The sequence below is a fragment of the Gymnoscopelus microlampas genome (assembly GCF_963454915.1).
Source record: "Gymnoscopelus microlampas genome assembly, chromosome: 1".
NCBI classification, from domain to species: domain Eukaryota; kingdom Metazoa; phylum Chordata; class Actinopteri; order Myctophiformes; family Myctophidae; genus Gymnoscopelus; species Gymnoscopelus microlampas.
The window spans coordinates 10,892,831-10,964,919 of record NC_139962.1 but is presented as its reverse complement, the minus strand read 5'-3'; the positions used below and the strand labels follow the sequence as shown (position 1 = coordinate 10,964,919).

General features: G+C 41.4%; 5 protein-coding genes across 6 annotated transcripts; 1 reads left to right on the top strand and 4 right to left on the bottom strand.

Annotated features, from left to right (window-relative positions):
- Positions 1-10,099: 10,099 nt before the first annotated feature.
- Positions 10,100-26,246, bottom strand: LOC311052255 (uncharacterized protein). Its single transcript, XM_084067143.1, has 8 exons — positions 26,134-26,246; positions 21,898-21,972; positions 19,475-19,598; positions 17,517-17,577; positions 17,040-17,109; positions 12,910-12,999; positions 12,054-12,128; positions 10,100-11,679 (listed from the first exon to the last, which is right to left on the bottom strand). The coding sequence occupies exons 3-8, from the start codon at positions 19,591-19,593 to the stop codon at positions 11,207-11,209; spliced, it is 888 nt and encodes a 295-aa protein (XP_083923269.1). The 5' UTR covers positions 19,594-19,598; positions 21,898-21,972; positions 26,134-26,246; the 3' UTR covers positions 10,100-11,206.
- LOC311042081 (polyubiquitin-B-like) lies at positions 13,837-14,796 on the bottom strand (the record flags this gene model as incomplete). The annotated part of the gene is made up of 2 exons (XM_084052627.1): positions 13,837-14,217; positions 14,494-14,796. The coding sequence occupies 2 exons, from the start codon at positions 14,794-14,796 to the stop codon at positions 13,837-13,839; spliced, it is 684 nt and encodes a 227-aa protein (XP_083908753.1).
- Positions 26,247-40,684: 14,438 nt separating the features above from the next.
- LOC311042290 (interleukin-17A-like) lies at positions 40,685-45,046 on the bottom strand. 2 transcript variants are annotated; one of them, XM_084052937.1, is made up of 3 exons: positions 44,901-45,046; positions 41,482-41,645; positions 40,685-40,972 (listed from the first exon to the last, which is right to left on the bottom strand). In XM_084052937.1, exons 1-3 carry the CDS (start codon positions 44,934-44,936, stop codon positions 40,750-40,752), a joined length of 423 nt encoding a protein of 140 aa, XP_083909063.1. In that variant the 5' UTR covers positions 44,937-45,046; the 3' UTR covers positions 40,685-40,749. The 2 variants fall into 2 exon arrangements, with proteins under 2 accessions (XP_083909063.1, XP_083909064.1); XM_084052938.1 differs by lacking the exon at positions 44,901-45,046 and adding an exon at positions 41,985-42,020.
- A 12,299-nt stretch (positions 45,047-57,345) lies between these two features.
- Positions 57,346-58,802, top strand: LOC311042737 (interleukin-17F-like; the record flags this gene model as incomplete). Its single annotated transcript, XM_084053699.1, has 2 exons — positions 57,346-57,575; positions 58,556-58,802. 2 exons carry the CDS (start codon positions 57,346-57,348, stop codon positions 58,800-58,802), a joined length of 477 nt encoding a protein of 158 aa, XP_083909825.1.
- A 965-nt stretch (positions 58,803-59,767) lies between these two features.
- LOC311042732 (stathmin-4-like) lies at positions 59,768-70,721 on the bottom strand (the record flags this gene model as incomplete). Its single annotated transcript, XM_084053684.1, has 8 exons — positions 59,768-59,845; positions 61,231-61,248; positions 61,540-61,731; positions 62,991-63,196; positions 63,477-63,572; positions 63,780-63,847; positions 67,422-67,508; positions 70,693-70,721. The coding sequence occupies 8 exons, from the start codon at positions 70,719-70,721 to the stop codon at positions 59,837-59,839; spliced, it is 705 nt and encodes a 234-aa protein (XP_083909810.1). The 3' UTR covers positions 59,768-59,836.
- Between the last annotated feature and the right edge of the window lie 1,368 nt (positions 70,722-72,089).

Below are 72,089 nucleotides of genomic sequence, written 5' to 3'. Positions count from 1 at the left end.
CAGTTTTCATACTGCCTGTGCCTGTCCCCCCAACAATCTCACTCAACACGTTCCTGCAGGTTGTCCCAATGAAATTAAAAACTAATTTGAAAAATAGACTGACAGCTTAACTGAAATAAATACATTTAAATAACATTATCTCCGCAAATAAAATGTGGATGTATTTGTTGTGTCAGAGTCAGAGAAGAAGTTAGTACTGTGAGATCCAGTCAGGCTGCTCTTTCCAGATGAATATCAGACGCGTTTTTGTCAGATGAAAAAGGCCCTTTTGTTTATTCAAAATGATTTGTGTGAGTGCGTGTGAGCAAGTGTTAGAACGCTATGGCCTTGTGATTTCATGGCCTTGTGATTTGTTGTTATTTGATGATTAGATGGTGATACGGTGTATTGAGTCATTGCGGACAGAGTACACAGACAGATTTCCTCATGACAAGAGTTTTGTAATCCCTTAGTAACTTAACTACTGGTGCTATGGTCAGGGTACTGTGTCAATCAGGTCTTGGTGTGGATGTTAACGTGCTCAGTGTCAAGTAGCTAATGCATTTGTCTGTACTTGTCTTTCACTTGTCTGTACTTCTTGTTCGTGTAGATTTCTATATTATATCGCTGAGTACTTTGCTCGTTATATATTGTATAGAACATGTACGCATGTTTATTATCTCACTTATTTAGCTATTTGTGAGTTTATTTTTGTCGGACTGTTTTTTAATGTTATGTATTATATGTCTATATGTTCTTTCTTTTATTTTTCCTTTATTTATTCAGGGAAGCCCATTGAGAGCAAGCTCTCTTTTTCAAGGACGCCCTGATAACACATATAAAATACATACATAATGAGAAACAATAACAAACATTTGAATCACATTACAATGACACAGATGCAAATAAACATAGTGTTACATGAAACAGGTGCAGTCACTATGTAGTGTGTCCTCAAGAAGCACCCTGAATGTCTCTATTGAGACCAATCGCACCAGTTTCAGAGAGTCCTGAAGTTTGTTCCATTTGTGTGGAGCATAATACATGAAAGCAGTTTTTCCTTGTTCACTGCTCTTACGTGGACGGGTATATCTAATGTGTGTTTGTGAACGTGTTGAATGGCCAGTAACCTTTGGTTCCAAAAGCGAGGATAGGTATAAAGGAAGTTTACCACACAAGGTAAATAAACAACAACACAATAAATAAAATACAATGTTGCTCTCTACGAACTGCAAGAGATGGCCAACCCACTTTATCATATAAAATACAGTGATGGGTCAGATAATCATCGCCAGTAATAAAACGCAAAGCACTGTGGTACAGATTACTACAGATTGAACATTACTACAGATTGAACAATAGTCTTTCTGCTGGTAAAAGAAAACCAGGACCTGTTTCTGTAAAGAAAGCCAATTTGTCCTCTTAATTCTTTTGATTAGGTTCTCCACATGAACCTTAAATGAGAGTTTGGCATCTAGCCAAATGCCCAGGTATTTATAAGATGTGACTAGCTCAATTTGTTCACCTTTTAGAGTGTAAATACCAGTAAAGGGATTTATATTTGGAGACCTAGTAAATACCATGCATTTTGTTTTGTTGGAGTTTAAAACAAGCTTAAGGTTAATTAGAGCCCATTGAAACCTATTGCGTTGGGGCAATACTGTATAAAATTGTTTTGTCTGCATAAAAATGGACATCCCAGTGCGGAGAGGGGAGTGCAATATTATTAACATAAAGAGTGAATAAAAGGGGGCCCAAAATTGAACCCTGAGGGACACCTTTACCAATTGACAAAGAAATGGATTTAAAACCATGAGCAACAACAGCTTGAGTTCTACCCGTCAGATAGTTGGAAAACCATCTGACCGAGAGATCATCCAGGCCAATGGAGACTAGCTTCTGTAATAAAATATAATGGTCCACAGTATCAAATGCTTTAGAAAGATCAATGAAAATAGCTGCACAGTGATGGTGATTATCTAGACCAGTTAGTATGTTATTTGTGACAAGCGTTGTAGCTGTCACAGCACTATGTCCTGGTCTGAACCCTGACTGTTGAGGTTGGAGTATGTTGTGTGTGCTCAGGAATGTACGTAACTGTGAACTGACTAGGGATTCAAGGATCTTGGCTAAACAGCACAATTTTGATATTGGCCTATAATTATTTAAATCCGACTGATCACCACCTTTATGAAGTGGAATAACTTGTGCATCTTTCCATACTGCAGGAATTGAGCCTAAGGTAAGTGATGAATTAAAAACATGGACAAGTGGTGCAGCAATTATATATGCACTAAGATGCAGTAGATACGGATTAAGGTCATCTGCACCCTTAGACTTCTTTGTGCATATTTGTGAAAGTGCGGTTAAAACATCTGAGTGTGTTAATGGTCTAAATGAAAAGCATGGAGGGGACAAGTTGAGTGAGTTGTCAGTGACTGAATCCCCATCCTGATCTGATGGCGATAGAATGACAGACTGGCTGTCAAATAGATGGCCAGATAATATAAAATTATGTTAATGTGTGTATTTATGTATGTTTGTATGGGTGTATTATTTTTCCCTGTACAGTTACAGTATATGGCCTCTTATGTGCATTTGGTGATCTGACTTGTTTCTGTTTTCTTTAAAGGGGAATACCACTCATTTTCTTTTTTTTTTCTTTTTTTTTTTTATAATTTTTGTCCCGCGATTTTGTAACCCTTTTTTTTTCACCCGGTGCCAATTTGCTAAGTGATCCTGGGCACTACACTCCCCCCACCAGCCTAGGGAGGCCAGGGCCGAGCTCATGCCTCCTTCAATGCATGAGAGCCAACTGACCTTCTTGTCACCTGACAGGGGGGAGTTTCCCTGGTTGGACGTAGCGCGTGGAAGGAACACGTTATTCCAACCAGTTCCCTTCCCCTCCATCAGGTGCCCCGGCTGACCAGGGGGAGGCAGTATAGTGACCAGGATTACTACATGTTTTTGTGAGGGTATTAACTACCCTAGGAGACACGGGGAGAACATGCAAACTCCACACAGAGTAGGCCCTTTCGCCAACCCCCACCTAGGGTACGGGCGCTGATGACGCGGAGGAGAAGACACGCCCCCAGTGCCCACAGCGTCCCCGGCGGGAATCGAACCCAGGACCTTCTAGCTGTGAGGCGACAGCGCTACCGACTGCGCCACCGTGCCCCCAATACCACTCATTTTCAACATTAAACTATGTCTTTAATACACCTTAGAGCTGTTGTGTGGAAATAAGAAAAAAGTCCCCCCCCCTCTATGTTGCATAGAACTGGAGAATTGATTGAGGTCATGTGATCAGTGACCTACGCAGGGTGTACTTTTGGCTCCGCCCCCTCAGCCAAAAGTACACCCTGCGGTGTACTTTTTTTTGTCACTGGCAACATAGAAGGGGGGGGGGGGACTTTTTTCTTATTTCCACACAATAGTTGTGTGTGTGTGTGTGTGTGTGTGTGTGTGTGTGTGTGTGTGTGTGTGTGTGTGTGTGTGTGTGTGTGTGTGTGTGCGTGCGTGCGTGCGTGCGTGCGTGCGTGCGTGCGTGCGTGCGTGCGTGCGTGCGTGCGTGCGTGCGTGCGTGCGTGCGTGCGTGCGTGCGTGTGTGTGTGTGCGCCAGCCCACCGTCTACCCTGCCAGATCCTGGTCAAAGGTCTGCAGGGGGCCAGAAATAAATCGTTTCAAGGACCACATTAAAACCCTCCTGAAGAAGTGTGACATTAAACCACCAGCACTAGAGTCCCTGGCTGTTGCTCAGTGTGTGTGTGTGTGTGTGTGTGTGTGTGTGTGTGTGTGTGTGTGTGTGTGTGTGTGTGTGTGTGTGTGTGTGTGTGTGTGTGTGTGATGTTGATGTACCCATATTGGTGACAGATGTGTGAATGTATTTGAAATAGTTGCACTTGTGTGATTTGATATTCCTTATTTGATATTTCCACATCTGTTTCAACTCCAGTTGGAGACTTGCATTTTAGCATGCCTGGTTGTGAGTCAGCACTTAGTGAGTCAGGTCCTCTCCACTTTTTTACTACATTTTACAGTATGTGTTACAGGAATATGTGAAATACTGACACACACACGCATGCAGGCACGCTGCACGCACGCAGGCACGCACGCACGCACCCACCCACCCACACACACACACACACACACACACACACACACACACACACACACACACACACACACACACACACACACACACACACACTGTTCACTATCTGTATGGGGTCAACGCTCAAACTTTCCCTTGATGTCATGTTGTTGCCATGTGATAGCAACAACTGTTATGAAGTTTAGAACAAACCCTAATGCAGAACAATGACATGGTATCATGTGAGGTTAGTTTTATTTATAGACGATCAACAGAACAATGAACATTTATTACAATATTTTTCAGTGTACTGGTAATACAATATTATTCTATTTATATTATTATAAATATATATTTTTGTATTTATATAGTGTTCTTCTGTCCAGTACCTCGCATTTTATAATTTGGATGTGCATGTTTTTGTAAACCTTTTGCATTATTTTCAGAGGATGGCTGGGAGTTGAAGAGCTATGAAGAATGGCGTTGGCTTAAATAGAATTCCCTCTGAGGCTATTGTGTTGGGCCAGTTGAAGTATCTTGGAGTTTGTGTCACTAGAGAATTCAAAAACCTATTTATAGCACATTCTTCTAATTTACATGACTATGTTAAGCAAATCTTAGAAAAATGGTCGCCTCTGTCTATAAATTCAGTTAAGATGACGCTTCTCCCCAAATGTCTTTATCCCTTTAAGTTTCAGTGTCTCCCTGTCTTCATCCCAAAAATCTTTTTTTAAGTCCCTATATTCTTTAATTTCAGCTTACAAAGGTTTTTTTATGGTCTATCCACATACCAAACGGGTGTTCTGACCCCTCCAGCCAGTGCCTCGTTCGTCCAAAGCGAGCTTAGCAGCCAGAACCTCCTAGTTTTTGATGTCATAATTTCTTTCAGCTGGCAGATGACGAGAGAAGAATTCACAAGGATTCAGTTTTTAGTCAGGAGAGAACTGCACTGAACCCTGCATCAGAGGTGTCAAACCTACACCACGAACTGGTGAGAAGAGTCTGGCTGGATGAGGATAGGTGCAGATGTAAAACAGATATTTTTTCCCCCTTTTTCTTAAAGACGGGGTGCCGTGATTTTCAGTGACCCCCCCCCCCCCCTAAAACATAATCATCAGGTATTATGGTTATACTAGGAGGAAGAGTTTTTTCAAAAAAGTGTACAGAAAGTGTTAAAATTATGTTTTTATGTCGACACGCCTCCAGTTCATTAAGTATACCTGGTTCTCACCTTAGCACCTCCTCCACCACCTTAGCACCACGCACCTGTCCTAGTCCCTCCTCCTCCTCATGCCCACACCTGTTGTGTCATTAAAGTGCTTTTTTTCTATTGGCACGTTTCACCCTCAAGGTTTCAGCCTCCAGGAAGAAACTCAAAATAGTCAGAGAAGACATAAAACACCATAAAAACACCACCAGGGGGCTTAATGAAGTTCTATCAACCTCATAGACACATGAAAAACAGAAAAAGTGCAAAACCATGGCACCACCTCTTTAAAGAAAATGTAAAGCACATCTTTATCCCAGAGAAAGTGTGAGGGAAGACAGATGAGGTGAGCTGGGTGAGAGGCACAGCAATATATATGGCTGTGGTCCCCCATGGTGTACCAGCGGTAAGAGTTGGCGAAGCCAAGGAAGCACTGGAGCTGTTTAAGGGATGAGAGTTTGAGCCACTCTGCCACTGACTGGGTCTTCTCTGGGTCTGTATTCACCTGTCAACTCTCAATTAAGTAACCCAGACTGACACACACGCACGCACGCAGGCACGCACGCAGGCACGCACGCACGCACGCACGCACGCACGCACGCACGCGCGCGCGCACACACACACACACACACACACACACACACACACACACACACACACACACACACACACACACACACACACACACACACACATTACATGCATTTATATAGCTATTAACTGTTATTTGTAGAATTTTATATGTATTCTGTTGTGTTGTATTGTATTGTAAGTGTTATTATGTATTACTCTCTAGGCCAGGGGTCTTCAACAGGGGGTCCAGGACCCTTAGGGGGTCCTCAGAGTTACTACAAGGGGTCCGCCAAATCTTTGTGTGATATGATTTTTGGGGCGGTGTAGCCGCCCCCTATAAGTGAGTTTTGGACACCGACCAAAACATTTGTGTACCCCCTAACCCATCCATTGTTAATGCAAATCGATACTTTTTTCATATCAGCCAATCACATTACAGCTAGTGTCATCACCACTAACTGTAATGTGATTGGCTGACTTTGCAAATTCAGGACTGTGATTGGCTAGCGAAACACATGACACATGTGCAGCCCTATGAATAGCAGTATGGACTTTAAAAAAAGTCATCTATCCTTTTTTTAAAGTGAGTCATGTGATGACCACACATCGCCCACTTCACACTGGGTGTGATTTTTGGGGCGGTGTAGCCGCCCCCTATAAGTGAGTTTTGGACACCGACCAAAACATTTGTGTACCCCCTAACCCTTCCATTGTTAATGCAAATCGATACTTTTTTCATATCAGCCAATCACATTACAGCTAGTGTCATCACCACTAACTGTAATGTGATTGGCTGACTTTGCAAATTCAGGACTGTGATTGGCTAGCGAAACACATGACACATGTGCAGCCCTATGAATAGCAGTATGGACTTTAAAAAAAGTCTTTTATCCTTTTTTTAAAGTGAGTCATGTTGTGATGACCACACACCGTCCACTTCACACTGGGTGTGATTTTTTTTTTTAGAACCAGGATTTTGGGCCTCGCTGAACCATCGCTACCCCAGGACGAGGCCTCTTCCTGGGGTAGCGATGGGTTCAGCGAGGGCCAAAATCATGGTTCTCCCCAAAAAATCTAAAATGTTTTTAAGTGTCTGCATGGGCTCCAGAGCCCCCCTGGAGGACCCCCGGCCGAAAATCTCAACTTTTTTGAGAACCAGGATTTTGGGCCTCGCTGAACCCATCGCTACCCCAGGAAGAGGCCTCTGTCCTGGGCATAACTATCCGATGGCACAGGTGGGCCTTCCAGGCACCTGTAAGAAAATTCCCGGAGGCAGGAAGGCAGGCGCCCACCTCCTCGAGGGCCTTGGACACTTAGAAAATGTTTTGATTTTTTTTTGAGAACCAGGATTTTGGGCCTTGCTGAACCATCGCTACCACAGGACGAGGCCTCTTCCTGGGGTAGCGATGGGTTCAGCAAGGGCCAAAATCATGGTTCTCCCAAAAAAATCTAAAATGTTTCTAAGTGTCTGCATGGGCTCCAGAGGTCCCCGGTGACCCCCTGGAGGACCCCCGGCCAAAAATCTCAACTTTTTTGAGAACCAGGATTTTGGGCCTCGCTGAACCCATCGCTACCCCAGGAAGAGGCCTCTGTCCTGGGCATAACTATCCAATGGCACAGGTGGGCCTTCCAGGCACCTGTAAGAAAATTCCCAGAGGCAGGAATGCAGGCGCCCACCTCCTCGAGGGCCTTGGACACTTAGAAATATTTTAGATTTTTTTTTGAAAACCAGGATTTTGGGTCTCGCTGAAGCGATGGGTTCAGCGAGGGCCAAAATCATGGTTCTCCAAAAAAAATCTAAAATGTTTCTAAGTGTCTGCATGGGCTCCAGAGGTCCCCGGGGACCCCCTGGAGGACCCCCGGCCGAAAATCTCAACTTTTTTGAGAACCATGATTTTGGGCCTCGCTGAACCCATCGCTACCCCAGGAAGAGGCCTCTGTCCTGGGCATAACTATCCGATGGCACAGGTGGGCCTTCCAGGCACCTGCAAGAAAATTCCCGGAGGCAGGAAGGCAGGCGCCCACCTCCTCGAGGGCCCTGGACACTTAGAAAATGTTTTGATTTTTTTTTGAGAACCAGGATTTTGGGCCTCGCTGAACCATCGCTACCCCAGGTCAGGACGAGGCCTCTTCCTGGGGTAGCGATGGGTTCAGCGAGGGCCAAAATCATGGTTCTCCCAAAAAAATCTAAAATGTTTCTAAGTGTCTGCATGGGCTCCAGAAGTCCCCGGGGACCCCCTGGAGGACCCCCGGCAAAAAATCTCAACTTTTTTGAGAACCAGGATTTTGGGCCTTGCTGAACTCATCGCTACCCCAGGAAGAGGCCTCTGACCTGGGCATAACTATCCGATGGCACAGGTGGGCCTTCCAGGCACCTGCAAGAAAATTCCCGGAGGCAGGAAGGCAGGCGCCCACCTCCTCGAGGGCCCTGGACACTTAGAAAGATTTTTGGGCGGTGTAACCGCCCCCTATATGTGAGGTTGGGACATTGACATTTGCTGCACTGTGATTGGCCACCCATTGTACCCCCCTAACCCTGCACTGTGATTGGCCACCCATTGTATACCCCTAACCCCTACACATTCAATGCAAATCTATATTTTTCTTTAAGTGAGCTTCCATCACTGTGATGACCACTTGCTGCACTGTGATTGGCTTGCGAGACACATGACACATGTGCATAGTCCTATACAAAAGAGTCTGTGATGACCACACCGCCCACTTCACACTGGGTGTGATTTTTTTTTACATGAACCACTTGAACCATAGCATCCCTTTTCTGAGGAGAACTTTAGCCAAAAATACAGTAGCAGATCTACAAGCTCACAATGCCTCGCAGCTATAACTCTTTTTGGCAAAGAGTTATAGGTATAGAGGGAAAAAGGAGCAGAAAAGGTTTATCTGAAACACAATTTATACAATATAGAGTACGGGGTCCCTGCTTCATCTCTCTCTCAGCTAGGGGGTCCTTGGCCTGAAAAGGTTGAAGACCCCTGCTCTAGGCCACCAATTGTAATGACCTGCCCACCCCACCAGGGACTACAGATGAAAAGGGTTACCCGGCCTAACCCTACCCTACTGTAGCTAACTCTGGCACATTTACATTGACGTGGAAACAGAAACGGTTACTCCTGCTGTCGCTCCATATGAACCGCAGGATCAGCACGTGACACAATATGGATAGAACGTGTTTTTCTCTTTCTCTTTTGCATATGGAAGATGATTTAAAATCTGTATGTTTTTTTTTTAAATCTGTCTTGTTATTCTATTAAAACAAACCATCCTCCTGGGAACAGGTGAAATTCGCTATAAATACTTTGTGCACTACATGCTTTGGATAATTGTATGTTGCTCCAATGTGCAGTGAGGTACGTACTGTACGGAGAAAAAAAGAAAATAACAAATGGTGTGACTGCTGCACATGTGGGGTGTGGGCATTTCTTTTTGTATATGAGATTTTTGGAAAGATATTAATTTGGTGGTTTTACAGACTAATTTATAGTAGCAAAAATGTGATTACCAGTAGGACTAGAACAACATCTGCAGGTTTTTATTTATTCCTATACTGTTGAAATGAAATGCATCATAAACATTTTCTTGTGTGGGTTGCCGGTGATATTTGAACAAGAATCATCTGTTTATCTGTGATCAAACCGATAACTAGTAGTAGTAGCCTATTGGTAGATTTACTTACACTGGGCTGATATCGGCCAACTGATATGACTCCATCCGAACTCAAAAGATAGCATCAATATCTCTGTGTTACTGTATGCAGCAGTAATCCTGCTGGGGGGGGGGGGGGGCAGTGATTAGTGATTAGCTACTGTCTGTCTTTGCTTCCTGTCTGCTTACAAATGAGGTGATGCAGTCATCACTACACTGACTGCATACATTAATGTTACTGTGATGAACCTAGTTAATGTGCGTAGCAAGGCATTGCCACACGTTGGCTGGGGTTCTTCCGACACAAGAGTCCAGTTAATTTACACTCAGGCCAGGTATATGACCGTGACTGCTTAAATCAGTGATCATCATCACCCACACACCACAATGTGATAATCTATAATAATAATAATAATAATTATAATTCTGACTGATTCCAGGCCAACAGGGGGGTTGCTTCTGTCCCAAGGTGGCATACCAAGTCAAGATATGAAAAATAAACTTGAAGCTTGCTTGAGATAGATCATTTTAACACAGTCAGTGAACTTCATGGCACCTTTATTATTCATCATTGCGTTTTAATGTATTTTAAAGCTCAGATTGATTTGAAAAGTCTAGCTGAAAATAGCCCCTGGTGAAAAGATCATCCTTGACTTATTAATGACGTTTAGCCAACTTTGACTGAAATAAATTCTGCAGTATTTCAACAGAGAAAATGTTTACTGTGTTAAGACATTCTAAATAAAAAATAAATAAAGCCATTAATGGTAAAATGGTTATGTTTATTTACAATATACGGTATGGCCAAAGCTATGGATAGACAAGTATCACCTATTTGTTGGTGGTCAAGAGTTAAAAATACCTATTTATTTAATGGCTTATAAACTTTACAAACATTTCACAAACATATTCCACCACAAATGCCTTAAAAACGAAATAAACTGGTCAGGCTACTGCTTGGCCTTACATCTACAACTCATTTAAGCCCTGCTTACTTTGCTAGGGTGGGATGGCTCAGGGTAGAGGACAGAGTACAACAACTTGCAATGGGCCTGGTCTACAAGATACACTAAACCACAAAGACACCCTGTTAAACCACTTCAACACCAGAGGAAGGAAGGACGCCTACTACCCCTTCTGGGGCATAGGCCGTCAACAAGCTTTAAACCTGGCATCCCTGTTAAGTATCTCATTATAGGCAAAAGATGTAACATTTAGAGCCAGGCTCACAACGTGTCACATGATCATCATGACGCGTTGTGAGCTCATTGATCTACTATTTTCGCTATGAATACAGGTGTAGCTTGAGATCTTCACTTGCCCATTGGTGTGCCTTGGGGGCACAAGTCTGAAAAACACTGGTGCAGTCATTCAACAAGCCGGATGCATCACAGTGGATTTCAATCCAATCCCTAGGCCTAGACTCTGTGATGGTGGACATTTATTATTCACCAAGGAGTTGAAAGTCACTGTCTCACAACCACTATATAATATATAGCACTGTATGATATAGTATGAAGTACATTGTAGTATACTGAATTTAATTCTAGTCACTGTGCAGCAGGTAGTATGTCCTTCTCCCCTCCTGAAAATACCCAAAATACTGGTGTTGACTGCAGGGTTTTGCATCAGTTTGCCTGTTTAGTTAAATTAACACTCAGGAATTCGCTGTACAGCGTGAGACTCCTTTATCACTCCACTAAACTCTTCTCAGGTAGCGGAGGTGAAACGTCCTCCTCTTCCTCATCTTGTGCTTTCTCCTTGTCCTCCGGGGGAGGGATAGGAGGCGGGGACGGGCATTTGGACTTCTTGCTCACCCGAGCATACATTGGGTCCCATTCCCCGTCACCCGCCTGTGCCTCCTCTACTGGTGACGAGCGAAGTAGCTCATGATTGGCCGTCGAGTCGGGGTCTAGTTCATGGGACGACATTTCCATCTCTGAACGAGGAGTTCCTCCTCCGACACTCTCCTCCTCCCCGATGACGTCATAGATATGCTGTGGATGCACCTCCGGAGAAGCCCAGGGTTCCTGGTTCTGTCCTACCCCAGAGTCGAGGGTCTCCTGGGGACCCTCTGGATCCAGGGTGCTGGTGAAGGCGGTGGTGGATGGTGGAAGGGAGGAAAGAAGGTGAGGCTCAGCCACGTCCACTGGGGTAAAAGGCTCTGGAGGAAGAGAAGGTCGGAGCTCAATGAGAGGGATGTTGTTCATGTTTAATCATTTAAATTTGCTTCAGACAGGGCTACCTGTGAACCAGTCGATGTCTACCCGACATTCTAAATGGAAGAGAGAGACCACCTCCAACCACTACAGATGTGATTATTACAGTATATTGTATTAACATATGCTCCACTATACAGATTGGTCAAAATAATGTTTTATTGAAATAAGTTCCAGATTGCAACTTAAATGGATGGTTGATTGCCTGAAGTGTATTAGGTGTGTGTGTGTGTGTGTGTGTGTGTGTGTGTGTGTGTGTGTGTGTGTGCGTGCGTGCGTGCGTGCGTGCGTGCGTGCGTGTGTGTGTGTGTACACCTACCCATATTGGTGTCAGCTGGAGGTGAGGAGCTCATTTTCACAGCTCCTGGACTCCCATTACGAATCTGCTCCACAACTGTAGTAGCACACGCACGCACGCCCCCCCACACACACACACACACACACACACACACACACACACACACACACACACACACACACACACACACACACACACACTGAAACCCTGTCCTGCTCCCTCCTCAGGGGAGTTCTAATTGTATGACTGATACCCTTCTACTGTAAACCATCTATTCATTCATCCTTCAGGGACAAAGGTCAGTCAGTGATGAAATCGTCCTGCTACACTCAAATACCACGACTGCATTCCAGTCCACTATAAGACATGCCCTCAGCCAGTCACTCTGCCCTCGGAAATACATCACAAGAATAGCTACTTAGGGGAGGAGACGGGTTGTAACGGAACAAACCAAATTTATTTTATTTTCTTTCTTTCTAAAATGGACAAACTTGTTGCTTCAGTGATCAGTGAAGAGGCATCCCACTGGTTTTAAATAGGTTTCTGTGCCATTTTCAAAGTTGTTGTGTGGGAACAAAGCAGAGACGCTAGTGTGAAGCAAATCGTAAGGTATTATGCAATACTATTAGCAAACCCGTTGCTTTGGCCCTGGAGGATGGTTCTTGGAAACTTCACTTGAGCTATTGGCAGAATGATGAGGCTTATAGTACCAAGACAGAATCACATGTTCACATGGAAAAATTGTCAGACAACCAATCAGGCATTCATCCGTCCGTCCGTCCGTCCGTCCGTCCGTCCGTCCGTCCGTCTGTCCATCCAGACAAGACATCCTTTCACCCAGCCTCCATCCATACAGCCACACACTCAGACAAATAACCTGATTTCTCTGGTGACTGCAGGTGGCTCCTCCATGGTTGGTACCAGGTAGAGTTGTCCTCAGGGCCTGACTCCGCAGATGTAGTGCTCTCTGAGAAACAAACACAGTACAGTAAATACTGTCAGTAAATGAAGCTTCATAACTAGGTTCGGGAAAAATGACCACGCCTCAAACACTTGAACACACCTTACCTGTCCCCCAAGCCCCCTTTCCCTTCTCTCTACTTGTCTGAATACAGAAACCACTTGCGCTCAATCGCACAGGGTTTTCTCAAAGTCTAGACTCCTTTGGTTCCTCCAAAGGGTCCGCCTTCCGTTCATCCATGTCCCATCACTCCCCACCCATACCTTCATCCTTTGATACCCTTAACCCTCATCCCTCCCTCCGGACACTTAAGACATCCATTCTACATGATAACATTGTGCAATAACCTTCCCTCAATTCATATCTGTATTGGCGTCTTGGCGTGGTCTTGATGCTTGGTCAATAAACAGAATCTGATTCTTTGTAATTCCAGCCATTTAATTAAGAACCTATTAGCTGATGCAATTATGTCCTTGTTGGAAAACTACAACTTGGTGCTGATCGGTCCGGCCGTTTGCGAGATTAACTCCAGACACACAGAAAGATAGACCTTCACGCCGTGAAAAGGCACATTGAGATGAAATTGTGTTTGTTTTTATATTGTTTTTATATATGAAAAGTATGTATTCTACCTTCTTAGCTAGGCCCACTTGTGGTTGAAAAAAAAATATGAAAAAAGAATAATAAAATAAAATACATACGTTTTGGTTTAAAAAAAAACTACTAACACTATTGAATAATAATCATTTACTGCTGCCCTCCCCTTCCCCTTTTGGATGTTGTGGTCAGAGAGAATGCCTTACTTGGCTTGGACATTCTCATTGGTATCGCTTCAAGGCCTGGTCAGGTGGAATTCCTTCCTTGTCCTGTATTCTGGACAAAGATCTGCATGCCTCCCCTGAGACGCAGCACAAGGTGGAGGGTGGATTCTTTCTGGATGTTGTAGTCAGAGAGGGTGCGGCCATCTTCCAGTTGTTTGCCAGCAAAGATCAGCCTCTGCTGGTCGGGGGGAATGCCTTCCTTGTCCTGGATTTTGGCCTTTACATTGTCAATGGTGTCGCTTGGCTCAACTTCCAGGGTGATGGTCTTGCCGGTAAGGGTCTTGACAAAGATCTGCATTCCTCCCCTCAGACGCAGCACAAGGTGGAGGGTGGATTCTTTCTGGATATTGTAGTCAGAGAGGGTGCGGCCATCTTCCAGTTGCTTGCCAGCGAAGATCAGCCTCTGCTGGTCGGGGGGAATGCCTTCCTTGTCCTGTATTTTGGCCTTGACATTGTCAATGGTGTCGCTTGGCTCAACTTCCAGTGTGATGGTCTTGCCAGTGAGGGTCTTGACAAAGATCTGCATGCCTCCCCTAAGACGTAGCACAAGGTGGAGGGTGGATTCTTTCTGGATATTGTAGTCAGAGAGGGTGCGGCCATCTTCCAGTTGCTTGCCAGCGAAGATCAGCCTCTGCTGGTCGGGGGGAATGCCTTCCTTGTCCTGTATTTTGGCCTTGACATTGTCAATGGTGTCGCTTGGCTCAACTTCCAGGGTGATGGTCTTGCCGGTGAGGGTCTTGACGAAGATCTGCATGCCTCCCCTAAGGCGCAGCACAAGGTGGAGGGTGGATTCTTTCTGGATGTTGTAGTCGGAAAGGGTGCGGCCATCTTCCAGTTGTTTGCCAGCAAAGATCAGCCTCTGCTGGTCGGGGGGAATTCCTTCTTTGTCCTGGATTTTGGCTTTTACATTCTCAATGGTGTCACTCGGCTCAACCTCCAGGGTGATGGTTTTGCCAGTGAGGGTCTTGACGAAGATTTGCATGTTTGCGCAATTTGGGCCACTACTGTAAACAGCTGTAAAATTATCAATCGTCTTCTGCTAAAACAAACCTCTGAATTTTAACTGCTAGACAAAGTATAATTATGGGTCAATACAGCGTGAAAATGCTTAATATAGGCTACCAACTTGATGACGTCAGCCTTACCCAAATATGGAATTGCTAGCTGGGTCAAGTACCTCAATTCTCTGATCATTCTTTTACTAAGATGGTTTGTGTGTATTTCTGTGTGTTAGTGTGTATGTTTTTGTCTGTGGCTAATCTCACAAACTACTAGGCCCCACCCAGTCTGCCCTCAGGTTCCTCCTACAAATCCTGGGATTTCTTGAAAGAGGCCCTTTGAGCCATAGCACCTAGAAATCCAAGATAAATACAATCCAGTAGAGGGACAATGTTACTAGACCAGGAAGGTAAGATGTTGTGTCTTCCGACCGATACGTCTGAGCCATAGTGTCGGGGGCCTTGTCAGAGTACCCGTTGTACCGGTCTGTCAGTGTCCCTTTTGTGCCCATATATGGAGAGCCCTGATATTATCAGTATTGACATTCCCATACATGGGCATATCGGTCGGATTGGCAATTCTGGACAACCGCATATCCGAACGACTCGACCACTGGCACCACACTCCCTTGAGTCCTTGCCGATGCACATGCCGACTTTGAAGTCGGTCCCATTTATGCGCATGACCATATGGACATAGCGGTCGGATCTGTGGCTCTGGACAACCGGATCTCCTTATATGCCTTATGGTTATCAAAGTGACGTGGCCGTGGTCTGCCCGCCCGCCATTAGCCAATTTGAATATACTGTAGGTATTTGTAATAAAAAACAAGATGATTGTGTAAATGATGGCAGAGGACAGAGGACCGGGTGCAGTACGTTACCGAACCAAACCCGCACCCTAACCCTAACCGCACGCGGATGCCACATAGTCGGAGAAAAGGTCTGTCGGATTAACGCATGCCTCCCCAGAGGACCTACAAGGCGTGTTCAGTATAACGATTATGAGTTTCCAACGATCTCTAATCTTGTAACTGTCAGTTGCTGAATGAATCGATGTGAATCTCGGCTTGTTTTGTTGACGGAAGCTGCCTCAACTCAATTGTATGCTGTGACTCAAGAGGTGGCTTATTTCGCCATAACCGCAGACTTGTTATCAAATTGTGTCTGCGTGTGTAAAAACGCAGGCAAATTGGTATACATCATCTCTGTGGTCACGTAATCACGATGTATCTGACAGCTTTTTCAGATTCCCTTCTGATTGCGGGAGGGGCCCGTTTTGCACATAATGCCACAAATCATGAATGCAGCATCTGATTGCCATGAGACTTTGCACGCTAAATGCCAGTAAGTTAAGGAAGAGCCTCCACTGCAACGTTTTCAAATCAGACAGATGGTGGCGCTATAACAACCACTTCACAGCTTGGCTTATAACTCTTGATCCATAGGTCGTACAATCAAAATGTTTTCTTTTCTCCCCTGGATTCCTTGGACATGGCGCAACTCCACATATTGGCCCCGGCCATTAGTGCCAGACTAGATTCTCTGCCATTTCATGTTTTCTTCAAATCACACTTTTTGCTACTACGCCTACAAATTCTGTCCAAACCTCATACAAATTGGTACATATTATCTCTGCAGTCACGTGGATCAAGATGTATCCGTCAGATTTCGCCAGTTCCATTCCAATTGGCTATGATGACCCCCCCCCCCCCAAAAAAAAAACATTTTTGAACTGGGGACCCCCCACCCTGACAAGCACTTGGAATTGTAGGAGTTGAGGCATTACATTTAGTTTGACTCGGTTCCACAGATAAATATTGTGAAAATAGACGATCTGGGAGCATGTAGATCAGCTATTTTCAACATTTTATTTTTTCTTTTAAGATGTATTTTACCTCAACTGCACTGCATCACAATGGACTGGACATAACACTACTACTATACTGTACTATACTATACTATACTATACTATACTATACTATACTATACTATACTATACTATACTATACTATACTATACTATACTATACTATACTATACTATACTACAGTATAACCGTATCATATACTGTACCTTCATTGCATTGAGTTCAGAAATAAATCAACCAATTAAAATACCTTAAATGTGCAAACGTACTTGCTGAGGCAATTGATTCTGATTCCGTATTAACTGACAACTCAATAAAGAAAACCATACAACTCTTGGAACAGGCTGAAAAGACTGACCCATCTCATCGTTTTGCATCTCGTGGATCATGGGGTTCACTCTGGCTGCCATGGCTTCCTCCAGCTTCACCTACAAATAAATATCAGCATCAATCGATCTCTGTTTGTTAGGCACTTAAGCCCTGTTTTGTCATAGGACAAATACTGAAAATAGCATATTGTGTACAAGCTCACTATGTGTCATGTGATTTGAAATTCTTAGAAAATTTGCCCAGATTGGGGAAGTAAGGGTTAATGTGGTTAAGAACATGAATATGGTTCATTGTTGTTGTGTTTTTTGTGTGCTTTGTCATACTATACTATACTTATCCTCATTACTGTACCCTCTTTGTTTCCTTTACCTATTGCCAATGTTCTAAATTTTGAGTTTAAATTAACCCTTTAACTTAGTGAGAGGTTTCCTTTCACAAACTACAGGAAAAAGAAGTTCTTTGCTTGGTTGATTGTTGACATACAGTATGTAGCATTTAGTCTCACCACTCTGACGAGTGTAGAGGGGTGCCTCTCCACGTCAGCATCTCGCAGCTCAAAGGAACGCCTGGTAGAGACATCAGAAAGAAAACTAGACATTTTCAAACAATTACTGATCTATTACATTTAGCCTTACTGATAATAGGCTTAAAAGGCAGTGTTGATTTGATATGGCTCTGTGAGAGAGTTTTTTTATCATGCTGTCAAAAGTGTTGAATCAACTTTGATTTGTGTGGGGCTAAAGTGGATAAACAAGAGAAGTATTTGTGTCAGTATGTCAAGCAGGCCGAGTTACATACTGGCCATACATAGAGTACAGTGCATATTAAGACAACATGAGGTTGTAGTGAAAGTCAATTCTACACATCTCTGTTTGTAAACATCTGCATAAAAAAAGGTAGTTCAGCTACATATAATTGCCCCGTTCAACACTTTCTCCCTCACCAGGGTCAGCCCTATTCCCTCCGTTTAGCATTGGGGTGGGTTACGGTTGGGTAAGGGTTAGGTTTGGGATTAGGGTTTGGGTTAGGCTAATCATTTTGAGTTTTATAGCTTTTATCCACTTGAACCGGACCCCCCCAGAGGTCTATACTTGGTCTTCTCCTTTTTCCCTCTACACCAAATCTACAGCAGATCTAGAACCTTACAACGGAACGCAGCGTGTCATGTTGTAAGCTTGTAGATCTGCTTATGCGCTTCTGATCTTGTAGATTTGCTATTTTCTGCCCAGAATAGGGGCGCTAGCGTTAGGCCTGGTTTTGCACTTTGACTAAACATGTACATTGACCTTGACAAAAGGACCATCTCTAGACTGTGGATGTGTCCTCAACTGATCTCTGTCAGACAGCACCATGTAATGGCCGAACAAACTGATGGTACTGAGGTTCCTCTTCCACTCTTGACCGTCACCGTGTGTCCTTTATTGACCCGTTGTTATCCTTCATTGTCTTTTATGCATTACTAAATACAAATGTATACTATTGTGTATCATTTGTTACCATTGTTACTTGTTAATATAATACAACACCATACTATACACTTTACCAGTAGCCTACAAACAATATCATTACATGGCTGTCCAGTGGAAGGAGATTGCCTTTTTTCTGATCATTCACAAGGTTTCTTCCTTTTCCTTTCATATGAAGATTTATTTTCTTGACAGTTTCCCTATCCTGATTGACGATTGTATTAAGACGGGACATATAAAGCCCTTTGAGACAGAAACGGTGAGGTCAATATAAATGCATTTGACTTGGCTTGACTTAAATATGATATGGCTCTATTAAAGTTATTTTGTTAACAACCCTATCAAAACATGTCATAGCCAGGCGGAACTGAGGTCTTGAGTGATAATGCCATCTTCAGGCGGATACATGTAACTGCATCATGTTTATCATAACAGCTCTCACACACACGCACGCACGCACACACACACGCACGCACGCACGCACGCACGCACGCACACACGCACACGCACACGCACACACACACACACACACACACACACACACACACACACACACACACACACACACACACACACACGTACATGTATTAAAGAGATGATTGTGTGCGATTGCGTGTGCGTCAGTCTGTCTCCCTTCCTGGGTTACTTCATTGAGAGTTGACAGGTGAAGACAGACCCATAACAGTGGCAGAGTGGCTCCATCTCTCATCCCTTAAACAGCCCCAGTGCTTACTTGGCTTCACCAACTTTTACCGCTGGTACACCATGGGGGACTACAGTCATATTGATGCGCCTCTCACCCAGCTCATCTCATCTGTCTTCCCTCACAGTTTCTCAGAGTTAAAGAGGTTTACATCTGTGTCACACGTTGTGTGAATGTGTGTGTGTGTGTGTGTGTGTGTGTGTGTGTGTGTGTGTGTGTGTGTGTGTGTGTGTGTGTGTGTGTGTGTGTGTGTGTGGCTGTGGCTGTGTGCGCGTGCATGCGTGTGTTACTGACCTGCCACAGTCTAAGCAGAGAGTGGAGAGGACTATGGAAAGGATAACTATGATGAGAAGACAGAGGACACCAGCATCTGGGGTTAGAAACCCCATGACCTCACGTCCTACCAACGTCATGACGTCTGAAGAGAGAGAGAGAGAGAGAGAGAGAGAGAGAGAGAGAGAGAGAGAGAGAGAGAGAGAGAGAGAGAGAGAAAATATAGTGAGAGGAAAAGCATCAGCACAGAGAGAAAGTCAATGTAAATATATAGAGAGAAGCATAAAGAGAACAAACGAGCCAAATATTAAAGAACAAAGAAGAAAACACTTCCATGAAAAAAAGAGTTGCATGGAATGCATGGTATGTTTGCATGCATCACCACATAGCACATGAGAAGGAATGCTAAAATGATTAATGATGTTCATTTGCCATTTGCAGATGGCGTGGCTGAGCACTTCATATGAATGACAGACGTTTACAGCCACAGAGTAGTAGTACCTTCACCAACACGTACTGTACATAATGCCTCATATTTCTGTTATCTTGCAGTTTTAACACCAATACTTACTGCATTGTTAGGAATGAGCACCCTTTTTCTGAACTCTGTACGTTTTTCTATTTTATCTTAGTTTCATATGTATCTTTATCTTAGAGTTCAAATTCCATTCGTGGACTGTGGGCGCTGGGGGCGTGTCTTCTCCTCCGCGTCATCAGCGCCCATACCCAGGGTGGGGTTGGCGAAAGGGCCTACTCTGTGCGGAGTTTGCATGTTCTCCCTGTGTCTCCTAGGGTAGTTAATACCCTCACAAAAACATGTAGTAATCCTGGTCGCTATACCGCCTCCCCCATGACAGCCGGGGCGCCTGATGGAGGGGAAGGGAACTGGTTGGAATAACGTGTTCCTTCCACGCGCTACGTCCAACCAATCCATTCGTAGAGCAACATCACAAAAGATTACCACAGGCAATTTCAAATTTTAACAACTCACACCAAAAGAAACAAAAAGATACAAACATGGACATGAGCCACGTGATATATCACCATGGGAATTAAACAAATGGAAGAATAGAATGAATATGTTGCTGCCTTGCAGGTCAGACAGTCAAGTCACTTTTAAGTTTTTAAGTTTACCTTCTTTGCTTAACACCTTTCAGAAATGTAAAGTGTGTTATTAGGGCAGGGATAAAGCTAGAAAAATAATTTGTTATCAGACAAAACAAGGATTTATCAAATTACTGATCAAATACCGATATTGTATATTCTACAATAAATCAAGAATTTCTAAATCATATACATTGTCACAAAGAGAAAGTATAGGCACATTCTTTTGAAGCTAGATTTGACTCTAGAGACTTTTACAAGTGTTGACCTAGTGTGTCGCCACACATTTCGTCTTTACTGGGTGTTGGCTGTTTCTTAAGCACCAGGGCAGGGCTGCACACCCTGCAGAGAGAAGAATTGGTCACTCTTTGGTCTCTAAATAAATAGATAAATAGTATGGGCAGCCTGTGTTTTAAAGTAACTATTATCTCTTACTTTAGTTAGCAGAAAATAGCTAAATATTTCCCTTACAGAACAAATAGAGTCCACAGAGAGCTATTTTTTCTATATTGACAGAAAGAAAATAAGAGTGAGACAGTTTTAGCAGACCATATATAATCTGCTAGGAGACAGTGTAGATTTTTATTTTTTATTTATTGCATTTGTCAATGCGAGAACAATGGCTTCTATTATAGCATGTTACTTTCCAGGAACAGAAAGCCTGCAGTTTCTATTAACTTCGTTTCCCCCAACGATGATGTCACTGGTAGGCAGGTTTCTGAACTGTTCACAGCCTTCGTCTGAGACACAGACAAAGTATACAAAAATGGTAACATTTTATAATGAGCATTAGTGAGGACCATTTAGATGAAGATAGGTTGAATTTGGGTGAAGTGGTCCTTTAACCGTAATTATAAAATATAAAATGTGTAATTATAGAGTATGGCCCTGATCATATTATACTATGTGCTTATGGCTGATGAACATCCTGTATTTGTAAATAATGCAAAGGTAGGTAGAATGCGTGTATAAATGGTAAAATGGTAAATGGTGCATTTATATAGCGCTTCTATCCGAAGCGCTTTACATTGATTGTGCCATTAACCCATTCACACACACATTCATACACCGATGGCGGAGGAAACCATGCAAGGCACCAACCTGCTCATCGGGAGCAATTAGGGGTTCAGCGTCTTGCTCAAGGACACTTCGACACTAACTCTAGGGGAGCGCCCCAGCCCGGGATCGAACTGGGAACCTTGCGGTTTTCCAGCTCACTCTACCCGGCCACTCTACCCCTGAGCCACTGCCGCCCCATATATGAGCCCGTGTATGAGCACAGATTCATTAAAACTACACAAAATATGTAACAAAATAACAAATGAGATTGTATACCTTACCTTGTTGTTATACTTGTGCAATTATAAACCAAGATGCAGATGTCTCAGGCAGCTGTCATCTTCCTAGCGGGACAACTGTAATGCAAAATATTACATGAATGAACACACTCTCTATCCTTTGTTTGACTTGCTCTCTCTTTCTCTCCCTCATTTTATGAAGGAAAAAAACCCCACTACATTTCATTATTTTATTGTGGTATTTCCCCCCCCTAGTTACCTTCAAATAAGAGCAGTGGCCAGCTTTCACTGTTAATATGGCAGGGCCACACAAATAGATACTTACTTACTGTACACATTGACTTTATTTATGAGTTTATTTAATTTAATTTAGGTCACACAATCTTACTGTAACCTATCACTTTTTGAACAAGTGCAACTGTAGAATAGCGTTCAGTTCTTTAATTTCCTAGAAATAAGATGATTTAGGAATAGAACAGAATAGAATAGAATGTTTATTTCCACACAGACAGAAACCACATCACCCAGAAGTTAAATATTTGTTTGTGTGGGTGAATCATGCATGCTAAGGCCATAGACCTTATGTAATGGGTTAAAATCCAGATCAAGGTGTTTTAGCTTATCAACACTCTTATCTCTTTCTCCCTGTCTTCCTATGTAAAATCTATCATTTGTATGTATGTATTTCTGACACCAACGGGACATGTGTGGCTGATTCGTATTAGGCCATAGTACAAAATGTATTATCTTTCTTTATGGTCAAATACAGGGAACACCCATTGTCCATAATCCTGTTAATGCAGCTGCAAACAGTCTTCAGAGTTCTACGTAAAGGACGCTTGAATGAACTAAGATGAAAGTGATCAGGTGTGGTTATTGGTAATAATAGTACAAGACATATGTTCTTTTCAAATCATCCACTATTAAAATACATTAATCCTATGATGGATACAGTATAAGTGTGTGTGTCTTTTGTCTTGTATACTGTACTTGGAAAATATATAGATAACGTGTTTAAAGAATACATTAGAAATAGAGTCCAAAGTAAAGCATGCACACCCCAACTAAAATGTACAGGTGCTGAACAAAAATATGTACACTGGAAAAGGAAGGGAAGTCTACACACTGTTCGTAGCTCCCAGTAGAAAAATATTTAATAATAGAGCATGACAACGTTTCAACCCATGTGGGTCTGCATCAGGTCTGACCTGAGTTATGCAAGGGCATTGGAAAGGAACAGAGAATGTGCCATGGGTCATATATTTGATTTCTTTAAATACATATTGGGGGTCATGGTGTGATATGTTGTCCTGGTACCCAGAATTCCCCACCAAGGGGTAAGGCCTGATACAATGCTCACATGGGGAATGAATCGACCATTCACTGATGTCCCATTTCATGTTGCAAGCTCACCAATAAATCAGGGTGGAGGAAATGTCTAACATTCTTTTCTCCTTTAGCAAATAACGTCAAATGGCTTTTGAGCAAGGCACTAAAACCTCCAGCTGCTCCAGAGATGGCAGATAGTGGACTAAAAATGAAGGAAAAAAAACTATTATTCAGTATATGCTTCAATATAGTATATCAAACTAATGCTACATATTGAATTTGGTAAGCTCTCTTTTAATTAAAACGAGAGATTATAAAAGGGGCCGATCACTGATCAAGTCATTTGGAGTGGCAATCAGCCAATTTATATGGGTGGCCAATGAATCAGAGCACCCCACGTGTGACTGTGTACATTTTAAGCAAGTTGATGCTGATGCTGAACAAGACCATGCATGCTCAGTAAAAACCTGCCAAGGATAAATAAAATATTATAAAATAGCATTTTAATTTCTCATGATTATTCTCTCACTTATTTTGTACATTCACTGAGTACCCAAAGTTTACACTAGTTGAACCTGGCAGAAAATCAAATGCTTGTAAATCACTTCAATACAAGCGGTACTGGGTCAGGCTACGGGAATAGGAGATCATGGTACAAAGGGTCAGTTTGACTTGTCACAGAGCCAAGAGCAGCTAGAGCACTGGAGGTCTCGGAACAGTATGACTGGAATCAAGTTTGACTTGATAAAGTTATGTTTACTTGTTATCCTTCTCTTAAAAACATGCTGAAATATTTTCCTCGTCCACTCTCTCTAAATGTATGTTTCTCCACCCTGCCTTGAAGCAAACTAGCAAACGAGTTATTTATTATAATTGGGAGACAAACAGTAGAGGGGCTGTTCAACATATTTTAAGAGTATGCTGTCAGTTATCTTTTAGGATTCGTCACATTTTCATCAAATAGCTTTACTTTACTTTACTACTTGAAACAATCGTTCAAACTAGAATTTTCTCTGTGTCGCATCTTCCTCTCTGTTTCTCGCTCTACGTGCTTCTCTCTCTTTCTCTCCCCCTCTCTCCTTCTTTCTCTCTCTGTCTCTTCGTCTCTGTCCTTGGCTCCCACTCCCTTACCCCTCTTCCTGGCTCCCATCCGCCCCTCTCTCCATCCATCTCCCCCATCCTCCTCTCCCTCTCCTGTACTTTCACTCCCTGCCTCCCTCCCTCGTTCCATCCCCCTGAGCAATAAGACCAGTTTCTTTTCTTCCGACCACACCTATGAATTCTCCTCCCTGCAGGTAGTTTGAAGTGAGCCGGTTTCACTGGGCTGATGCCTTAGGGCTCCCACTGTAAACACTGTTAGTCCAACTGTCAGTATTCCCCAAGCACATCGTTCTTAAAGGACCAATACCTGAGTCACTATGTGTCATTGTCCATTTAAACTTTAGTTAATTAGTGGTACAAATAGCAAAACACATATCTCATGCATAAACAATCTAGCCAATGTCTCAAAGCCTTTAGTTTAGTATAGGAGATGATTTGCAAATAAACCAATAAAGACAAAATCTCTCATTCGGGATATTTCTCAGTGTGCTATTTATCATTGAGGTATAAGCAGTGTGTATAAATAACGGTGAGACAGAGAGCAGAGTTTCCTGTCTTGTTAGAAGTTTACACGTTGACAGTCCTGAGCACAGTCAGGAATACAGAACAAACAGCACACAGCTCTGCTGTTTGAGCTGTTTAAAGCAACAGCTCTCAATTTAAACCTTAAGAACGTTCATGGAAATGGCTGGACAAGTTAGGCATTTAATGCACTTAAACAACACGGCATAATGCGAACAAATTCAAATATATTCGAATGTTGTGCCTTATAGTTAGCCAATGTTTGTCACCAGCCCTGGCAGTGCTGCTGTCTTCACATGGATCTACAAAACAGAACCGTTAACTTTGGCAGAGTTAAACCCTATACTTAGTTGACCGGAGTCCCCACAATGTGTCACGATGTGAGATGTTGTGAGCTTATAGTTCTGCAATTCTCAGGGCATGTTCACATGTTCTAGAGTATAGATGACAGCGTTACGCTTCTTCTACCAATTAAACCGAATTGAACCTTTAACTCTGATAGTACGGAGGAGTTAAATGGGGTCTAAGGTTGAGCCTGGACTGAAGTTGTTAGATATTAGATGTTATTGTTTAATAAATTATGGGGATCTTCTGGCATGTCATCACATGCTGTCATAGGCCTTATAATTCAAACAGCTCCAGTCTTACTGCTAAATAAAGAATGGTAGACCACACATGCAAACTCATCAGGACTTTTTCTTTTTAACGGCGGTGCATGGGACAAATATCTCTTCACTGAAGAGTGGCCTCAGATAAGTTCGCTGGACGGTAACATGGAACTGCCTGTTTATCAGACAACAACACCCACTACTAACCCTAACTGTCACTTCACCCTTGGCCAGTGGACCACAGCCAACCATGACCCAGCTGAGATCGAGACAGATAAAGTAGATATTAAAGACACTACAGAAGGGCGAGAAGAGAGAAACAGGGAGAGAGGAGAGAATAAAAAGAATTACAGACGGGCAGGGGCAGAGAAAGAAGGAAAGAGATAGAATCTATTTTTAGAGATAGTGTGCAAGCATGCAAGAAAATAAACATATTTCAAATAAATGTCTTTCTTGCATAGCAGTATTCTAGTTCTCTCACAATGCTGCACAGTGGCATAGGATTATCAGAAAGAGAGACAGCAGCCAGAAGCCTACATTGGTACTCAATTAGTTTTGTGTGTAATACACGATACATGGTGGTGTATGATGATATATTATTAATAGACAGACATGTACACATACCGATGCATATACATGGACAAGACAAGACATGTTCATGTCCGCACAAACAACACTAAACACTAAACTACAGTAAACTACATTAGATGATACTCACAGTACTGAGGCCGAGGGGTCAGAGTATCTTCAAGTCTCCATATGGTCCCACTGTCAACACTCAGTGTTCCTTCTCTCGTCTTTTCTTCACTGTTTTCTCCACCTTATTACAGTACCTCTCCTCCCTCCCTCCCTTCTCTCTCGCTTTCTGTTAGCTTTACCTATCTTGCCGCTCTCTGTCACTAGCTGTCAGTTTCTCTCACTCGCTATTGCCCTCTCTGCCTCACACACACCCCCCCCCTCCCCAATCTATTCTCTTTCTATCCCTCCCTCCCGTTTGATTCAAAATTGTGACACATTAAAATAACTTCATGCAATATACCTCTTGACTACAAGTACTTCCTCATTCCTGTGTGTCTCTCGTTCACTTTGTCCCTCGCTGAAGCACACTTGTTGAGGTCTTATCTCGACTTATGTCTCTCTCTTTTTCAAGCAGCAGATAGAGGCAGCTGTTTACATTAGCCTTTCTTTGTTATATTAACTGCAATTGACTTAAGCCTGGATTAATTGTCTTTAACTCTTTTTGGTTTAATTGTTTTGTGTAGCCTATATGTATTTATACATTTTTTCTACAGTACTTCCCTCAGGGTATGGGTGAGGGTGGGTGGGTAGATGTTAGGGTTTGTTTTGTTGTATTGCTGTTGTTGTTGTTGTTTTTGTATGTGTTTGTATGTCTTGTATTTTAAAATGCACCCATGATCCTTGTATTATTTACAGATCCTTAACAGTTGTTCTCTGATAGTTGTTGTTGTTGTTGTTCTAACTTCTTCTCCTTCTCCTTCTTCTTTTTATTATTTATTAGGGGGCCAAGCACGCAGTGGTAAGGCACCCCTTTGTATTTGTTTGTTTTATTCTTCTTCCACCGTTTTTTGTAGTTCTGGCTTAACTGTTTTTACGAAACGTGGCAATATGATAGAGGGCTATGCCAAATGGCCAAAACAGGAAACTCACAACCATTGGCCAAAGGGTGGCGCTATAGCACTCAATAAAAAAAAGAAAACTTTGAACAGGCATAGCTCATGAACCGTTTGACCAACAGCGATGGAACTTCATTACACATATGCATCTCCTCAAAAGGAACAACTTTGACCTTTGACCTCTGACCTTTAGATCTTCCGCCATTTTGAATTGTATGAAAAACTGTTAAATTCTAATTTCTCCTGGGATTTTTTTTTTCAATCTGCACGAAACTGTCCACGGACTATGGACCAATATCTAAAATCCCTCTTGGAGAGAATTTTGTACATGAAGAAATGAAGCCTCCATGAGCCAACGAATATTGGAGTTTTATGAAAATTATTCTTCGGCCCCTAACTACATAAATGATGAGTCACATGAGTCACATTTTTATGAAACTTTGCAGTATTGTAGAGGGTCAAATAGCATTGAAACATACAGTATCGTACTCCAATTGGTCCCATTGGTCCAATTGACTATAGCAATAATATGAAAATTCGAACAGAAAAATTTACTTTATTTAAAAAAAGACAACATGAAAGGGCATTTTGACAGTATTTATTTCCAATTTTGTGATGTATGTCCAAGTGAAACAGGGGCATGGCGCATGACAGCAGCGAAAACATTATGCTTTTCATCAAATTTACCTAAGACTGTTGTAGCTGAATAGGTAGAGCGGACGCCTGGAAACAGAAGGTCACAAGTACGATTCCAGGCCCTGATTACCCCGACTGGCCAGGAATAGTGATGAAAAGCTGCTATTTTAAGCAACATGATAAAGATATGCATTTTAATATACACAATCCCTCACAGCTCTGCTCAGCTGTTTCCATGATCATTTGTTAATTGCATGGTCTGTTTTCTCAAGTTCAGTCTATTATGTTTCTATGGCTTATTGTGCATATTGTGTTTTGCATATTGCATATTGAATTTCTTGGCCCCCATATTGCTGCTAGCAGTTATATTTATTATTGTCTCCGCCAGGAGAGTTTGTTTTCACTTTCCGTCAGCCAAGCAAACATTGGTCGAGCCTCACGTGACACTTGACAATACAGTGAAATAGTGTGATCTGATTGGCTAGTGACATATAACGGGCTATAAATACATGTGCCCTTTGAAAGAGTCTTTGCCTCTTTCAAAGTGAGGTAAGACAGGAATAATCACGAAATGACTGAGAAATGGCAGATACTGTAACAATTGGATAGGACACTTACACAGACAGGACAGATAGGACACTTACACAGACAGGACGGATAGGACACTTACATAGACAGGACGGATAGGACACTTATACAGACAGGACGGATAGGACACTTATACAGACAGGACGGATAGGACACTTATACAAACAGGACGGATAGGACAGTTATACAGACGGATAGGACACTTGTGTCATGTTACTATGACACAGTAATATGTTCTATTTTTTGTAAGTATTAGAACATAAGAATTAGAACATTCCCAACATTATTGTTGTTATTGTCTCCGCCAGGAGACATTGTTTTCACTTTCCGCCAGGAGACATAACATTGGTCAAGCCTCACGTGACACGTGACAATACGGTGAAATAGTGTGATCTGATTGGCTAGTGACGTATAGCAGGCTATAAATACATGTGTTACTTTGAAAGAGTCTTAGCCTCTTTCAAAGAGAGGTAAGACAGGAATAATCACGAAATGGCTGAGAAATGGCGGATACTGTAACAATTGGATAGGACACTTACACAGACAGGACAGATAGGACACTTACACAGACAGGACGGATAGGACACTTACATAGACAGGAGTGATAGGACACTTACACAGACAGGACGGATAGGACACTTACATAGACAGGACGGATAGGACACTTATACAGACAGGACGGATAGGACACTTATACAGACAGGACGGATAGGACACTTATACAGACAGGACGGATAGGACACTTATACAGACAGGACGGATAGGACACTTATACAGACGGATAGGACACTTGTGTCATGTTACTATGACACAGTAACATGTTCTATTTTTTGTAAGAATTAGAACATTCCCAACATTCCCAACACAAGTCTGCTGGCGGAGACTTGTGCTCCGAGGAGCACTTTTTCTAGTTATTATTATTATTACACATTCAGGTACTCTGGTAGGCTAAATAGCTGATCTACAAGCTCACAAGTGACACATTGTGAGCTTGCCATGGTGAGCTTAACCATGCTTGATTAAATGAGGGTAACATAAAATAAAAATGTGCAATAACAAACTCAGCAGGCAATTTCATCCTTGACTACTGTAGTATATTAGAACTAAGCATATAGTCTAATAAACATATAGTTCTAAAAATACCTAAGATGAACACACAAAGAGCAGATCTAGAGACACACATCCCCCGCAGGATGCCATACACTGGATGCTCCTATGGCCAATGACTAACAGTGACCTAGGGCAACACATGGTTTTTGTACTTACATACCTGCATCCATACATAATATCACATATCATTATACACTTATATACCAGTACTTGTATTGTGATGCACTCACATTATGATATAACTATGCATACTACTAAATACTACAAAGGCCTAATAGACATAGTCCATTGATTACTCTGGTCAAACTTAACGCTGACTAGCTGGTTTGGGAGACATTCCTGATTAGTCACAGTAACTTTAAACCCATCCATAAGATAAAGGTCCATTCTTTTAGGAGGTCCAGATGGCCAGTATCTCCTGGGGTCATCTGACCTTAGTGACCACTATATTGTCTTAACCAACTCACACAATAGCCTCACACACACACCCAACTCCTTAATCTAGCACATCCACATTTACACACATAGTCTAACACATACACCTACGTGCACACTGAAGTACATCCATACATGCACACACACACATATAGGATACACACTGTTTAGACATGTGGACCTCAACACACACGCCACATGCACAAGCCTATAGAGAAGAGTGTGCATGTGCATACACACCAACTATAAATATCAATGCTGTGTTTTACTCTGTCTCTTTTCCTGCTGAAAGCTGCCATGTCCTGATCTCTGTAACCATGTAAGTAATCCTCTTCTCTCCTTAATAAAATCAACTGAGGAGAAGGAATGCCTTGACTCCTTAATTCTCCTTAAACAGTGGCAAAATAGCCCCACAGATTAATGCATTTCACTACAAAATGGCGAACCAGTCCTGATTTCATTGATTCATTTTGGGGACAATCTTCAGCACGGTGAGTTCATTTATTTTGACTCAATAGTTGTCCCTAAAATGTTTTCGAAAACAAGAACCTATTTTTTAATTTTTGTAATTGCCATCTGTGGGGCATTATTTTTGCCTTTGTTGAAGGAGTGTTTTGGATTCATGTTAAATTTATTTTTATTGAAATTTTGGTCAAAAGTATATGGCTCACATTGCAGATATGCCTCTGTGTCAGGCGATTACGCATCAGATTAAGTCGTCTCGCTCTGTCTCCTAATAAGTTTGCCTGACTGATCATGAAGCTAAAAAAAAAAAAAAAAAAAAAAAAGTAAACTAATAAGAGGATTGATGAATGGAAGACGTATGATTTTATAGGCCACTCTCTATGTTGCGAGACTAATCTCCGAGGACAATAAGCCGTGGATGGCTCCCATGCATAGGAATTAGCCCAAGACCTTCGTGAGATCTGCAAAATGATTAGTCGTCTTTCCATTCATAGTTCGACTATAAAAAATGTAATATTCAAAAAACCAAATAAAATCTATGACTATTCGATTGGATAGTAGTTATGTGTTACGGCAAGGGATCCTTCTAAAATACCATGATATGCCTGATCAGCTTTGGTTGGGGAGGCCAGCGCTAAAGCGTTTTGGGTTTAGTTTTCGTGGATTGATGATGACAGATGCATGAATTTATAAGCCACACCTAATGTTACGAGGCCAAATTCTCCCACGATTGTAAGCCATGTTCGCCACCATGCGTTAGGACATATTTGGTCCAATGACCATCATAAGGTCTGCGTAAACTGGTCATCTGTTCATTCATAGTCCAATTGTAGCGTATGGCTACCGGATTCTTACTTGATTGGTTAGCGTTTGTAAAAGAATCCGCCGGGTGTTGCGAGGGTACCCTCTGATGCGGCTGGTGTGCCGCTACTGGAACCTGTTGAGTTACAGCCGAGAGCTGTTACTTAAATTCACTGGAAACTGTAGTTTTCCGTGAGACTGGAAAATGTTGAGTTACAGCCGAGAGCTGTTACTTAAATTCACTGGAAACTGTAGTTTTCCGTGAGACTGGACAATGTTGAGTTACGGCCGAAGAGCTGTTACTTAAATTCACTGGAAACTGTGGTTTTCCGTGAGAATGCGATGTTGACGTCTTTTTGGAGGGTTTTTCTTTTATGTTGTGTGTATGGATGCATCTTTTTGTTTTTGTTTCATGCATTTTGCATACATGTAATAGCTACACATGTGTACAAGTGAGGAGATGAGAATGAAAATGTTTTGTTTGTCTGCCTGTCTACTGCAGTGGCCGGTGGATGTGTCTGTGTCTGTCTTTGTCTGTGAGTGGCTGTCCACACTGCGTGTGGAGATGTCTGTGTGTTTATGACTGAAGAATATGATGGTGTTTTGATTAGGTTGACCGTCTAGCGTACAGGCGGGGAGTGGTATAAGCAGTAATAATGATAATACTAATAATAATATTAATGATGATAATGATAATACGTCTTGCTAAGTGGTGTATTCCACAGTTAGACAGTGAAAGTTGTGCTCTCCTATTTCTCCTCTGTTTGGGGGAGACAGGGACGCGTTAGCATGTCTGGTTGCTAACTCATGAGGCTAGCTCATGCGAGTGAAATGAATGTTCATCTATAGGCTTAACTGAGTGGTGTCACGTAATTCCAAAGCAGCGACTATACGTCTTTTGCTCATGACACTTGAACCATGTGCTTGATTAGAGCATTTATAGCCTTTATTGTCACTTTTACACGTTTGAGGAACGAGTTGATTTTTGTTGTCATTCTGTTGCTTCCGCGTTTTTACGTCGCTGCCGTAAACCGTTCTGATGGTTGCTATGGTAACGCTCATGTGACCAATGCATTAGACTCATTTATCTCTATTCTTTTAATTAATTTCTTGAATTATATGTGCTTTGGTTCGCAAACTGAATCACTATTTTTGACTTTAATATACTTATTGTGCTAATGCTAGTCATCCTAAATTTTAAACTTGCTGATGGTGACGTTATCAGCTGCTGTTTTAATTTATTAACGGCCGACTCGACACTGCTAGCCTTTGTGCCAGGTCACGTGGTACGCTGCTACTACGGGTGCGTCACTACGTTTATGGGGGTTCCCTCCCCTTTTCATTGAGGGTGTCACAGAGTTCCTCCTTCACAAGTTGTCTCCCTAGCAATTTAACCAAGCTATTACTCTTTCCATACGTGCAGGATCGTTTCCTTTACTTACAGCTTTGGGTTTTCTATTTCCTTTGCTGTGTTTCTGAGTTTAGTTTGGAATATTCTAAGCTAACTTATTTCTTACAGCTACTGTTATATTGTTGGTTTAATTGTTTTACATTGCTTTCAACCCAACTCTTGTTTTTCTTTATGTCTCATATTGCTTATTACATTTTAGTATATTTTATTTAATTGGTTTATTTCACATTAGCGGTCTTGCATACTCAATAGGTTACATGTTATTTTGATTTTTACAGTTTTCCAATTTTTTTTATTTTTTTATTATTTTAGCAGCGCCTACCTAAGACATTGTCAAGGGGGGTACTACATTTTTATGGCTATATTTTACTGATCGTTTTCCTTGGTTTATTTTAGACAGTCAAGCGGTTTCGGTGGTTCGTGAATTTCAGTAATGTAATTTAGGTTGTTTCAAGTATAATATTGCATCACTTACTTGGAGGGAGCTTGTTAGTTGCTCCTATCTCCTATATTGACGCTTGTGTTTGTTCTTGCTGCAGCCTTTAGTCATCCATAATACAAACCTAACTGCACACGTGCACACAGGCCTGTCATTTTGCCTGGAGAGTGGTACTTGAGTGCTCCGGTCTCTTTTTCCTGCACACTTTCCTCTCTGTTTCTGAAACCTGATTCTCATGTTTCAAGGGGGGAGGTGGAGCAGGAGAGATGCGTTATGAGTATATTTACTTGAGTAACTCAGAAACCAGGATGCTTTGATGTAACCAATCACAGTGTCCCATTCCTCTGAGCAGTGGGAACACAAGGCCGATTAGAGCCCATAGCTGAGAGAGAAAAATGATGTGGCAGCACATTCTCACCACGCATTTTAGTGTACTGTTTGAGTTTTAAAATAAGTAATGCACCGTTTTCCATCTAATGATAAACATTATAATTGTGAGCATGTTTATAAAAGTGTGCAAAACACATATCTTCTATTTCACCACGTTAATAACAATAGTTAATAGTTAGTACAATTAATGAAACATGTAATAATTGTGAATCTCTTTACATTCTTAAAAAAAAAAAAGTAGAGTCTGTTTGAGACATTTAATTCTGGAGACAACAATCAATCACTGTCTGTTGGTTATCTTTTACCCTTTTGTGTGTGAGTGAGTGAGTGCATGTGAGGCTCCCTGTCACTATACCCCCTCAAGCCCCCCACCTTCCAGTGGGCACCCACAGTCCCTTGGCCCCACCAATTTTTACCCTATGCATTTAATGTGATGTAGAGATTATGGTTTGAAGAATTGAAGAATGAACGCTAATGCAATTGTTTATTTTCTTTTGTGTTGAGCTCACATGTGCCATGGGGAGTTCCCAGTGAGGATGCTACTTCCCTGGAAGCCAAATCCCCCTTCTGAGGCCATTCCCCTGATACAAAGATCCAGACGGCCAACCAGACCACACAGAGGCCTTTCATCTGGATGGACACAAGCAGCCCCCTTCTATGACCTGAGGGATGCCGGTCCATTGTATCACACAAGATCAGTTTGGCCTAAACCATTTGAAACTTAATAGCCTAATAGCAGTAGTTTGACATTTATTATTTGAGTGTGTGTTTGTGTGAGGCATGGAATCGACTCATTGAAATAGGTAAAGTGTTCTCTTTTTTTGTTTTAAGTGGTGAACATGGCTAGGTGCATTCTACCAAAAATCATTTGGAGTTTTGAGTGCCTGAAGGAACCATGTTCGCCTGGCCGTCGAAACCTGAAGACATAGGGAGGAGTTAGTGACAGTATAAGATTTGGGGTAGGCAGAAAGCCATGGGGTTCAATGAAGAGGTTACATGCCTGTGTGAATGAAGTTATGTTTGACAGTGTACGATTACATCATGTATGAGTGAGAGAGAAGATTGAATGTGTATGCCTGGTGAGTGAATGTATAATAGAGCTACTGATACAAACCAACTTCTGAAGATTCACTGTAGTACTGAACGAAAACTATTTTTGGGAGATATGTAAAAGTTACAAGGGGGGACAAAAATTAAGAGAAGATGAGTGACAGGTTTAATAAAATAGTGTATTATTACTATGAGTGATTCATAAAAATGTAGAGCCACATATGAGCAACGCGTGATCTTCATAAGGAGACAATAATGCATATTATTGTTTGTGAGGGGTTTGCCCTGCAATAATCTGCATCCACAAATGTTGTGCCAATTGTAGTATTTTCGCACAAGTGTGACAATATAGAGGAAAGGAAGTAGCAAGGTCCATAATTATGTTAGGAGACTGCATACTATAGGAGGACAGTTATCAAATACATAGAGATAAGTGCAGTTGAGTAAGAGGGAAACATATATAAGTTCTTATCTATAGTAATGAAAAATAGTTGAGTTGAACATAGTAATTGTATTCTGAGTCTGATGTCTTAAGTGATCACAAGGAGTAGCTTGTTGGACGGAGGGTATTTTGATGTGGACTGAAACAATCACTGGCTTTTAAGTGTGACTGTGAGTTTAAGTAAGGACGTGGAGGCGACGGCTGACACGCCCTCCCTGAGACTCACAGCGGATCGTGGGGCAGGAGAGGACGCTCTCGTGCCCACATGGTCTGAGCACAGATCTGCTGGTAGCTAATTAATGCTGCGGGGGACTAGTCCAGTCTAAGTTGGCCCCCATCTCCAAGAGGTGGTTGCTTTAGCCGAGGAATCATGAACCAAGGTTGAGCATAGGGTTAAAGCTGACAGAACAATTCTGCCCCACAGCCTAAAATCACACGTCCTACCCTGATTATAAATGAGCTTGTTGTTTTGACATCAGTGAGTCTGTAGTTTTAGTGTCGACTTTTAGAGTAACGTATGATAATTTGTGTTGGAGTAACTTATTACCCCTATATTCCCGTTCTCAACATATGCAGTCTACATAGACTGAACACTATTGCCAAATGAGATGCGTTGTGGACTGACAATTGTTTGTGGTCTGTGTATGAACCTTTAATAGTGACAATATAGTTTATTAATGCTTTTCAACATTGATTCAAAACTATATGAACAAAAAACACTATTATTATTGGGTTTCTGGCCATGCACAGTGCACCTACAAGGGTCTACTACAACTATCAAATATATAGTTCAATATTATTTGAATACTTGATCGATATTAGTGATGGGAGCCAAGCCAACGAGAGCTCCTTCCCCCACAACGACACCTGTGTTGATAGTACAACAGAATAACCCCCTATTCCAAGGGATTTCCACAATTTCCAAACAGTGGAATAAGCGCTGGCCTGGATTAGACAAGCCATGGCAGCAATATGGCTCTTTTGATCCAGAGATTATTAGAATGATGTAAGTTCTTGTAGGCACGTACAAAGCAGGACAGAAAACAGGCAAGAAAGGTGATGTTTTAGACTTGTTTTTTAAGGAGGGTCAGAAGTTGACTAGGTTATTCAAAGAGCGTCAGGATAAAATTATAGCTGCAACATTGCCCACAGCTAAGCTTAGGGAACCGGACTGCAGGAGTGAGGCTGGAACGACAGCCTGACTCTTCTAAGCAAATGCCAGTGACCATTAAGGATCAGCAACTTTATGTCACATCTGGAGACAATGTAACAGAGGAGAGGGGAGGCCACAGCCCTCCCACAGACTGGGGTGTCATTACCCCTTGGACCTGGACAATTACAACTACACTCAAAGCAAGAGGTGCACCATTTGCCCCTCTATGTCCCTCTCCCCTCAGCCCGTGGATATACAGTACATCTCTCCTCTCTTTCTCTCTTTTACAGCTTTACCTTAACTTTACTCTATCTTTTCTTGTGAGACGGGGTTTTCCGTTCATGAAGACAGATGCCCGTCAGAGACCCTGATGAAGACAAAGATCGTTTGCTAGTGCGTTTTAATATAGGCGATTTTTTTGTGTTTTGCCGCGCATAGTAAATGGCGATTTGTATGTCCTTCTGTTTTTATAGATTGTCATTTTAGTTATCTTTTGAGACCTGTGTAGCCTATTTGTGTTACAGTTTTTGTTTGTCAAGGGGGGTCTGGATGATCCTAACACATTTGTTCTTTTTCTACATGAGGAGTAGCAGGTTTTTATTGTTTGTGTTTTGGTACTAATGTCTAGTTAGTTCTTTGATGCCTTTTAATTTGTGTTACTTTTGTGTTACTTTAGGTTCTATGGTTTTCATGTCCCCGCGTTTATGGAGGACCTTTAGGGCCCTCCATAGGGGGGATATGTAGTATATTAGAACTAAGCATATAGTCTAATAAACATATAGTTCTAAAAATACCTAAGATGAACACACAAAGAGCAGATCTAGAGACACACATCCCCCGCAGGATGCCATACACTGGATGCTCCTATGGCCAATGACTAACAGTGACCTAGGGCAACACATGGTTTTTGTACTTACATACCTGCATCCATACATAATATCACATATCATTATACACTTATATACCAGTACTTGTATTGTGATGCACTCACATTATGATATAACTATGCATACTACTAAATACTACAAAGGCCTAATAGACATAGTCCATTGATTACTCTGGTCAAACTTAACGCTGACTAGCTGGTTTGGGAGACATTCCTGATTAGTCACAGTAACTTTAAACCCATCCATAAGATAAAGGTCCATTCTTTTAGGAGGTCCAGATGGCCAGTATCTCCTGGGGTCATCTGACCTTAGTGACCACTATATTGTCTTAACCAACTCACACAATAGCCTCACACACACACCCAACTCCTTAATCTAGCACATCCACATTTACACACATAGTCTAACACATACACCTACGTGCACACTGAAGTACATCCATACATGCACACACACACATATAGGATACACACTGTTTAGACATGTGGACCTCAACACACACGCCACATGCACAAGCCTATAGAGAAGAGTGTGCATGTGCATACACACCAACTATAAATATCAATGCTGTGTTTTACTCTGTCTCTTTTCCTGCTGAAAGCTGCCATGTCCTGATCTCTGTAACCATGTAAGTAATCCTCTTCTCTCCTTAATAAAATCAACTGAGGAGAAGGAATGCCTTGACTCCTTAATTCTCCTTAAACAGTGGCAAAATAGCCCCACAGATTAATGCATTTCACTACACTACTTACTTACTTTTTGGATTAATTGTTTAATCTTTATTATTTTTCTTGGATAAATGTGTTATTTGTTTTTGCCTATTTAACCTGTCTTCCTGCATTCTGTATGATTGTTTTTAATCTGACCTTGTACAGCACTTTGGTTGACCCCTGGTCATTGTAAATGTGCTTTATAAATACAGTTTGAGTTGAGTTGAGTTGACTGAACTCACATGCCGCAGGCAGTGATGCAGTTGAAGCAGATTCCTCTTCCCCAATAGCAGGGTCCCCAGGTTGTGCAATGGTTGGCTGTCCCATATATTCACAATCATTAGTGTGCACCTATAACAACAGATTTATGTAGGTCTCAATCTGCAATGATACTGAGCAGCCTAACTAGTTTATACTAATTGCCTGACAGGCCATTCATGCAAAACATTACATTTTTCAAAATTTCCAAGCGGATACTAGGACTAAACCTTGCCTCGTTTCATATGGTAACTTTTTTTCTTTTTTGTATGAGTGAAAAGACATAACAGCACACAGGTGACATAAATGACCAAAAACTAAATCATAATCCAAAATGTATATAAATGGAATGATACATTCACAACAGAAAAAAAGTGGGAAAAGGCTATTAAAATGAAAGAAAGAAAACAAAACAATACAAAACACAACAAAACAAACACATTCATATTTGTAACTGACTTACTTACTCCTGCACATGGTATTGTTAATATACAATACCATTTGTGATTGACAGATCAGGTGGAACCAAATAACAGAATAACATAACACCAATAACAGGTAATTTGTCTGGTTCTTCTACAACAAGATACAGCAGCTCCCTTACCAGCTCCCATGATATTATGATTCATAGCTAGCTAGTTAGCTTAGCTTCATACCTTTGTTTGAATAAATATCAATACACACACAACATCAATAGATATAGCCTACCTCTGTATTTGCTCTTTCTCCACCTTCTCCTCCTCCTTACACCCCCCGTCCCCCCGTCCCCCTCCCCTTTGTCCTTCTTTTTCTTCCTCCCATGTGCATCAGGTTTTCTTCACTTTTGACAAACATAACATATAGCCTGACTGTGACCTCATGGCTCCTGGCTAATTGCTCAGTCAGTTCAGTACAGCATTGGGTTCTGCTGTGTTGGTACATTTTGTATGTGAGCCACAAGAGGGCAGTATAATAAACTAGGACTATGATGGGCTAAAAGCAAAAGCGGTGTTTGTACATTTATAATCCCATTTGATGCCATATTTGACTGGAGTTCCCCATTTGGGGACGATGCCTTTGAAGTCCCCATATAGAGAGTACCTTTGTTTAAGCTGCTGACAGCTGGATCCAAGGACATCTGAGTGAGGATTCTCAATGTAAAATCACACCCAGTGTGAGGTTTAGTGGTTCCTTTGATTAGTTAATTTTGGTACTACTTTTCTACTTATGCTCCCTACTGCCTCATGCTTCCTTATTAGTGACTCCTTAGTCCATGTACAAAATCCACCCCCCCCCCCTCTCAAATTGAGAGTGGGTTGATTGGAGTTAACAAACTCATCATGTCACTTAGTGGCGGGCGGGGGCGGGCCCAATCTGAGTTTAGTTTGGTTCAGCTGGGGTGGGCCTATATAAACTCAGGTTGAACCAGCAGTCAAACATTTTGTCTGAAGGGTAGAGATTCACTGCAGGAAACCCACAGCTATGTGAGCACTTCCGATGCATTATAAGTAAGTTTGTTTTCTGTTATTAGACTTTATGTTCCTTGGTTTAATTTGCTTGATAGACCCTTATGCCGATCTGTTTATGCTTTCTGTTTGTTTAAGTTACTGATTGTTTCTGTCTTTCACTCCTATTTAGTTAAATCATCATCACCACCATATCATCATTCATCATCATCATCATATGTGTTGTACACAGACTGGCAATAAAACCACTTTCAACTCTCAATCCTGGTCTGGTCCAACTGCTCTTGTCGGCATACTGGTGTCGGGGTGTATAAGTTAGCCATGCAGTGAACTCTCTACCAAAGCTAAAGACATTTTACAGTCCCTATACTGCCTTATGCTTCCTTATTACTGACTGCAACTGCCTTATGCTCCATCATTATACTGACTCCCTACTGCCTAATATGCTCCCTTATTACTGACTCCCTACTGCCTAATATGCTCTGTTGTCTCGTGTAGCCAAACAACTATTCTACCATCTCCGATTGTATGACGGAAGTGTTTGAACATTGTGGGAGGTTTGTCTCACAGTTTGTCTCGCAAGATTATTATTACTGACTCCTCACTGCCTCATGCTCCCTTGCTCTCAGGCATAATATTACCCAGAATCCCCATTCAGTGGTATAATTCTAATGATATTGTTAGTCACAAATAACCAATGATCTATAACATACATGGGCAACTGGCGACCCGGGGGCCACATGTGGCCCCCACCTTCACTTAATGCGGCCCTTAGGTTAATATCGGAATACTGATATATTATTGATTTCAGCTGTTACAATTCCTAACACGTAAACATGACCCGCTTTAATTACTAAAGTCTATATTAGTAGCTTAATGACTAGTATAAAAATAATATTGTCTAATTTATGTCCAATATATTTAAGTTCAAGAAGTTAACTATATATATATGTTACTGTAGGCTATAACTAAATGCATTTGAAATTAAATAAAAATGTAACTTTTCAGGATTCCAATTAAAAAATAGCAAAAATAGCAGATCTACAAGCTCAAAACGAGTCGCGCTACGACGCGTTTTGAGCTTGTAGATTTTTGCTACTTTTGTGTGACAAAGTATGGCGAAGTACGGCATTAATTTACGAAAAATACGTTGAAATACGGAGATAAGAGGTGTCTGCCCGACAGTATATGCAATGTGGCCCTCTGAAGTGAGTGTGGAAATATAGTGGCCCTCTACATGATCAAAGTTGCCCACTCCTGATCTATAATGACAATATTGAGTCATTGAGCCCCAATGAGAATGTGTTAAGACCATGATCAAACTTCAAGAACCAAATAAAGTCAACAAAAACACTTTTAAACTTTTCTTTAATATATTAACAGACATTGCATTGTATTGTGTTGTAATGTTCAGTATGTTCAAGCCTGACATCATGGTGGTCAGTGTGACTGTTAGGTCCCTGAGTGTGAGAAGCCTAGTTTAGGCTGTCTTGGCCCACACACAGGTGCACCCTACTGCCACTGTCTGGTAGGAGGCAGTGTAACACCCCTCCGTTTTGCTGAGAACCAGGACCTGCTGGTAGATGGGTACTGAGTTGATTGTGAAGGCTCCTGGCTGGCTGGGGTTAGGGTTGGTGCAGTAACTGCTGCTGCACTCAGCTTCCCAGATGGTGGAGGGGATACGGTTTTCTACGGTGGAAAATCTGGAAAGACAAAATAATATAATAAAAAAAAACATCAAACCTACAGAAACGTCTGTCGAAGCATGCCATCTAAATAACATTCTTAACATTTATGGACAAGCAAAAACAAATCAACCTAACATTCCCGTGTGTGTGTCTGTGTGGCAAACAGCGTTTTCCTAGGGAGTTGAAGGCGAGGGGGCGGGTGGGGCTGGGATTAATCATTCTAGTGCTGAGATGCTCTCAGCAGGAGGAGCGATGTTCTCACTAAATAAGTGTAGAGGAATATATTGTGGAGTTTCAGCTACTATGCATATCAGAAATAGCTTATAAGAATTTGTAACGTAAGGAATTTGTAATCTGTAAGGAAATGTAAATATGGCAACTCATTTAGATGTATGCCTAGGTAGCTTTACGGTTTCCCAAGGACTAGCCGTTGCACTTATGATACAATTTCTCTTTCATAACAGATACATGTGCCAGATAATCCCCTACAACAAAACAGTGTACAGTGTACAGTATATACTCACTTCCATGTCCAGGGGGAGAGGGATCGGCTGTGGATGTTCGCATTTCCCTCAGAGCTGGACTGGGTCACTGCAGAGATGATCAGTACTGAGTTACATTGCTCTGCCGCCTTGTCTTTACCTTTGGCCACAGCAAGCACCACCAGCACAGACACACAAGCTGCAATCTGAAGACAGGAGAGGAGAGATGACGAGTAGTATATAAGAGGAGATGAGAGACCAAGTAATACAATTAAAAACAACGTTTATTTTTTGTTTTTCATTCAAAGACAATATTTTCTACCATACATATGCATTGACAAAGTAAAGATTGAAGTCACCTAATCATATTGAAATATAATTTCAAATGATCACTTAAGATGAGCAGCTGCTATTTTGTCGGAAACCACATAATGAAATAAAAAGTTCGATTTTGAACTGCATTATGAGTTGCTATCGGGTTTGAACAAGGCTGAGAAGCTCCAACGACTGCGGTACTGCACTTTAATCAATTATGTTCAGCTCACCAGGTATTTGGACGCGCCACTTCGAATCATCATCGTTCTTCTGAGACTCTGTTCTCTATCTTCACTCTAAGTCGAGAGCTATTTATACTGTATGTACTGTATGCCTGCCATGGTCATGTCAGATCACACCATTTTGATCTTACCAACTGATAAGAGGACATGGCACTCATTACTCAATGGGGAGTTTCACTGTGCCTCCTTATCTCTCATGGATATCTACCACACAGCAGAAGCCAGGGATGGAAAGCCTGGTGTTTTAGTTTGATGTTTTTTCTTTGCTTCTCTAAGATGCAACTGATATGATTTTCTCGTGTGATAACATCTCTGTCCACCCTATAGAAGTATAGGTGCAGTGAAACTTCCCTCAGAAAACTGAGTGGCATGTGCTCTCAATTAAAGATAAAATCTTGAAATCGTGTAATTTCAGTTGCTAATGGGTAGTAGATCAGCAATGTAAAGTATGTAGCAAAGAAAAGGAAAGTAAGCACAAACCTACCTCCGCCAGGTCGAAAGGCCAGAAGGCAGAGACTGTGTGTGTGTGTGTGTGTGTGTGTGTGTGTGTGAGTGTCAGCTAATCCCGGACACTATAGTGTTGGACTGATCGGCATGACACTCTCCCTTTATCCCGGTCTCCCTCGCCTCTCTAGTTCCTATACATATTCTTAGTTTAATCCAAGTGTTTCTAACACTCCCTTTGAGTGTTTGACCTTTTTGCCTGTCCTTGGACCTATGATTTTCGTCTGCTCCTTCAAGTTTGGTTACCCTTGAATTTGCCTTGTATCCGCTTGTCATTAGTGTGGTTGCCCTAACAGGGCAACCAGACTATAGTACTCTATACACTTTATTCCACTTCAAGATAAACAATATTTCGAACCACATCTCCTCCCACAGTTTTTATCCCCTAATGTTGTGCCATATATCAAAATGACCATCTAAATCGGGAATCGTGCGCTTGTATTTTGCTAAGAGATTGGTTAAATAGTTTAATTGATATTGATTTATTAGTGCATTAAATTCACCCATCCACTTTAATGGAAAAGTGAAAAAACTCAAATTCAAGTATTTTTTTCTCAGAAACCGTAAGAGCTAGAGTTACCAGATTTGGAGGTAAAATTCATAATATTGTCCGAAATTAATGAAAAAAATATCACACCATTCGGCCTCATGGTGGCGCTATAACAGCCCCCTTTACGTTTTGGCCTGTAACTCTTGAACCGTAGGTCCGAAAATCAAAATTTCTTTTCACCTGGATTCCTTGGGTCACTACGCATCTCCCCATATAGGCCACGCCCATTTGAGTCAGGATAGATTTTTTGATATTGATTTATTTCTGCATTAAATTTCCCCATCCACTTTAATGGGAATTGCAAAAACTCCCATTCAAGTATTTTTTTCTCGGAAACCGTAAGGGCTTCAGTTACAAGATTTGGAGGGGAGGTTAATAGTTTTTTGCGAAATTATTATGAAAATAATCACACCAGTCGGCCACATGGTGGCGCTATAACAGCCCACTTTACCTTTTGGCCTGTAACTCTTGAACCGTAGGTCCGAAAATCAAAATTTCTTTTCACCTGGATTCCTTGGGTCACTACGCATCTCCCCATATAGGCCACGCCCATTTGCGTCAGGATAGATTATCCGCCATTTTGAATTTTCTTCAAAACACACTTTTTGCTCCTTTTCCTTCAATTTTTGTCCAAATCTCACACGAATCGGTACACGTGATCTATGGACCCATGCGATAAAGATATCAAAACGGCATTTTGATAGTCCTTACCGTTCGTCCGTAATTGGCTTCCAAAGTTAGCGGGAGGGGCCCGTTTTACAAAGAATGCCAAAAATCACGAACGAAACGTCCAATCGATCCCAGATTTGAATCACATGTCGAGGTTGGTTTACTCAACAAATCCCCAAAAGCATTTCACTTTGACCAATAGGGGGCGCCACAAATGTGCAAAATGTCACCGTTTGATGCAAAAACATGATTTTCGGGGGGGTCAGTCCCTTCAAAATGAAACGCAAGCGATCTCAGGAGTGACGTGACGATGTAATTGGCGCGGTCTCCGACGGTATTCCTCCCGGAGTATTGCTCGAGTCTCGACCGGCGTCGGCGCAACCACACTTTGCAATTGCAAATTGCGACGCGTCTAGTATTGCATTTGGATCTTACTCTACTGATTCACATATAACATAATACACATCTCTCTTTCCCTCAAGGGTTAATAAATTACAAATTTAAATATCTTGATGACCAACCAAATATCAATAATGTGAAAGGGGAACTTAATCACCGTTTGACCAGCAAAGTGACAGGAATGATGACACGATTTAATTTGTTTGGGATTACTTTGATAATCATTGAAAAGTTATGTAATAATAATGTTTGTACTGTACGCTGAAATCAAAGGCATATGTTTTGTTTGATCAGCCTTCATTGAGTTTGTCAATAATTCACATCAGAGATGTACTTCTCTATTCTGCAGAGTTTTGATGGTGAGTTAATTGTTGTATTCTCCTGATTTCAGTCCCAGGTCTAGATTGAAGGGTGAAAAACACATAAATGTACTAGGGATGCAGCGAAGAGCGAGAATAAGATAAAGAGAATATCTATTTGAATCTTAGCCCAATATACATAACAATGCATGTCACCAGGAATCAGAGCCATGTACAGCAGCGCTCCTATATTGCAGGTTCAGAGGTTAAGTGCCTTGCTCAAACACACTAGAACACACATTAGACAGTTCTTCAGAATAAAAGTGTCTGTAAATGACTTTGAGCTGCTGTCTTTTGTATGAAAATGTATACTGTACATAAAGATTATTATTATTTACTCATAACACAAAAACATTGATGCTACCCCGTACCCTCTCATTCCTCCCCCACGTAAACCAGATCACCAAAACTGCCTTTTTTCACCTTAGGAATATTGCCCGCCTCCGGCCTTCTCAGCATATCACGATGATTACAGCAACAGTATATCCTCAACGGCACCACCGCTCAGTCCTCAATATACTCCAATATGTTCAAAACTCAGCTGCCCGCCTGCTCACCAGTATCCGCTCCAGAGACCATATTACACCCTCCATGATGATGATCTACACTGGCTTCCTGTCAAACTAAGAATCCACGACAAAATCCTGTTTACCACTAATCTTGCTCCCTCCCTACCTCTCTGATCTTCTCCAACATTATGTCTCCCCCCGGTTCTCTCAGCCGGTCCAGTGAAGCCAACCTCCTGGAGGAGGTCCCCAAGACCAAGTACTGCACTTGGGGGTAGGCTGGAGGAACCATAGGCTTTCCAAGGCATATAGGGGCGGATCCAAACCCAGCGCTGGGAGCCAACGCCGCTCCCTATTGCTTCACCGATCTAAGGAGGGGGCTTTCTCTGTTACTATACATGTGAGCACAGTTTCAACCATAATTTGAGTCCTCTTTTAAACACATTACCATCCGTCTCTAGTTTTAGAACCGTAGCCAAAGAGTTCCAAAGGTTTGCCCCCTTTATCAAGAAAGCAGACTGTCTGAATATGTTCTTGCTCATGGGAACAATATAGTCATCATTTGTTGATTCTTGTGTTGATGCTCTACCAGAGTTCTAACGCCTACCAACCAGTCCAGAAAACAGAGGTGAAACATGATTATGTAATCATTTAAAAATCACACCCTGTGTGAAGGAAGCGGTGCCTTTGGGGCGGGCCTTAACTCATTTCAGTTCGTCCCTATTGGTGGTCTGAGTCCACTTACCAAATTTGTACTTGGTAGCATGCTGCAAACTGGAATGATGGCTGTTTAAAGCCCAGCCAATGGGCAGACAGAGGGGGCGGGGCTTAAGTAATTACAGTTCGTCCCTATTGCTGGCTTTAGTCCATGTACACAATTTGTACTCCATAGCATGCTGCGAACTTGAGTTATGGCTGTTTGAAGGCCAGCCAATGGGAAGACAGAGGGGGCGGGGCTTCAGCAATTCATGCTGGTCCCTATTGGTGGTCTAAGTCCACATACCAAATGTGGACTTGGTGGCATGCTGCAAACTGGAGTTATAGCTGTTTAAAATCCCGTGCTCATCCTGTGCTCATACGGGCTCTGGGGGTCCCTGGACCCCTCTTTGATAACTTCATCAATTCATGCTCGTGCCTATTGGTGGTCTAAGTTCACATACCAAATGTGGACTTGGTGGCATGCTGCAAACTGGAGTTATAGCTGTTTAAAATCCCGTGCTCATCCCGTGCTCATACGGGCGCTGGGGGTCCCTGGACCCCTCTTTGATAACGTCATCAATTCATGCTCGTCCCTATTGGTGGTCTAAGTCCACATACCAAATTTGGACTTGGTGGCATGCTGCAAACTGAAGTTATAGCTGTTTGCTTCTTTGCCATGCTCATCCCGTGCTCAGACAAACGGACATCCCGTGCTCAGACAAACGGACACGCAGACAGAGTCAAACGTAGAGCGGTTGGCACCGCTAAAAAACTATTTGATAGTACAAAAAAACACAACATTTTCACTAAAAAAGTTGTGTTTTATTAAAATACCTCAATGGTGCCATCTCATCGGTTTCTGATCCATGATTTGTATAGCCTGTTTGTAAATTGATGTAATTGATTTTAAGACAGTTTGAGAGGATTGTGATGACCATGAAGTATGACAAGTGTGAAAACATCATAGCATGCATGTACAGCTGTGCAGTTTTACATGATAATTCCCTTCTAATATGACTAAAACAGTTTGGTTTAACCTTCTTCATATATGCTTTACCTGTCCAAAATGTCCAATTACATTTTTATTTTTTTTGGGGGACATTTGGAAATACTTCAACGACAGTAGGACTCTGTGGTTGTGTCAAAGGTTAGACCCTTGAACTTGTCAAATAAATAGCAATTAGCCGTCTCTGTGGCATATTTAGGTCTAAATCCAAACTGCTGTGGATGCAGCAATTGGTTAGACTCTAAATATTCTGTTAGTAGCGAAGCAACAATCTTCTCCAAACTTTTGAGACAACAGGAAGGATAGCAATAGGCCTATAGTTACTTGCCACGTCCTTGTCTCCTTACTTATAAATCGGGGCAATTATTGACGTTTTCCAGCTCTCTGGAAACATAATTCGTTTTTATTGATAAATTAACTAAATATGTTATAGGCTCCAGCAGACAGTTCAGATTCTTCTTAATTAGTTCAGCATATAGACTATGGATATCCTTTGACATTGAGTTACTCATATTCGCGATGCATGTTTTTACTGTATCACTAGATACCTCTTTGATTTGGAAATTTGGAGTGGACATTGTCAGGCTCCTCAGAAGATAGCTCACTAAATTTAAACTCGCTAGACAATTCCTGTACAGACTCAATAAAGTAACTGTTGAAAACATTTGTCATAGACTCATTATTATCAATGAGTTTATTGTCTACTTTTAGACTTTTGAGTTTAGGCTGCTTGTGCCTACTTGAGTCTGTTAATCTGTTGCTATGCTGCCATAGTTTAGAACTGCTGCCATTGGCCTGCTTCAATAAGGTTGAGGAAGTAGTTACTCCTAGCCTTCCTTAGCTCAGACACCACTTTATTCCTCAAACCAGTGAAGAGGAAGTGGTCAGTGTTGTTTTTGTTAATAAAGACCTTAAGGGCAAAATATTGCTTTTTAGTGAGCTGGACAATATCATGATTAAACCATGGGAGAGAGTATTTCTTTGATCTGCTTTTCCAAGTTCTTGTGTATTTACTTATCAAATTGCCCATGCATGATTAAGGTGAAATTATTATTATTAAAATCTGACTCTCCAGTTACTTTTTCCCAGCTGGCTTCCATTAAATCATGTTCAAAGTTAGCTATGTTTGTCCTTGGAATTCCTGTCGTTTTGTTATAGTGAACCAGACGAACGTAGTGTGGGTGGGGCTCAGCGAAGGGTCCATTGTTTTACAATTAGTATCATATTATGATCTGAAAGTCCAGTAATAAGATTATATGTTTTTATTGCTCTCTCTGGCCTATTTGTGACAATCAGATCGATGAGAGTTTCACTCTTTGTAGCAATGCGGGTAGGTTTATCTATCAGCTGTTTCTATTTAACTTTCTCCATGACAGATTTCAATTTTGATTTACCCCTTTTATCCATCCAGTTCACATTATAGCCGCCAAAAAAATACATTTATCACAAGCAGAAAGAAGACTCTTGAGTTCATTATACAAATCAACATCATGAGATGGAGGGTTATAAAGCACAACTATATTATAATTCAAAATGTATATTTAAACAACCTCCCAATAATCCTTTAGGTTTTGAGTGTGGATTCCAAATGACTTGTGCAGGATTTACAGTTTGAAGGAACTTGACAAACTTGACACCATTTCAAAATAAAATCATGCGGTAGCTTCCCACTGAGCATTTTTTGGTCTATTAGACGTCTAAAATACGTCTAAGGGGTAGGCTAAAACAGGGTTATAAATGGTCTACTGGTGAAAGTTTTTTAGCGGTCTAGGCTTAGCCTAGACGTTGATTAGCTGTTTTTTAAACGTTTATTTATAGACCGTCTATATTATAGACGTTGAAATGACGTCTATAATATAGACGGTCTATAAATAAACGTTTAAAAAACAGCTAATCAACGTCTAGGCTAAGCCTAGACCGCTAAAAAACTTTCACCAGTAGACCAATTATAACCCTGTTTTAGACGGAGGTCTAATAGACGACTATGGCTCAGTGGGTTACTTAAAAGCCCCAAAAATATAGCAAAAATTTGCCAGATGAGATTAGAGATTAAGGCAGAATTGTTAAAAAAAAAAGTTTGCAGAGGAGTGGAGCCTACCAAACCACTCACTCATGTCGATCGTGTTCCGGCTTGGAACATATTATATTTTATTAGATATGTGATGTTGTTACCGGACAATTAGTTGACTTTTGGTGAAAAAGCCTGCATATATTGGTATCGGTTGGTATCGGAATCAGAAATTAAGAGTTGGACAATATCGGAATATCGGCAAAAAAGTAAATATCGAACATCCCTAGTAGAAAGGACGCCTGGGAAACAGAAGGTCACAGGTTCAAATCCAGGCCACGGCTAAACCGACTGGCAAGGAATTGTGATGAAAAACTATAGCCTGATTAGAATACTAGGATCTGTCCATGTTATGAAGATGAAGTAAAACATTTGGCAGACCTTTGTATTGATGACAGATTTTTTAACAAGAGTTTGAAATCTGCTATTATAAGCAACATAATAAAGACATGCATTTTAATATCTACAATCCCTCAGAACTCTGCTCAGCTGTTTCCAAGGCTCATTTGTTAATTGCATGGTCTTTCCCTCAAGTTAAGCCTATTATGTTTCTATAAGGCTTATTGCACATATTGCATATTCTTTTTATTGTTTCGTTTTTTTCTTAATACAGTTGGTTCCTTCCTTTTCTTTTATGTAAAGCGACTTTGGATAGTTAGATCTAAGCACTTTATGTGTCTGAGCTATTATTTACACCTGTGTTACTCAACGAGCAGAAATTGGGTCATATGATCCTTTAACAGGATCGTGGAACGACTGTCGAGTCATTCCTTTAAGCGCCTGTGAGCTTGCACTCGGTTGTAGCTATCTCTATCTCTATCTCCATCTCAATCAAGCATTTTGAAAGATGTTTGAACTTGACAACTCCCACGTATAGTCGCAACAGTCAGTATCGGTGGCCTGGCATCCGGGTGTGACTCTCTCTGTCCTACTTCATGAAAGGCTGCAGAAGCTGCCCACTCGCCGCATGCTCAACATGTTCATGTAAAATGCAGTAGTGGAAAAAGTACTCAAATTCTTTACTTAAGTAAAAGTACTAATACTGCAATATAGAAATACTCTCTGTTACAAGTAAAAGTCCAGAATTAAAAATGTATTTGAGTAAAAGTACAAAAGTATTGGCATCAACATGTACTTAAAGTACCAAAAGTAAAAGTACTAAAATGTTTGAAAATAGCCGATCTACAAGCTCACAACGCGTCGCATGACTCGCCGGCGCGTTGTGAGCTTGTAGATTGGCTATTTTCAAATAGCCTATGTATAAAATAGGGCTAAAGTGGTTAATGCATGTTTCATAACATCATAATCTATACCTGCAAAGTAACTAGTAACTAAAGTTTTCAACAGTGCACATGCAGCAGGTGAAGTGCAGGGTGCATACTTGAAGCTCAGAATCAGTCATCCATTGTATCTCTCTCCTGGTGAGAGAGGTAAATTTAATATACTGTATATCGACCGATCGACTTCAAACTTGGCGTGTATCACCGAGGACCATGGGGAGTGCAGTGTCGAGTGGGAAGTTGGTTGGATCATCAGTCGTCCATCTATAAATCCACAACTCTCTGTATCTGTCTGCCTGCGTGTATCTGTCTGTGTCCCTTTTAAGCTTATATGGAGATCCCTGATGTCATCAATATAACGTCAGACGTCAGACTGGCCCCCAAGGATTTTTATGATAATTGCTACTGCACTAAGTACTCTGACAACGGGTAGGCCTACAACAGGTCTTGCATAACCGGAGGGGTATGCGTTCCCAAAAGGCATCGCCCTGGCCTAGTTCATTCACTGCCAGACTTATTTCTGGCTTGTGGTCCCTCTGCCAGGATATTGCGATTCTCTACCTTTTCAAGTAGTCAACAGAATATTTATCTCCAGTATGATTGATCCCCTGATGGTTGCTAATCACTGAGGGTTTTCAGGTGTGGTTTCATAAATGTCAACGAGGTCATCGCAACCTCGTTGACATTTGTTGTTTGATGTTTGAAAATAGCATCTTTCACTCAAAAATACTTAGTAAAACACAGGAAAACAGGATTTTTTTCCTACGTTATTATTTTAACAGGGAAGTGAATGGAGGAGCACATTTTTGGATAGCGTTCCTTTGTGATTAAAAAAAAAAAAGATATGTCAAAAGACGTCATTGGCGGCACCAGTGTGGGCTTACTGAAAACAGTCGTCAAAAGACTTCATTGGCAGGGAATGAGTTGTTAAAAGAAGTCCTGGATTGTAGCTTTAACATGCAAGACTCTGCCTGCACCACTTCCACCATTACCATGTATGGTGCTTATAGTGCAGACAGATGTCACATAGATAACGTCAGTGTTGTGGTGTCATTATGACTGATGTAGTCCACCTTGGAGTTTCACTATACAGGCGACACTCAGATATTTTCTGATCATGATGCAAGGGCCCTTCACAGATGGGAAGAGCACTCAGCACTTCTTCTGACCCCATTTTGTGGACGGAGGAGGAAGAATGTCGCACAAAGGCAGTCTTGTCAAAAGATAACCTTATGCTTGTAATGTTTTTATGACATCAAGGCAGTCATCGTTTGGGATACAGGATGTCACATGATGAGACCAGCTAGCTAGTCATTTTATTTAATTCTGTATGTAGTAATTCAATTATATATCAATTCATTACCTTCCTCTCTCTAAATGATTTAATGCACATTCGGCAATGAGTTAAATATTAAGTGAGACCTTTATGTCCTTGTATTTTGTCATTAGTACTGCCATAATAGTTTAATGTCGGGTCACTGCACCTTGTAACACTCTTGGCGATGAAGTATTTCTAATTCTTCTCATTGTGAGTGACAGTACCAACATATGTAGCCTACAGGAAAACTACAGAACCCTTCAAGAAGTCCAGAGTAAACAAAGACTAAACATCATATATGATTGATAGACAGACAGACAGACAGACAGACAGACAGGCACGCATGCGCGCACACACTCACGCCAAATTCAGTTGTCAAACCAGCACCACAGTAAACAAAGATACAGGTAAAGGTAAAGAACAAGTAAAGAATAAGTATAGTAACACTAGTAGGATAAGAATAGCATATATTAAAATTGTCTAATGGGTGGACGGTGGGCGTCACAAACTTCACATCCGGCCTTGCGAGGGGCGCCGTTGCTCTGATCCGCACCAAACTTTGGCACAAACACTGGTCAGGGCTCTGCTCATTAGAATAGTGACTATTCTGAAGGTCCGCCATCAGAATAGCCACACCAGGTGCCATGTGTGCCCCCCAGGGGCCACATCAGGGGCTGGCATACCTGACGAATAAGTACAGGGTAAGGTTGGAGCTAGAAACCAGGTGAGGGGGGGGGGACTTGGAGGACCTTTTATTGAAACAATAGTCAGCAAAATATAAATTGAATTAAGAAACTGTCTTTGACATTGATTTCTCATGTGCCATGAATTCGTATGCTGTATTTCAAGGTAATTTAGTTTTCTCTCCCCTGTGTAATTGACTGGGTCCTGTTTGTCATGATGATGAAGGTAGCATTATGAGCTATACTTTTACAGTACATTTACTTCTACTCCACTACATCTCAGAGGCAAATATTGTACTTTTACTCCACTACAATTATTTGAAAACTTTAGTTACTAGTTACTTTGCAGATGTAATTTATTACATTATAAAACATACATTAACAACTTTAGCCCTATTTTATACATAGGCTATTTGAAAATAGCCGATCTACAAGCTTGTAGATCTGCTATTTTCAAACATTTTAGTACTTTTACTTTTGGTACTTTTAGTACATTTTGATACCAATACTTTTGTACTCAATTTTGAATTCCGGACTTTTACTTGTAACGGAGTACTTCTACATTGCAGCATGGATACTTTTACTTAAGTAAAACGTTTGAGTACTTTTTTCCACCACTGGTTGAATTATATAAGGAATTATTTGTGTGCTCACTTTTGTCTCCTTGACTGGCTCCATTAAATCCGACAGTAACTGAACAAATCTGTCTTGGTTTCTAAGGTTTCAACTGTAGCTGCTCTCCAAACTCTCAAAAAAGAATCTCACACAGATCAAAGAATAAAGACAACCCGGGAGTGCTCTGAGTTGGAGTTCAAAACATGGCAATTCCAGTCCATGTGGTTAAGGGGTGCTCAATAGGTCTATAAAAAAAACATTTAAACTCCAGAAGAGCAAGGGTAACGGTTAAAGTGCCTTTAAAGTCTCTGGGCATATACAAAATTGAGGACAATACAAATGACAAAGGAAAAGAAGGCGTCCTTTGTTTGTTTTGTATTGTTTTTAATGTTGTATATATGCCCTGAGACATTATGTCATTTTAACCTGTATTTAACCTTGCTTGTCCAGAGTGTGCTTGGAGTTCACCGTATAGGCTTCCTTTCATCTAAACTCACTCACACAGACCTGCAGGACAAGGGATAACAAATGCATAGTGTAAAACTGTCTCTTTCTGATCCACGATGAGGCCTTATTTCATTGCATGGCTATGCCAATACTTACTAATTTAGTAACTTATCATGTAATTAAACTAGTTTTTCTGATTACAAATTCTGATTCAAAAATTGTGTTTCTTATAAACTGGTAATTCAGCTAACTGTAGCATTTTGTACAATTCTGATATGATCACAAAATGATCCCTCTCAAATTCACTTCAGTACACTTGCAGTATCAATAGTAGACATATTTGAAATAACTGATTAAATCTGCCTCAGTTCTTGTCACTTCCCGTTATTTGTAACATATCAGTTATTCTATGATGCATATAGGATCCCAACCTCAGTTAATGTCATTAACCTCTATTCCAGGATGTTACAGGAACTGAGGTAGAGTGAGTTTGTGGTGTAGGAATAGACACATCAAGTGTTCCTGGGCAGCAGAAAACCCCTTAGGTGAGACACGCAAAGGCCTACCCCACTTCCCTATGGGTGACAGGTTGGCCTAGATTGAGGTGACACATCAGAGGGCAGTCCTAGAAAGTCATTGCCACCTTGTGTGTATGTGCAGTTGCATTCTATGTGTATGTGTGGGTTATTGAATTTTGTATATCGGTTTGTGCATATTTTCATGTTGTGGTTATCTTCTAATTTGAAGCACATAGAGCTGAGCTCATAATCGGTTGATTTGAATAATTAGACTTTTGTTTTTAACAAACTAAAACACTCAATGAAGAAGAAAAAAACATATTACGGCAACACAACAAAAGTTAAGATTAATTAAAAAGTGGTAAAAAAGGGGTTCTTCTGAGGATTTGAGAAAGAAAGAAAGAAAGAAAGAAAGAAGAAAAATTTGAAGTTTTACCACTTATGCGCGCACACACTCACGCCAAATTCAGTTGTCAAACCAGCACCGCAGTAAACAAAGATACAGGTAAAGGTAAAGAACAAGTAAAGAATAAGTATAGTAACACTAGTAGGATAAGAATAGCATATATTAAAATTGTCTAATGGGTGGACGGTGGACGTCACAAACTTCACATCCGGCCTTGCGAGGGGCGCCGTTGCTCTGATCCGCACCAAACTTTGGCACAAACACTGGTCAGGGCTCTGCCATTAGAATAGTGACTATCCTGATGGCTACATGCTATTCTGAAGGTCCGCCATCAGAATAGCCACACATCAGGTGCTGGCATACCTGACGAATAAGTACAGGGTAAGGTTGGAGCTAGAAACCAGGTGAGGGGGGGGGGGGGGGGGGGGGACTTGGAGGACCTTTTATTGAAACAATAGTCAGCAAAATAGAAATTGAATTAAGAAACTGTCTTTGACAATGATTTCTCATGTGCCATGAATTCGTATGCTGTATTTCAAGGTAATTTAGTTTTCTCTCCCCTGTGTAATTGACTGGGTCCTGTTTGTCATGATGATGAAGGTAGCATTATGAGCTATACTTTTACAGTACATTTACTTCTACTCCACTACATCTCAGAGGCAAATATTGTACTTTTACTCCACTACAAGTATCAATAGTAGACATATTTGAAATAATTGATTAAATCTGCCTCAGTTCTTGTCACTTCCCGTTATTTGTAACATATCAGTTATTCCATGATGCATATAGGATCCCAACCTCAGTTAATGTCATTAACCTCTAGTCCAGGATGTTACAGGAACTGAGCTAGAGTGAGTTTGTGGTGTAGGAATAGACACCTCAAGTGTTCCTGGGCAGCAGAAAACCCCTTAGGTGAGACACGCAAAGGCCTACCCCACTTCCCTATGGGTTACAGGTTGGCCTATATTGAGGTGACACATCAGAGGGCAGTCCTAGAAAGTCATTGCCACCTTGTGTGTATGTGCAGTTGCATTCTATGTTTGTGCATATTTTCATGTTGTGGTTATCTTCTAATTTGAAGCACATAGAGCTGAGCTCATCAAATCGGTTGATTTGAATAATTACACTTTTGTTTTTGACAAACTAAAACACTCAATGAAGAAGAAGAAAAACATATTACGGCAACACAACAAAAGTTAAGATTAATTAAAAAGTGGTAAAAAAGGGGTTCTTCTGAGGATTTGAGAAAGAAAGAAAGAAAGAAAGAAAGAAAGAAAGAAGAAAGAAGAAAAGCATGGCCAAAATTTTAAGTTTTACCACTTAAACACTACTTAGTTGCCACTGTCGCAAAATTGCTTGCTCAGGGTGGGATGTTGGGTCTCTTCTCTACATGTAAAGTGTCTTGAGACAACTTGTTGTGATTTGACACTTTAATAAAATTGAATTGAATTGAATTGACTTAGTTGACTGGAGTCCTCCAGGGTTCTATACTTGGTCCACTGCTTTACCCCCACTACACCAAATATCTCTGCCGAAAATAGCCTACATATACAAGTTCACAACACGTCGCAATGTATTACATAGACATTAGGGTTCATGCGATTATTGTGGCATATTGAGTTAAAATTGAAAACATCTGAAAATGAAATCAAGGGAAGAGATCAGTCATGAGTTAAATACTATACTAGTTGGAGGAGTAGGATATATGCTAAACTTCCAGAGACTGAAGGTGAAGTATTTGGTAATGAAACATACCAAACTAAATAATGATAAAACATTTGATTGTAAATGTCTTTGGTTTTGTTGTTAGGAGGGACTGGGGCAAAGGGAAAGCAAGATGCTGTGGAAACTGATGCAAAATGAGGAAATCCGCTTATCGTAAGCCTTCTGGTAATTAATTTCTTTCAAACTAAGACAAAACAGGTCACAGGCCTAGAAACACAGTCAGTGAGTGGGAGTGGAGAGTGAATATTTTGGTGTGCAAATGATCGTGACCCTTGTGTCAGTGTCAGTGTTTCTGCAACATTTGTACACACAATGTGAAAACCCCCTGTAACTTTACAACTCAACATTCATTTAACCTATATTGTAGTCTAGTCATCCTCTCGTCACTGCGTGGTTGGCTTGTGAGGCAGCAGGATGAAAGCGACATGCAGAGGAAATAGTGACGTTGACGTGTGTCTCTCACCAGTATAAATCTGAGAGCATCTTCTCCATGGCCTATAGAACTACAGAGGCAACCAAACACTAGTGTAGACAAATAAGTAAAAAACTACTGGTACCAACTATTTCACAGAACTGCATAACACCCAGCAAAGGTCACTTTTAAATGCAGAGGACTTTATTTGTACAGGCATTGACCAGGAGTTTGCTGAAAGCTTGAAAGATCAAGAGGTTTCTTTCTCTTTTGTCTCAGAAGAACAAGAAGAACAAGAAGGATATTTAGGACTCTGATCAAACGAGAAGGAGCATCTTGAAATACAGCATCATGTTTCTTGCATCAAAGGCGTCTAAACTGATGGTAAGACCCGCTAGTTCTATGCTTTTAAAGTATCATAATGTACATATACCATTCACTATGACAAAAACCTTGCTCCAATAGAGGGTGCTACAGATAATGTTTCATCATGATATTTACCTACGCTCTTCCATGTCAAGTCCTTTTGAGTTTTATTCGATCTAATATGTAATAATACATTTAGAAGTAACCCAGCCAAAGTAGGCTACCTTTCAAGTGCACAGTCAGTGAGCAATAGCATTGTGTCTAATGCAGATTTTTACATTGTACAACAGTATCGGGTGGTGTAGTTAAATTAAAATCCAAGATTCTGCTGTGTACACTCAATTAATCATTGAGTAGTAGTCCTGTGGGTGTCTATTCCAGCCATCAAATTGTGAGATGAGAAACACTGCTTGCATACAGAGATCACCTGATTTCAGCATGTAAACGGCAGTTATTTTGTAGCATGTTAGTATGTATTATCTATGTTCCTGTTTGGCAGGTAAAAAAACACATATGTATATATGTACATTATTATTGTACATTATGTGTATATATTATTATCATGATTATTATTATTTTACAATTGAAAAGACAAACATATTAGTATTTGCTTCATTGTCGCTAAGACATTTTTTTGTCTATAATAAGGATGCCCTGCTAGTGGCCCCTAAAGGCAGTACTGCTCTTTACACCCAGCGAGACCAAAGTGAAGGTCCACAGAAAATTCTACAGCAATCCATGGTTCTGATTTGAATTATTTCAACTAGAGCTGGCTCACAACACTTCCTCCCCATGTCTTAGGTGGTCTGTGTGATGACGATGATGGTGATGATGATGATGAGAGAGTCAGAGGCGATGCCCAGAGATCACCCAGTGAAACGAGGCGGCCAATCGCGACACAATCACAACACAACGGCTCACAGGAAACCATCGGAAGACCTCGACACAAGTGTAGAGACGGTCCACTTGCAGCTGGACACCAATGCTTTGCGTCCCACCAGCTCTCATAGAGCCCTCTGGAATCACTCCATCTCACCCTGGACATACAAGTAAGAGCATGAGACACAGTGAGCAGTTACTATTTAGCGTCATTAACTCATGAACACAGACATACACAAGCATTCCATTTGATTTGCACTGCATGTGACTAATAGGCTCTATGCACAGCAGCCATATTGTGAAGACATTCACAGGTGTTACCAATGATACCAATGAAGGCTCTGTTCCATTCCGGTCAAACAGAGTCAGGGTGCTGATACTGTTTCATGTTGGCTCACTGGAAACACTCTGCTACACCAGTGGGTCTTAAAGTGTGGTCCAGGGACCCTCATGGTTCCTTAAGGGGTTTCCAAATGGCCCCTTACGGGTGTGTAACTCTGAGAGTGTACAAATGGAACACTCTTAGAGTTATGGGGGTCGTGGAAATTGAAAAATCTGAGAACCACTGTGCTACACTAAATGGAACAGAGCCTTCATTAGTATCATTGGTAACACCTGTGAGGGGAGTGGTAATATGGCTGCTCTGCATAGATCTAATGCCACCGACTACCACGCATGCACACTCAAATGTGCATAGGTTATGGGCCTTGTCCCTGCTTTGACCAATGGCAATGGCCAGCCAAGCAACGGCGCATTGCTGCTACTTTCACATTATGTAATGAAGTAATAAGTGTTGATTCAGTACATTTTGAATCCTACTGTCCTTACCTTTTTTTTACCCCCACTTGCTGTTGTCACTGCTTTGTGTATCATACACTGTAAAATCCAGAGTGTTCATTTTACAAGTGTAAATGCAGCCAAATGGACCCTGTAAGGGTTACATCAGAGCTAAACTGATGGCAACTGATCATTCTCATCAAGTCATCCATTCACATTCTATTCACTAGTTATATTTGTTCACACACAGGAGCCATTGTAATACCCAGCCACACATTGAACCATATACAGGGTAGAAATTGCCAGCTGTATCAGTCGTCTCTCTCAGTCGTCATATTATTAACTCCTTCTCTGCCTTCCTTCCTGTCCACAGCAATACGTACGACGAGAGCCGCTTCCCTGCTGTCATCTCAGAGGCCAGGTGCACCCTGCGGGGGTGTCTGGACGCCCAGGGTGCAGAAGACTTGAGCTTGGAGTCCAAACCCATCCTGCACCAAATGCTGGTTCTGAGGAGGGTGATGGGGCCCGGAGGGAAGAACTACCACTACCGACTGGAGACCAAGATGGTCCCAGTGGGCTGCACCTGTGTCCGACCAAGCATCCAGCACCAACACAAGTGAACTGATGAAGGAGTTGGTTTAGAACCATCAATTCCACGTCGATTCATTTCCAGTCAACTCGTTTTGTACAATTGAATGTGCAGTTTACATAATAGCATAATATTTAAGAATCGTATTTATTGTATAATTATTTAAATTAAATTAAATTAAATTCTCTCTCTCTCTATTTAAATTAGTTTTCTAATTCAAACGATTTTATGTACAATAGAATGCGTGTGTTTGCGGTGATGTGTAAATCTGATGTATCCTCAAGTTGTAAACACATTCAGATGACCGTTGGATGTATGATGTCATATCTATATGTGTTAATTTGATTTTAATACAGTGTCTTTATTAATCATTTATAAAAAAAAAGGTGAATTGTAAGTATTCAAGTATTTGATTATTTTTTTATTTTGATCTGAAATTCAAAATAGAACACAATTTCTGTACATCATCATCATCATCATCATCATCATCATCATACCCTGACTGCCATTCATGTCATTACATTTACAGTGATGTTTGTCAGGTAGACAGTAACATATAGTACCACACAGAAACAATGTGTGCGATATTGGCCTTAAGTGAAATACACACACACACACACACACACACACACACACACACACACACACACACAGGTGGACAGTCAGTCACACAGACATACATTGGCACTGTTGGCAGGGGGCACGGCAGCAGCAGCGCACATGTCTGCCCTGAGCTGTCGATGATGAAACATAGCATTTAAACGTCCATTGTGCCTTGCGACATCTTCAGCAACATCTCCGGGGCTTCAGACCTTTACAAGAAGTCTTCTTTTGTTATATAAGAGTCTCAGTTCTACAGGTGGGATCTGAAAGCTAGGCACAGTCTTCTTATATCGGCCACATCACGAAAACCCTTTCGCTGGAAATAAATCTTCATCGCATCTTCTTCTTCATCTTCTTACAGTCCAAACACAACTTAGCGCCAGGCTAAGGACAGCGGTCCTCTTGTGAGCAGCCTCTCAAAATGGCTTCCAATTAAGTTGAGCTCGTGTTGTGATCAGGCCATCATGACACCTATTGGGAGACAGAATAGGACAGAAAGTGGGTACGTTAGTGGGTAGCTCACATGCTAACACAGCAACACATGACCCAGGGTACAGCACCTAGCAATGTACAGTATGTTAAACCCTAACTCACCTAAACCTTTAATGCCCTTAAACTCACCATTCACAACTACAGACTCCCAACTAGCTGGAGCAACTAGCTGTGCTGTGCAAGGCAGGCTATTTACACACTGAGTATGAATAGACACGAAAAAACACAAAGTGAACATAATATGTCCACATGGACAAATAATACCACAAGCACATTGAACACAGAATATAAAAGTAAAACAGACTCGGATCAGAATTGGTTTAATTTACATTTAATACTCAAGCACACACTGCATACAAAGACATAAAATGCATATTGCAATCAATATGTTAAATTGAGTGAAATTCTAAAGTTACTAACATTAACTGTTCACCATAAACAGTCAAATGCACACAAACACACAAAACACAAAGCATGCACAATGACAAGATGTAAAAGAACTGCACAGTGCACACACAACATCTAATAGAGTAAGTGGAAACCTAAAATCTAAGTCGTTCAATGATCTGAAACTACTCACTGAAAACAAACGATTGTATTCTAAAACTAAAAATAATTTCTGGCATAATATGGGTAAACCTCAGCACTGAATATTACGGAAGAGTTCATCTATCATCTATTTTTGAGCCCCTTGTCAACATTGCTGAGGGTGTCATATTTTCTTATATGGACAGACAGCACTTAGCAAACATCTTGCAAGCTTATCTATGACTGCACAGGAGCAGTAGGCCTATTTTGTTCTTAGCGATATTGTCATATTTAGCCAAGAGAGTATTTCACTTTTGAGATTATGTTTCCTTGATCTGCTGCTAAATGTAATGACCTGTCTGCCTATTGACTTGCCTTCTCTGCACTCTCATTTAGCTTATACAGTACATTACCATCAGAATCACTGCATGTTCATTTTGCTACTCCCATTGCAGGGAAATAGTTCTGTTTTTCAATATGTGAGTTTGATATCACACATCCCAAGATTCTGGTCAAATAGTTCAAAACCCTTTTTTGGCACTACAGTTACTGCTACTTCTGGTTAATGCTAATGGAAACTAATAGAGACAGTGAGCCAGTATCTTACAAGAAGCCAATATTGCTTGTACTGTAATAGTGTCAATATAAGAACTATTTTAGAACCTTGGGATACAGTAGGCTATATGTGATATAAAAGAATGTGAACATGAAGCATTGATCTCATCCTCTTGTGAATAAGAAAAGAGAGCTTTGTCTCAGCATCTTCGCAAAATCTCCTTATAGTCCCATCATCTCAAAATCTCCTCCTCCTCATTCAGTTCTTTGTTTCTCCTCACCTCTTCACTGTGCTTGTCCTGGAAGACATAGACAGAGAGAAAAAGAAACCTTCAGTATTCGTGTCCAAGAAGATGTTCACAATAAACAGGGCAGACACAGTGTGCAGTAGGTGAAATAATAAAATACTGTAGGCCTATTGTGTTCTATGGTCATGTGTTTTATTACTACAGCAATACAGTGAATAAAAAAAAAAACTGTTTGACCACTCCTGGTAAATAATGCAATGCTATAGCCTCGTTCAACGTTAGCAAGTTGTTGTTTAAAAATAAATAAACACATGCTTGCTAATGGTCAAAACGTCTTCTCACCTTCTCTTGTAGACGTTCCAGCATGGCAGACAGGTGGGCCTGCCGGTTCTCTTTGTTGGCCTCCATGCGGTGCTCCAGTCTCTCCTTGGCCAGTCGCATGAAGTTGTTGTGCTCCTCCTGTGCCTTTAGGAACACCTCGCGCTCATGCTCTCTCTTCTCAGCCAGATGTTTCAGCAGTTCAGCCTCCTGGCACTAGGGGGAGAGAGAGAAATGCTTTGCTTGTTCACCATAGACCTTAAATTTGGTATAGCAACAAATAATAATAATTAATTCAGGAAGATAGCCCATCCAACACTACACCTCTAGGTAAGAAATGGACTCTCTCATCTCACTGCCCCCCACCCCATTCACTTCTCACGACCTACTTTTGGTGTCCTAAAAGGACGAACACCCACAGATACAGGAAGTAAAGCGAGATGGGCAGTCTTACAGTAGTTTTCTATTGTTCGTCTTGGGAAGCTACCACGATGAACACACATGATGCATTGTGTGAACAGCCAGAGATGCTTCGGTATAGACGGGTTTCATGTTTGTAAACATTGAGAGGATATGACCGCGCAGAGGAGGGGGAAGCCTATAGAGGGCGCCATTACCCGCAGCAGCTCTGGTCAAATGTCCATTCATAAAAGAAATGATCTTCACCGGGTTTAATGAAAGTAGATTAAATTATGCAGTTTGTAATACCTTGTTTACTCAATAAAAATGATTTGTCGGAAGTTGGATCTGTTTGTATATAATAGCAGCATTATGCCTATTATGCCTATAATAGCAGAATTATGGCTATCTAACTCCCGAACATAACAACAGAGTGAACGGCGCAACAATTCGTTTCCCCCGAGCATGCGCAGATTGCGCATTCTGCTCTGTGATGACGTCGCGCGGAAATCCGTCTATAGGCTCTATGCACAGCAGCCATATTGTGAAGAAATTCACAGGTGTTGCCAATAATACTAATTAAGGCTCTGTTCCATTCTGGTCAAACAGAGTCAGGGTGCTGATGTTGTGCACATTGGCTCACTGGAAACACTCTGCTACACCAGTGGGTCTAAAATTGGGATTCAGGGACCCTCATGGTTCATTGGGGGGGGGGGGGGGGGTTCCAAATGGCCTCTTACGGGTGTGTAACTCTGCAAGTGTACAAATGGAACCAAATGGACCCCATTTGGTTCCATTTGTACACTCTCAGAGTTATGGTGGCGGAAATTAAAAAGTCTGAGAACCACTGTGCTACTCTAAATGGAACAGAGCCATCATTAGTATCATTGGTAACACCTGTGAAGGAAGTGATAATATGGCTGCTGTGCATAGAGCCTATTGGGCATTAGTTTAGCGATGGTTAAGTTTGGTCTTTGGTTTGGTGTGGTTAAGGTTAAGGTTAAGGTAAAGGTTAGGGCAAGGATCTGGGGCGGGGGACCGGGGACGTCAGTAACTTGTGCTTCATCTAGTCTCACCTTTCTCCTCTCCTGTGCAGCGTCTAGCTTCCTCTGTATGTCCTCCAAGGAGGGCTCCCTGCGAGGGGGCGTGGTCGCCCTCAGCTCTGGCCCCACGTCGAAGGAAGGCGGCTTCAGGATGACCTCAAAGGCCTGGCCCGATGTCCTCTTATTCAGCTCGATCACCTCCATGTCCCTGATGATACACAGGTTCAAGTCTACCACACCTGGGGAAGGATGAGATCAAACGTTATTGGTCCGCAGAGGGAGATTCAGGAGTCAAAGCAGCTACAGCAGTATGAGTGAAATACAGGAGAGGTAGATAAGAGTAAAAGTAAAGTAGTAGTAGAAGCAATAATAATAATACAAGCTTTGGAGTCTATCAATAAATATACTATATTTACAATCTATCACCAATGAAAATATGAATGAATTGATCAACAACAGGTGTATGAATATTATATGTACAGTCTATCAACAGGAGAGGAGAGGAGAGGTCTTCCTTACCTTCCTTCTTGTCTGAGGGTTTTTCTTTGGGTTGAGGCAGAATGCAGGAGCAGAAGATAGACACAAGGGGGAGCTCCCGCATCTTTTCTTTGTATGCTGCATTGGAGAGAGCAAGAGGACCAAGATAAGAAAGTGATGTCATTCCAGACTATGCAACTGTATCTGTGCATGACTCTCTCTGCCTCCTCTCACATATCCCCACACACACACACGCACGCACGCACGCACGCACGCACGCACGCACGCACACACGCACACACACACACACACACACACGCACACACACACACACACACACTGTACCTGTTAGCGTCATGGTGATGTCCCTGTAGTCTTTCCAAGACACTGTGGTGAGATAGACAGTTCTGTTCCTGTGAGACAGACAGACAGACAGACATTAGGTGTGACACTCTATACCTGAATTCCTGCTCCTGTAGCAAACTTGTCTTCATAATCATAATCTTGTGTGGTGTCTTTTTTTTAACGATTGCTTAAACACTAAAATGTAAAAGTAAGTGAAAGTGAAACATTACGCTTAAGTAGCAAAACCTCAGCCCAGGTCTCCACAACTAACTATAAGCACATTCTCAGCCTCTCACTTTTTGAAAAACACTACACACAATGTTTTGCAAAACACTAATCACATTTCTCTACATTAGACACACACAGAATTTCAAGTCACTTTCAAAATACCACACCTGAACCAACTGATCAAACACAGGCATCAGGTGCACAGATACTTGTGTAATTGTAAACAACAAAAATGGAAGGCAGTGATGCAGTAAGGGGAAGAGGGAGGGGGAGGATGAAGACCTTGTGGAGGACATGGACAAAGAAGACGAGGACCAAATGTATTAGATGTGATTGGTTGACCATGTTGTGAACCATTGCGTTGACATTAAGAGAGGCTGGACCGAGTTCAGCCTAACCTCAGCAGATAATACTGTTGCAACAGTAATTCAGACGTTTTGACAAGAGCAGAGTTGAAAAACAACTTTTCTCTACTGTCTACAGTCAAATGAGTACTATGGGGAGAGAAGAAAATATCAATCTGCAGTAATGGTCATGTGTGATGTGTTGGTCACTACGGATATTGTACTTTAACAATAATACAGTATCTCTGAACAAATCTAACAGAAGTTAATGGTGTGTAACTGGTTCCAACACAATCAGATGAACCATGTGCCTCATGAATTAATTTAGCAAAGGATCTGAGGTGTTCTGCTATGTATGTGTGTGGCTGTGGGAACTGTAATAATTCTAGCTAGTAAGACTAGCTGAAGTGCCAGCATTGTCAAGTTTTCACTTTCCGCCCATTTCACCACAAACCCACTCACTGGCTTTAGTCAACAGTTTCATAATAGACCAAGAACACGCTTTTCATTGCGAGTGGGTGAGAGAAAGCACGGCAGAAGGCAGAGAGAGAGATACAGCTACACAGTAAAATCCTCAGTGGTTAACTCTTAGACCAGTGGTCCGGGGACCACCAGTGGTCCTTGGGGGGTACCAGGGGGTCCCCAGCAAAATCAGTTAACATAGCGTCAGAATCATTTTAATCACTTAGCCTTGGCTATTAAAAAATAGCAGATATACAAGCTCATAGCGCGGCACAGAGTGCCGCGCTATGAGCTTGTAGATCTGCTATTTTTGAAAAATCTCGAAAATGTGTGCATATCTTTGAATACATTTATTTTTTAAAGCGAACATTTTTAACTCAAATCTTTGCTTCTGGGGGTCCCTGGCACAAAACATTTTCAGATGATGGTCCGCGACCAAATGTATATCAATTTAGGGGTCCTTGGCATGAAAAGGGTTGAAAACCCCTAGACCATTACGGGACCCCCCCAGAGCACTGACCTAATTACTAGTTTAGGCATTTAGCAGATGCTCTTATCCAGAGCATGCAAACAGCTCCAGTCAGCCAACAACAACACAGTAAGTGATCAAGTAAATAGAGTGCCAAGATAACAAGCAAGTGTTATAAAGTAACTAGGATATTGCAGATAGACATAACGCCTAATCTATCTAAATAGGCAACAAGTGCTGATATAAAGAAATAAGTTGTGCTAAGGGATGAGGAGGTGAGTCTTCTGACTGTGGTGCATGGGAGATACTGTAATGCATGCATGCTGTTATTGCAAAGGCCTAACACTCACTGTTGAGTTTTACTTTAATGCCAGCTATCATTTTTGTCAGAGCAGGTGTTGTATTCAAATTAACTCATTAGGCAAAATAAACAATCGTTTGTGTTATACAGTAGGCCTACAGTATATGTTAATATTATTACATTGATAACTGCAAGGTTCAACTTCAACTGGGTACATTTAGTGTACAGTTGTGGTCTATGTATTGTGCACTGTTGTCATTTAAAAAGTGGTCAATGGTCATTTACAACATACTGTCTGTATTTTTGGAAGTATCACCTGGAAGAGCTATTGTTGATGTACTGCATACAGGAAGACCTGGAGTGTTAAAATGAGTTAAGCACTCACAGTTAACACTCCAGATGTTACTGTGTAGTTTAGTCAGGGGTGTAATTCAGCCTGTTTTTCTTTTATATGTGTAGGTGAAAGAACAGAGAGTGAACCTCCTGCAAGTCTGAGGAGGATGACACACAAGCAAGCACGCGTGCGCGCGCACACACACGCGCGCGCTCGCGCACCAGCAGCAGCCAATGTGTATACTGTACATCGCATTATTTCCAAAATTGTAAGACAAATGCACTGTACTCCCGGCGTTACCCACAAAATTCAAGTATACCCTCTGCTATTTCAAACCATAAAATTAGCCCCGCTCTCTGCCATACAACACTGCTTTGTTTCAACTGAATTCCATATTTCTGATCACTTACAAAATAATTGTTACGTGTATTTCACATTTAGCATAATAATAATAGTAATAACAATACATTTTGGTTTGGCTGCGGCTATGTTATTATCTCTATTGAGAATATTGGGTTCATGCAATGAAAGAACACAAAGAGAGGATCTCCTCTCCTCTCCTCTCCTCTCCTCTCCTCTCCTCTCCTCTCCTCTCCTCTGCTAAAGCAATGATGTCATAGCGTACACAGTGAGAGCATTACATCATCTGCAGCAGAGGTTGTTCCCTTGAACTAACTCCTGCATCAGCCACACCGCAAATCAGAACTCCCTTCTTGCATTACATGAATGTAAATACCTACACAGTACCAGCTTTGGCATCATCTGCAAAGAGTTTAACATGAATTCTAATTCTTCTGTCTTGTTATCTGCAGCCATGGCTGCAAACTAGGAACTCCTGCATCAACAAAAACAAGCTGCAGAATCTTTTTTTTTTCTCTCTCTCTCTGTGCATGTCTGTGGGTCTCTGTATTTGTCTTTTTTTATTTGTGTCTTTATCTGTTTCTTTTGCACAAGTGTGAAACTGTGACTGTACATAGATTATGTGGTGTCACAGTTTCACACCTGTGCTATGACTATGTTACTATGCAACTATGTAACATAGTCAACTTTGGTATATTGGGGTATAAGCATTGAAATGATAAGCTTTGTGAAATCACTGGCTGCATCAGACTCCATCACTATCCTTGCATCTGATGCATCTGAGTAGAAATCAGTATGCAGTAGCATAATGATTTCAAGTAGTCAACACAGCTTCTCAGACAGAACGTTATTTGTTTGCTTGCTGCTGTATAAATCTACCCCATTTTGGCTATATGTCTACATAACATGCACATGAAAACATATCAAAAAGCTCCATTGCATTTTTCTGCATTAAATTGGATAATATGTACTTACTCTGCGGTGAGTGATGCTGGTGATGCTGCTGGTATACTCTTGTCTCTCTCTCTCTTTCTCTTCCTATGTCTGTTGTTCTGTGTCTGTCTCAGAGCGTGCTCTGTTTCTGTTTTCAGCTTCCAGCTCAGCAGCATCAGGACCAAACACCAGCCTCATCGTATGACATCACCTCCTAGCCGTGCCATTGGCTGCCTGGGATGCCAGCCCCTGATTGGTCCAGAGGAATAAAGCAGAGGTGGAGGGAGGGAGAGGGGGGCTGTTGGGGAGCAGAGGTGGTGGAAATGAGGGTGTGGGGGAGGTTAACCCGTTATCATTTAGAATTTGTCTTGAAGAAATACATGGAGAACTTTTGTATCTACATTATATCTGTAGACTGCTTTTGCTGGAGCAAAAGCCTATAGCTAGAGTACACATGTACACATGTGTGGATTTTGGATTTCTGGATTTTTAAATATTATTCTTGTCGTTCAGCCACATTGATGAACAATCAGAAGACACTGTGAGATCAAGGAAAACAGGCTAGAAATGATATAATGCATAGATGTCTTACCTTTACAGTATATTATACTGTAAAGGTAATACATCTATGCATGCAAGTCCATTAACAGCCAAACATTATTTGTTAACACATGTAAAACTTAGTGGGCTCCACAATTAAATGAAGAATTAATTTATGGGGAGAAAATGTCAGCATAACAGTGCATCCAACTGGATATGTTGTGATGGTCTATTATTACATTAAATTGTGAAAATAAGGGTTGATGATTTCCTTTTCAAGCGCATACTGCGTCTACACGCACGCACGCACGCACACATACACATGCATGTATTTGCAAACAAGTATGAGTGTGTGCATGCACCCACACCCACCCACACACACATTCAATTGAATGTTTAGAGTTGAAAAAATGTTTATGCTCCCAGTATATATATATATATATGCTCCTGTATTTGTATTCTTTTCCCAGAAAATCCATGCTAAAATGTTGGTGTGGAAATTAATGTCTAGAGATTAAAATACAATACAAATGACTGTACTATAGTAAGCTCAAGGAACAGTAATTAAACACTTGTTAAACTATTCAAAAACTACATTTTCACCTGGACATCTGTGTCATGTACAGTAGATCTGGTTTGAACCAGTTTTGCAGTCAGTCAATCATGTTCTGGGTAAATGTCAGAACTAAATTTAAATATGGAGAGCAAACCATTACTCATCTCCTCTCTCTCCCTCCGCTTTGAATTATCTGGAACACTCAAACCACTGATCAAACACACACACACAAGCACACACACACACACACACACACACACACACACACAACACACACACACACACACACACACACAGACACAGACACACACACACACACACACACACACACACACACACACACACACACACACACACACACACACACACACACACACACACACACACACACACACACACACACACACACACACACACACACACACACACACACACACACACACAGTTGAGGGATGTGCGTTGTGGAACACACTCCCACCAGCACACAGACCTACATATGGTGGATGTATGTAGGTCTGTGTGATAGATTGTTGTAGATGTAAGGATGTATGCTCGCTCCTATAAATGCATTCATGTTCTACACACATATTACTATACGTGTGGGTCCTTTGATTGACTACATTTATTCTGCCACCCCATAACATAAAATTAACCTTTCTTTCTCTTGACTACAAATCTTAAGAATGTTAGTCAGATAGCATGTTGGACAGATCTGTAAGGTTTATTGTTTACCTGGTATCCTAGTTTATTTGAGGCGCGACATTGTTCTCTCTCCGCTCTACTTGCGTGACTATTTATTTACCCTGTTGTTTGTTGACTACGGTTCATGCTCTGCATGCTAAATCTTGCAGTTGCAAGTTGCTCTAGATAAGAGCGTCTGATAAATGTAATTGTAAGTTGCATGCGTTTAAGACATTTAAGACAGATGCATGTGAGAACGAACTAACTATGAATGCTAACGAATATCATCAGTCTCCATGATGGCCCACAAACATGCAGATGCACAGATTGCCTGTGTTTCAGTTGGATTAGGCAAACGGCCTGTTTAGACAGTGTGAGAGCAGAAAAGGCCATCTGTTGCGTTGCTTTTCTGCCAAACTCTCTTTCTCACACAAGTCTCACTGTCTGTCATAAAATAGCTTGAATTCCATTAACAGCACTATTATTCCATACAAAGGAATTGATTTCCTTTTATTTGAATGATTTCACATTCATGCAGTAAAGCATACAGTATGTATACACTAAGCAAATATGAAGATTGAGACAGTGTAGGAATGTTGAGTGAGAGACAGTGTAGGAGAGAAAGACAACGGGAAAGATGAGAGGGAGACATTGTAGAAAATATAGACAGTAGGAAAGATGAGAGGGAGACATTGTAGCGGAAGAACTGAAAGGTATAGTGAGGGGCTTTGGTCCCGGGCCATACACAATGCATGTAATGTGTGTAAAAATGCATTCTACTACCCAGCCATTTGGTCCCACTTGTACACTCTCAGAGTTAAATTAACACTGAGGAATTTACAGTGTAGACTCGGTCCCAGAGATATAAAAAAAAAAGTCAAACTGGGGGGGTGAAATAAAAAAAAGGTTGAGAATCACTGGTTTATGGTGTCCCTATCAGCTCATAATCCTCTCTTTTGGTCCAACATTCAGATTGACCAATAAGGCCTAGACCAATAATAATAACTTTGTTTGTATTGCACCTTTCATTCATAAAATGTAGCCCAAAGTGCTTCACATTAAGATAATAAATAATAGGATGCCAGAAAAAACTAAATTGGCAAACAGAAACATAACTAAACAGTGTAGTTAAACTAAAAGAGCAAGTCAACGTAGGGCAAAATTATACAAATTAATCAAATTTAGTTTATTAAATAGAATAATAAAAATAATTAAAAAAAAGATAAGACGTGAACACAAGATTAATTTAAATAAATGCCATATTGAAAAAATAGGATTTCAGCGTACTCTTAAAACACTAAGAGAGCTCGCCTTTTTAAGTTCCTGTGTTAGTGTATTCCACAACTTATGACCATAGACCCAGAAAGCGGCCTCAATGGTCCAGTCCTATAAATAATGTTCTTTTAATTAATCAGAAACAACCATTCAATGGTGTCTTCAGATAAACAATATCCTGGCCTGCCAAAAAGGCAGTGGTTTGACTGTTTACATAAATCTTGCACTCCTACGATGTACAGTATAGCATGGATTTTGACCTATACCTATTAGGAGCCTTTCAATACATCTTGAATACTGTAGGTCAGGCTCTGAGAAATGCAGTCGATACTACATACATACTTGTGGATGGAACACAGGTTGTAGTCTTGTTATTAGTAGGATCTTTCCCATCATGGGTCTGGTGTGTAACAGAACACTGTGTTCTCACCTGGCCTGCGGTGTGGGAGGAGGATGCATGCATGCACACAAGTGGGGGGGCAGCCAGCCAATGGTCAGCTACTTATGGGGTGATGTCATAATGTGTTTGCACTGCTGCTGGGAGGAGGCCAGGAGGACGTATTATATTAAATGAGAAGAGAGGTCAACCAGGATGATCTTTTACAAAATATATGAATACATTCAATGATATTACTGTGGGTGCAATTACACGGTAAAGGCTGATTGGCAAAGGTGCAGAATAAGAGAGGAGGATAGAGGAGGAGAGAGAGGAGGGGTTGGTTTCCCGCAAATGGTTTGTCATCTCCAGATGGACACAGCATGCATGCACACACAGCCCCTGTTAGCCCAGATGAGGTAATGCATCTGCACCCCAGCTGGACAGTCACAGAGAGAGAGAGAGAGAGAGAGAGAGAGAGAGAGAGAGAGAGAGAGAGAGAGAGAGAGAGAGAGAGAGAGAGAGAGAGAGAGAGAGAGAGAGAGAGAGAGAGAGAGAGAGAGAGAGACACAGACAGACACAGAGAGAGACACAGTAGCAGGAGCAGGTAGAAGTAAAGAGTGTGAAAGTGACAAAACAGTCAAAGCAACTGATAAGAAATAGAATAAGAATATATATATATATATATATATATATATATATATATATATATATATATATATATATATATATATATATATATATATATATATATATATATATATATTAAAAAACAGACGGAGACAATTACACAGAGAAGCAGATTGGAGAGCCAGAGATGAGAGATAATGAAAAACATGTGCGTAACAGCTCCAGTTCGCATGGAATTACCATAATCCTTATGAATGTGTACACACATGCATGTGTCTGTGGAGGTGGCAAGGTGAGGGAGAGGTTGCAGAGAGAACGAGGACACAAGCGAGGAGAGAGAGAGAGCGAAGGGGAGGTGTGGGGGAGGATGAGAGGAAAATACAGTAGGAGGTGTGTTAGAGGAAAGACAGGAGCTGAGGGTAAGAAGAGAGCAGAAGAGGATGCTGGAAAGAGGAGAGTAAAGGAGGAAAGGAGAGGAGAGGCAGATCAAGGACCTGCAAGGAAAGCCTCTCCATCACGACTCATACAGCAATGATGTCATTTCTATCCAATCAGCAGAGAGCTCCCTCAGTTCCCCTAAACAACGCAGAGAGAAAGAATGAGAGAGAGAGAGAGAGAGGGGGGGTAGTGTGTGTGTGTGTGTGTGTGTGTGTGTGTGTGTGTGTGTGTGTGTGTGTGTGTGTGTGTGTGTGTGTGTGTGTGTGTGTGTGTGTGTGTGTGTGTGTGTGTGTGTGTGTGTGTGTGTGCGTGTGCGTGTGTGCTCTACACGTGCTACTACTCTTATTCAGTACATATGCATGTGCATTTGTGTACCTGTTCCT

Bases quoted from the DNA above. Each gene is read 5' to 3' on its own strand.
- LOC311052255 (XM_084067143.1), bottom strand. From the start codon at position 19,593: ATGACGTTGGTAGGACGTGAGGTCATGGGGTTTCTAACCCCAGATGCT. The intron at 13,000-17,039 runs GTCAGTCTTTTC...TTTGTTTCTCAG, and splicing joins GATGCAAAACGATGAGATGG to AGAGCACTACATCTGCGGAG. The intron at 12,129-12,909 runs GTTATTTGTCTG...GTGCTACTACAG, and splicing joins GCAGTCACCAGAGAAATCAG to TTGTGGAGCAGATTCGTAAT.
- LOC311042290 (XM_084052937.1), bottom strand. From the start codon at position 44,936: ATGCTGAGAAGGCCGGAGGCGGGCAATATTCCTAAG. The intron at 41,646-44,900 runs GTGAAAAAAGGC...TCCTGTCTTCAG, and splicing joins AGGCGGGCAATATTCCTAAG to ATTGCAGCTTGTGTGTCTGT. The intron at 40,973-41,481 runs GTGAGTATATAC...TTGTCTTTCCAG, and splicing joins CTCTCCCCCTGGACATGGAA to ATTTTCCACCGTAGAAAACC.